The following is a 56,751-nucleotide window of genomic DNA, read 5'->3' on the forward strand; positions in this document are numbered from 1 at the left end:
TTTACACTTCGTGCTCGAACACAACTTCGGTAGCAAAACTAGTGAGCACGAGCAACACACCTGGATTCCATCAACAACTTCACTATTCACGCAATGTCGACCAAGGCTCGAGTATTAGCTTCCGGATAACAACACAAATTGTGTATCCACATGGTTTACACTTCGTGCTCGGACACAACTTCGGCAGCAAAACTAGTGAGCACGAACAACACACCTGGATTCCATCAACAACTTCACCATTCTCGCAAAGTCGACCAAGGGTCGAGTATTAGCTTCAGGATAACAACACAAATTGTGTATCTACATGGTTTACACTTCGTGCTCGAACACAACTTCGGTAGGAAACTAGTAAGCACGAATTTCATTCTATCAACAACTTCACAATTCTCGCATAGTCGACCCAGGCTCGAGTATTAGCTTCGGGATAACAACACAAATTGTGTATCCACATGGTTTACACTTCGTGCTCGGACACAACATCGGTAGCAAAACTAGTGAGCACGAACAACACACCTGGATTCCATCAACAATTTACCATTCTTACAAAGTCGACCAAGGTTCGAGTATTATCTTCGGGATAACAACACAAATTTTGTATCCACATGGTTTACACTTCGTCCTCGGACACATCTTCGGTAGCAAAACTAGTGAGCACGAACAACACACTTGGATTCCATCAACAACTTCACCATTCTCGCAAAATCGACCTAGGCTCGAGTATTATCTTCAGGATAACAACACAAGATGTGTATCCACACGGGTTACACTTCGTGCTCGAACACAACCTCGGTACCAAAACTAGTGAGCACGAGCAACACACCTGGATTCCATCAACAACTTCACTATTCTTGCAAAGTCAACCAAGGCTCGAGTATTAGCTTCCGGATAACAACACAAATTGTGTATCCACATGGTTTACACTTCGTGCTCGGACACAACTTTGGTAGCAAAACTAGTGAGCATGAACAACACACTTGGATTTCATCATCAACTTCACCATTCTCGCAAAGTCGACCAAGGGTCGAGTATTAGCTTCGGGATAACAACACAAGATGTGTATCCACATGGTTTACACTTCGTGCACGAACACAACTTCGGTAGCAAAACTAGTGACAACAAACAACACACTTGGATTCAATCAACAACTTCACCATTCTCGCAAAATCGACCAAGGCTCGAGTATTATCTTCAGGATAACAACACAAATTGTGTATCCACACGGGTTACACTTCGTGCTCGAACACAACTTCGGTAGCAAAACTAGTGAGCACGAGCAACACACCTGGATTCCATCAACAACTTCACTATTCTCGCAATGTCGACCAAGGTTCGAGTATTATCTTCGGGATAACAACACAAATTTTGTATCCACATGGTTTACACTTCGTGCTCGGACACATCTTCGGTAGCAAAACTAGTGAGCACGAACAACACACTTGGATTCCATCAACTACTTCACCATTCTTACAAAGTCGACCAAGGTTCGAGTATTAGCTTCCGGATAACAACACAAATTCTGTATCCACATGGTTTACACTTCGTGCTCGGACACAACTTCGGTAGCAAAACTAATGAGGACGAACAACACACCTGGATTCCATCAACAACTTCACCATTCTCGCAAAGTCGACCAAGGCTCGAGTATTATCTTCGGTATAACAACACAAATTGTGTATCCACACGGGTTACACTTCGTGCTCGAACACAAATTCGGTAGCAAAACTAGTGAGCACGAGCAACACACCTGGATTCCGTCAACAACTTCACTATTCTCGCAAAGTCGACCAAGGCTCGAGTATTAGCTTCCGGATAACAACACAAATTGTGTATCCACATGGTTTACACTTCGTGCTCGGACACAACTTCGGTAGCAAAACTAGTGAGCACGAACAACACACCTGGATTCCATCAACAACTTCACCATTCTTACAAAGTCGACCAAGGTTCGAGTATTATCTTCGGGATAACAACACAAATTTTGTATCCACATGGTTTACACTTCGTGCTCGGACACATCTTCGGTAGCAAAACTAGTGAGCACGAACAATACACTTGGATTCCATCAACAACATCACCATTCTCGCAAAGTCGACCAAGGGTCGAGTATTAGCTTCAGGATAACAACACAAATTGTGTATCTACATGGTTTACACTTCGTGCTCGAACACAAATTCGGTAGAAAACTAGTAAGCACGAACAACACACTTGGATTCCATCATCAACTTCACCATTCTCGCAAAGTTGACCAAGGGTCGAGTATTATCTTCAGGATAACAACACAAATTGTGTATCCACACGGGTTACACTTCGTGCTCGAACACAAATTCGGTAGCAAAACTAGTGACCACGAGCAACACACCTGGATTCCATCAACAACTTCACAATTCACGCATAGTCGACCCAGGCTCGAGTATTAGCTTCGGGATAACAACACAAATTGTGTATCCACATAGTTTACACTTCGTGCTCGGACACAACTTCGGTAGCAAAACTAGTGAGCACGAACAACACACTTGGATTCCATCATCAACTTCACCATTCTCGCAAAGTTGACCAAGGGTCGAGTGTTAGCTTCGGGATAACAACACAAATTGTGTATCCACATGGTTTACACTTCGTGCACGAACACACAACTTCGGTAGCAAAACTAGTGAGCACGAACAACACACTTGGATTCCATCAACAACTTCACCATTCTCGCAAAATCGACCAAGGCTCGAGTATTATCTTCAGGATAACAACACAAGATGTGTATCCACACGGGTTACACTTTGTGCTCGAACACAACCTCGGTACCAAAACTAGTGAGCACGAGCAACACACCTGGATTCCAGCAACAACTTCACTATTCTCGCAAAGTCGACCATGGCTCGAGTATTAGCTTCCGGATAACAACACAAATTGTGTATCCACATGGTTTACACTTCGTGCTCGGACACAACTTCGGTAGCAAAACTAGTGAGCACGAACAACACACTTGGATTCCATCATCAACTTCACCATTCTCGCAAGGTTGACCAAGGGTCGAGTGTTAGCTTCGGGATAACAAAACAAATTGTGTATCCACATGGTTTACACTTCGTGCACGAACACACAACTTCGGTAGCAAAACTAGTGAGCACGAACAACACACTTGGATTCCATCAACAACTTCACCATTCTCGCAAAATCGACCAAGGCTCGAGTCTTATCTTCAGGATAACAACACAAATTGTGTATCCACACGGGTTACACTTCGCGCTCGAACACAAATTCGGTAGAGCAACACACCTGGATTCCATCAACAACTTCACTATTCTCGCAATGTCGACCAAGGCTCGAGTTTTAGCTTCCGGATAACAACACAAATTGTGCATCCACATGGTTTACACTTCGTGCTCGGACACAACTTCGGTAGCAAAACTAGTGAGCACGAACAACACACTTGGATTCCATCATCAACTTCACCATTCTCGCAAAGTTGACCAAGGGTCGAGTGTTAGCTTCGGGATAACAACACAAATTGTGTATCCTCATGGTTTACACTTCGTGCAAGAACACACAACTTCGGTAGCAAAACTAGTGAGCACGAACAACACACTTGGATTCCATCAACAACTTCACCACTCGCAAAATCGACCAAGGCTCGAGTATTATCTTCAGGATAACAACACAAATTGTGTATCCACACGGGTTACACTTCGTGCTCGAACACAAATTCGGTAGCAAAACTAGTGAGCACGAGCAACACACCTGGATTCCATCAACAACTTCACTATTCTCGCAACGTCGACCAAGGCTCGAGTATTAGCTTCCGGATAACAACACAAATTGTGTATCCACATGGTTTACACTTCGTGCTCGGACACAACTTCGGTAGCAAAACTAGTGAGCACGAACAACACACCTGGATTCCATCAACAAATTCACCATTCTTACAAAGTCGACCAAGGTTCGAGTATTATCTTCGGGATAACAACACAAATTTTGTATCCACATGGTTTACACTTCGTGCTCGGACACATCTTCGGTAGCAAAACTAGTGAGCACGAACAATACACTTGGATTCCATCAACAACTTCACCATTCTCGCAAAGTCGACCAAGGGTCGAGTATTAGCTTCAGGATAACAACACAAATTGTGTATCTACATGGTTTACACTTCGTGCTCGAACACAACTTCGGTAGAAAACTAGTAAGCACGAATTTGATTCAATCAACAACTTCACAATTCACGCATAGTCGACCTAGACTCGAGTATTAGCTTCGGGATAACAACACAAATTATGTATCCACATGGTTTACACTTCGTGCTCGGACACAACTTCGGTACTAGAACTAGTGAGCACGAACAACACACTTGGATTCCATCAACAACTTCACCATTCTCGCAAAGTCGACCAAGGTTCGAGTATTATCTTCGGGATAACAACAAAAATTTTGTATCCACATGGTTTACACTTCGTGCTCGGACACAACTTCAGCAGCAAAACTAGTGAGCACGAACAACACACCTGGATTCCATCAACAACTTCACCATTCTTACAAAGTCGACCAAGGTTCGAGTATTATCTTCGGGATAACAACACAAATTTTGTATCCACATGGTTTACACTTCGTGCTCGGACACATCTTCGGTAGCAAAACTAGAGAGCACGAACAACACACTTGGATTCCATCAACTACCTCACCATTCTTACAAAGTCGACCAAGGTTCGAGTATTAGCTTCCGGATAACAACACAAATTGTGTATCCACATGGTTTACACTTCGTGCTCGGACACAACTTCGGTAGCAAAACTAGTGAGCACGAACAACACACCTGGATTCCATCAACAAATTCACCATTCTTACAAAGTCGACCAAGGTTCGAGTATTAGCTTCCGGATAACAACACAAATTCTGTATCCACATGGTTTACACTTCGTGCTCGGACACAACTTCGGTAGCAAAACTAATGAGGACGAACAACACACCTGGATTCCATCAACAACTTCACCATTCTCGCAAAGTCGACCAAGGCTCGAGTATTATCTTCAGTATAACAACACAAATTGTGTATCCACACGGGTTACACTTCGTGCTCGAACACAAATTCGGTAGCAAAACTAGTGAGCACGAGCAACACACCTGGATTCCATCAACAACTTCACTATTCTGGCAAAGTCGACCAAGGCTCGAGTATTAGCTTCCGGATAACAACACAAATTGTGTATCCACATGGTTTACACTTCGTGCTCGGACACAACTTCGGTAGCAAAACTAGTGAGCACGAACAACACACCTGGATTCCATCAACAACTTCACCATTCTTACAAAGTCGACCAAGGTTCGAGTATTATCTTCGGGATAACAACACAAATTTTGTATCCACATGGTTTACACTTCGTGCTCGGACACATCTTCGGTAGCAAAACTAGTGAGCACGAACAATACACTAGGATTCCATCAACAACTTCACCATTCTCGCAAAGTCGACCAAGGGTCGAGTATTAGCTTCAGGATAACAACACAAATTGTGTATCTACATGGTTTATACTTCGTGCTCGAACACAAATTCGGTAGAAAACTAGTAAGCACGAACAACACACTTGGATTCCATCATCAACTTCACCTTTCTCGCAAAGTTGACCAAGGGTCGAGTATTATCTTCAGGATAACAACACAAATTGTGTATCCACACGGGTTACACTTCGTGCTCGAACACAAATTCGGTAGCAAAACTAGTGACCACGAGCAACACACCTGGATTCCATCAACAACTTCACAATTCACGCATAGTCGACCCAGGCTCGAGTATTAGCTTCGGGATAACAACACAAATTGTGTATCCACATAGTTTACACTTCGTGCTCGGACACAACTTCGGTAGCAAAACTAGTGAGCACGAACAACACACTTGGATTCCATCATCAACTGCACCATTCTCGCAAAGTTGACCAAGGGTCGAGTGTTAGCTTCGGGATAACAACACAAATTGTGTATCCACATGGTTTACACTTCGTGCACGAACACACAACTTCGGTAGCAAAACTAGTGAGCACGAACAACACACTTGGATTCCATCAACAACATCACCATTCTCGCAAAATCGACCAAGGCTCGAGTATTATCTTCAGGATAACAACACAAGATGTGTATCCACACGGGTTACACTTTGTGCTCGAACACAACCTCGGTACCAAAACTAGTGAGCACGAGCAACACACCTGGATTCCAACAACAACTTCACTATTCTCGCAAAGTCGACCAAGGCTCGAGTATTAGCTTCCGGATAACAACACAAATTGTGTATCCACATGGTTTACACTTCGTGCTCGGACACAACTTCGGTAGCAAAACTAGTGAGCACGAACAACACACTTGGATTCCATCATCAACTTCACCATTCTCGCAAGGTTGACCAAGGGTCGAGTGTTAGCTTCGGGATAACAACACAAATTGTGTATCCACATGGTTTACACTTCGTGCACGAACACACAACTTCGGTAGCAAAACTACTGAGCACGAACAACACACTTGGATTCCATCAACAACTTCACCATTCTCGCAAAATCGACCAAGGCTCGAGTCTTATCTTCAGGATAACAACACAAATTGTGTATCCACACGGGTTACACTTCGCGCTCGAACACAAATTCGGTAGAGCAACACACCTGGATTCCATCAACAACTTCACTATTCTCGCAATGTCGACCAAGGCTCGAGTTTTAGCTTCCGGATAACAACACAAATTGTGCATCCACATGGTTTACACTTCGTGCTCGGACACAACTTCGGTAGCAAAACTAGTGAGCACGAACAACACACTTGGATTCCATCATCAACTTCACCATTCTCGCAAAGTTGACCAAGGGTCGAGTGTTAGCTTCGGGATAACAACACAAATTGTGTATCCTCATGGTTTACACTTCGTGCAAGAACACACAACTTCGGTAGCAAAACTAGTGAGCACGAACAACACACTTGGATTCCATCAACAACTTCACCACTCGCAAAATCGACCAAGGCTCGAGTATTATCTTCAGGATAACAACACAAATTGTGTATCCACACGGGTTACACTTCGTGCTCGAACACAAATTCGGTAGCAAAACTAGTGAGCACGAGCAACACACCTGGATTCCATCAACAACTTCACTATTCTCGCAACGTCGACCAAGGCTCGAGTATTAGCTTCCGGATAACAACACAAATTGTGTATCCACATGGTTTACACTTCGTGCTCGGACACAACTTCGGTAGCAAAACTAGTGAGCACGAACAACACACCTGGATTCCATCAACAAATTCACCATTCTTACAAAGTCGACCAAGGTTCGAGTATTATCTTCGGGATAACAACACAAATTTTGTATCCACATGGTTTACACTTCGTGCTCGGACACATCTTCGGTAGCAAAACTAGTGAGCACGAACAATACACTTGGATTCCATCAACAACTTCACCATTCTCGCAAAGTCGACCAAGGGTCGAGTATTAGCTTCAGGATAACAACACAAATTGTGTATCTACATGGTTTACACTTCGTGCTCGAACACAACTTCGGTAGAAAACTAGTAAGCACGAATTTGATTCAATCAACAACTTCACAATTCACGCATAGTCGACCTAGACTCGAGTATTAGCTTCGGGATAACAACACAAATTATGTATCCACATGGTTTACACTTCGTGCTCGGACACAACTTCGGTACTAGAACTAGTGAGCACGAACAACACACTTGGATTCCATCAACAACTTCACCATTCTCGCAAAGTCGACCAAGGTTCGAGTATTATCTTCGGGATAACAACAAAAATTTTGTATCCACATGGTTTACACTTCGTGCTCGGACACAACTTCAGCAGCAAAACTAGTGAGCACGAACAACACACCTGGATTCCATCAACAACTTCACCATTCTTACAAAGTCGACCAAGGTTCGAGTATTATCTTCGGGATAACAACACAAATTTTGTATCCACATGGTTTACACTTCGTGCTCGGACACATCTTCGGTAGCAAAACTAGTGAGCACGAACAACACACTTGGATTCCATCAACTACCTCACCATTCTTACAAAGTCGACCAAGGTTCGAGTATTAGCTTCCGGATAACAACACAAATTCTGTATCCACATGGTTTACACTTCGTGCTCGGACACAACTTCGGTAGCAAAACTAATGAGGACGAACAACACACCTGGATTCCATCAACAACTTCACCATTCTCGCAAAATCGACCAAGGCTCGAGTATTATCTTCAGGATAACAACACAAATTGTGTATCCACACGGGTTACACTTCGTGCTCGAACACAAATTCGGTAGCAAAACTAGTGAGCACGAACAACACACTTGGATTCCATCAACTACTTCACCATTCTTACAAAGTCGACCAAGGTTCGAGTATTAGCTTCCGGATAACAACACAAATTCTGTATCCACATGGTTTACACTTCGTGCTCGGACACAACTTCGGTAGCAAAACTAATGAGGACGAACAACACACCTGGATTCCATCAACAACTTCACCATTCTCGCAAAGTCGACCAAGGCTCGAGTATTATCTTCAGGATAACAACACAAATTGTGTATCCACACGGGTTACACTTCGTGCTCGAACACAAATTCGGTAGCAAAACTAGTGAGCACGAGCAACACACCTGGATTCCATCAACAACTTCACTATTCTCGCAAAGTCGACCAAGGCTCGAGTATTAGCTTCCGGATAACAACACAAATTGTGTATCCACATGGTTTACACTTCGTGCTCGGACACAACTTCGGTAGCAAAACTAGTGAGCACGAACAACACACCTGGATTCCATCAACAACTTCACCATTCTTACAAAGTCGACCAAGGTTCGAGTATTATCTTCGGGATAACAACACAAATTTTGTATCCACATGGTTTACACTTCGTGCTCGGACACATCTTCGGTAGCAAAACTAGTGAGCACGAACAATACACTTGGATTCCATCAACAACTTCACCATTCTCGCAAAGTCGACCAAGGGTCGAGTATTAGCTTCAGGATAACAACACAAATTGTGTATCTACATGGTTTACACTTCGTGCTCGAACACAACTTCGGTAGAAAACTAGTAAGCACGAATTTGATTCAATCAACAACTTCACAATTCACGCATAGTCGACCTAGACTCGAGTATTAGCTTCGGGATAACAACACAAATTATGTATCCACATGGTTTACACTTCGTGCTCGGACACAACTTCGGTACTAGAACTAGTGAGCACGAACAACACACTTGGATTCCATCAACAACTTCACCATTCTCGCAAAGTCGACCAAGGTTCGAGTATTATCTTCGGGATAACAACAAAAATTTTGTATCCACATGGTTTACACTTCGTGCTCGGACACAACTTCAGCAGCAAAACTAGTGAGCACGAACAACACACCTGGATTCCATCAACAACTTCACCATTCTTACAAAGTCGACCAAGGTTCGAGTATTATCTTCGGGATAACAACACAAATTTTGTATCCACATGGTTTACACTTCGTGCTCGGACACATCTTCGGTAGCAAAACTAGTGAGCACGAACAACACACTTGGATTCCATCAACTACCTCACCATTCTTACAAAGTCGACCAAGGTTCGAGTATTAGCTTCCGGATAACAACACAAATTCTGTATCCACATGGTTTACACTTCGTGCTCGGACACAACTTCGGTAGCAAAACTAATGAGGACGAACAACACACCTGGATTCCATCAACAACTTCACCATTCTCGCAAAATCGACCAAGGCTCGAGTATTATCTTCAGGATAACAACACAAATTGTGTATCCACACGGGTTACACTTCGTGCTCGAACACAAATTCGGTAGCAAAACTAGTGAGCACGAACAACACACTTGGATTCCATCAACTACTTCACCATTCTTACAAAGTCGACCAAGGTTCGAGTATTAGCTTCCGGATAACAACACAAATTCTGTATCCACATGGTTTACACTTCGTGCTCGGACACAACTTCGGTAGCAAAACTAATGAGGACGAACAACACACCTGGATTCCATCAACAACTTCACCATTCTCGCAAAGTCGACCAAGGCTCGAGTATTATCTTCAGGATAACAACACAAATTGTGTATCCACACGGGTTACACTTCGTGCTCGAACACAAATTCGGTAGCAAAACTAGTGAGCACGAGCAACACACCTGGATTCCATCAACAACTTCACTATTCTCGCAAAGTCGACCAAGGCTCGAGTATTAGCTTCCGGATAACAACACAAATTGTGTATCCACATGGTTTACACTTCGTGCTCGGACACAACTTCGGTAGCAAAACTAGTGAGCACGAACAACACACCTGGATTCCATCAACAACTTCACCATTCTTACAAAGTCGACCAAGGTTCGAGTATTATCTTCGGGATAACAACACAAATTTTGTATCCACATGGTTTACACTTCGTGCTCGGACACATCTTCGGTAGCAAAACTAGTGAGCACGAACAATACACTTGGATTCCATCAACAACTTCACCATTCTCGCAAAGTCGACCAAGGGTCGAGTATTAGCTTCAGGATAACAACACAAATTGTGTATCTACATGGTTTACACTTCGTGCTCGAACACAACTTCGGTAGAAAACTAGTAAGCACGAATTTGATTCAATCAACAACTTCACAATTCACGCATAGTCGACCTAGACTCGAGTATTAGCTTCGGGATAACAACACAAATTATGTATCCACATGGTTTACACTTCGTGCTCGGACACAACTTCGGTACTAGAACTAGTGAGCACGAACAACACACTTGGATTCCATCAACAACTTCACCATTCTCGCAAAGTCGACCAAGGTTCGAGTATTATCTTCGGGATAACAACAAAAATTTTGTATCCACATGGTTTACACTTCGTGCTCGGACACAACTTCAGCAGCAAAACTAGTGAGCACGAACAACACACCTGGATTCCATCAACAACTTCACCATTCTTACAAAGTCGACCAAGGTTCGAGTATTATCTTCGGGATAACAACACAAATTTTGTATCCACATGGTTTACACTTCGTGCTCGGACACATCTTCGGTAGCAAAACTAGTGAGCACGAACAACACACTTGGATTCCATCAACTACCTCACCATTCTTACAAAGTCGACCAAGGTTCGAGTATTAGCTTCCGGATAACAACACAAATTCTGTATCCACATGGTTTACACTTCGTGCTCGGACACAACTTCGGTAGCAAAACTAATGAGGACGAACAACACACCTGGATTCCATCAACAACTTCACCATTCTCGCAAAATCGACCAAGGCTCGAGTATTATCTTCAGGATAACAACACAAATTGTGTATCCACACGGGTTACACTTCGTGCTCGAACACAAATTCGGTAGCAAAACTAGTGAGCACGAACAACACACTTGGATTCCATCAACTACTTCACCATTCTTACAAAGTCGACCAAGGTTCGAGTATTAGCTTCCGGATAACAACACAAATTCTGTATCCACATGGTTTACACTTCGTGCTCGGACACAACTTCGGTAGCAAAACTAATGAGGACGAACAACACACCTGGATTCCATCAACAACTTCACCATTCTCGCAAAGTCGACCAAGGCTCGAGTATTATCTTCAGGATAACAACACAAATTGTGTATCCACACGGGTTACACTTCGTGCTCGAACACAAATTCGGTAGCAAAACTAGTGAGCACGAGCAACACACCTGGATTCCATCAACAACTTCACTATTCTCGCAAAGTCGACCAAGGCTCGAGTATTAGCTTCCGGATAACAACACAAATTGTGTATCCACATGGTTTACACTTCGTGCTCGGACACAACTTCGGTAGCAAAACTAGTGAGCACGAACAACACACCTGGATTCCATCAACAACTTCACCATTCTTACAAAGTCGACCAAGGTTCGAGTATTATCTTCGGGATAACAACACAAATTTTGTATCCACATGGTTTACACTTCGTGCTCGGACACATCTTCGGTAGCAAAACTAGTGAGCACGAACAATACACTTGGATTCCATCAACAACTTCACCATTCTCGCAAAGTCGACCAAGGGTCGAGTATTAGCTTCAGGATAACAACACAAATTGTGTATCTACATGGTTTACACTTCGTGCTCGAACACAACTTCGGTAGAAAACTAGTAAGCACGAATTTGATTCAATCAACAACTTCACAATTCACGCATAGTCGACCTAGACTCGAGTATTAGCTTCGGGATAACAACACAAATTATGTATCCACATGGTTTACACTTCGTGCTCGGACACAACTTCGGTACTAGAACTAGTGAGCACGAACAACACACTTGGATTCCATCAACAACTTCACCATTCTCGCAAAGTCGACCAAGGTTCGAGTATTATCTTCGGGATAACAACAAAAATTTTGTATCCACATGGTTTACACTTCGTGCTCGGACACAACTTCAGCAGCAAAACTAGTGAGCACGAACAACACACCTGGATTCCATCAACAACTTCACCATTCTTACAAAGTCGACCAAGGTTCGAGTATTATCTTCGGGATAACAACACAAATTTTGTATCCACATGGTTTACACTTCGTGCTCGGACACATCTTCGGTAGCAAAACTAGTGAGCACGAACAACACACTTGGATTCCATCAACTACCTCACCATTCTTACAAAGTCGACCAAGGTTCGAGTATTAGCTTCCGGATAACAACACAAATTCTGTATCCACATGGTTTACACTTCGTGCTCGGACACAACTTCGGTAGCAAAACTAATGAGGACGAACAACACACCTGGATTCCATCAACAACTTCACCATTCTCGCAAAATCGACCAAGGCTCGAGTATTATCTTCAGGATAACAACACAAATTGTGTATCCACACGGGTTACACTTCGTGCTCGAACACAAATTCGGTAGCAAAACTAGTGAGCACGAACAACACACTTGGATTCCATCAACTACTTCACCATTCTTACAAAGTCGACCAAGGTTCGAGTATTAGCTTCCGGATAACAACACAAATTCTGTATCCACATGGTTTACACTTCGTGCTCGGACACAACTTCGGTAGCAAAACTAATGAGGACGAACAACACACCTGGATTCCATCAACAACTTCACCATTCTCGCAAAGTCGACCAAGGCTCGAGTATTATCTTCAGGATAACAACACAAATTGTGTATCCACACGGGTTACACTTCGTGCTCGAACACAAATTCGGTAGCAAAACTAGTGAGCACGAGCAACACACCTGGATTCCATCAACAACTTCACTATTCTCGCAAAGTCGACCAAGGCTCGAGTATTAGCTTCCGGATAACAACACAAATTGTGTATCCACATGGTTTACACTTCGTGCTCGGACACAACTTCGGTAGCAAAACTAGTGAGCACGAACAACACACCTGGATTCCATCAACAACTTCACCATTCTTACAAAGTCGACCAAGGTTCGAGTATTATCTTCGGGATAACAACACAAATTTTGTATCCACATGGTTTACACTTCGTGCTCGGACACATCTTCGGTAGCAAAACTAGTGAGCACGAACAATACACTTGGATTCCATCAACAACTTCACCATTCTCGCAAAGTCGACCAAGGGTCGAGTATTAGCTTCAGGATAACAACACAAATTGTGTATCTACATGGTTTACACTTCGTGCTCGAACACAAATTCGGTAGAAAACTAGTAAGCACGAACAACACACTTGGATTCCATCATCAACTTCACCATTCTCGCAAAGTTGACCAAGGGTCGAGTATTATCTTCAGGATAACAACACAAATTGTGTATCCACACGGGTTACACTTCGTGCTCGAACACAAATTCGGTAGCAAAACTAGTGACCACGAGCAACACACCTGGATTCCATCAACAACTTCACAATTCACGCATAGTCGACCCAGGCTCGAGTATTAGCTTCGGGATGACAACACAAATTGTGTATCCACATAGTTTACACTTCGTGCTCGGACACAACTTCGGTAGCAAAACTAGTGAGCACGAACAATACACTTGGATTCCATCATCAACTTCACCATTCTCGCAAAGTTGACCAAGGGTCGAGTGTTAGCTTCGGGATAACAACACAAATTGTGTATCCACATGGTTTACACTTCGTGCACGAACACACAACTTCGGTAACAAAACTAGTGAGCACGAACAACACACTTGGATTCCATCAACAACTTCACCATTCTCGCAAAATCGACCAAGGCTCGAGTCTTATCTTCAGGATAACAACACAAATTGTGTATCCACACGGGTTACACTTCGCGCTCGAACACCAATTCGGTAGCAAAACTAGTGAGCACGAGCAACACACCTGGATTCCATCAACAACTTCACTATTCTCGCAATGTCGACCAAGGCTCGAGTTTTAGCTTCCGGATAACAACACAAATTGTGTATTCACATGGTTTACACTTCGTGCTCGGACACAACTTCGGTAGCAAAACTAGTGAGCACGAACAACACACTTGGATTCCATCATCAACTTCACCATTCTCGCAAGGTTGACCAAGGGTCGAGTGTTAGCTTCGAGATAACAACACAAATTGTGTATCCACATGGTTTACACTTCGTGCACGAACACACAACTTCGGGAGCAAAACTAGTGAGCACAAACAACACACTTGGATTCCATCAACAACTTCACCATTCTCGCAAAATCGACCAAGGCTCGAGTCTTATCTTCAGGATAACAACACAAATTGTGTATCCACACGGGTTACACTTCGCGCTCGAACACAAATTCGGTAGCAAAACTAGTGAGCACGAGCAACACACCTGGATTCCATCAACAACTTCACTATTCTCGCAATGTCGACCAAGGCTCGAGTTTTAGCTTCCGGATAGCAACACAAAGTGTGTATCCACATGGTTTACACTTCGTGCTCGGACACAACTTCGGTAGCAAAACTAGTGAGCACGAACAACACACTTGGATTCCATCATCAACTTCACCATTCTCGCAAAGTTGACCAAGGGTCGAGTGTTAGCTTCGGGATAACAACACAAATTGTGTATCCTCATGGTTTACACTTCGTGCAAGAACACACAACTTCGGTAGCAAAACTAGTGAGCACGAACAACACACTTGGATTCCATCAACAACTTCACCATTCTCGCAAAATCGACCAAGGCTCGAGTATTATCTTCAGGATAACAACACAAATTGTGTATCCACACGGGTTACACTTCGTGCTCGAACACAAATTCGGTAGCAAAACTAGTGAGCACGAGCAACACACCTGGATTCCATCAACAACTTCACTATTCTCGCAACGTCGACCAAGGCTCGAGTATTAGCTTCCGGATAACAACACAAATTGTGTATCCACATGGTTTACACTTCGTGCTCGGACACAACTTCGGTAGCAAAACTAGTGAGCACGAACAACACACCTGGATTCCATCAACAAATTCACCATTCTTACAAAGTCGACCAAGGTTCGAGTATTATCTTCGGGATAACAACACAAATTTTGTACCCACATGGTTTACACTTCGTGCTCGGACACATCTTCGGTAGCAAAACTAGTGAGCACGAACAATACACTTGGATTCCATCAACAACTTCACCATTCTCGCAAAGTCGACCAAGGGTCGAGTATTAGCTTCAGGATAACAACACAAATTGTGTATCTACATGGTTTACACTTCGTGCTCGAACACAACTTCGGTAGAAAACTAGTAAGCACGAATTTGATTCTATCAACAACTTCACAATTCACGCATAGTCGACCTAGGCTCGAGTATTAGCTTCGGGATAACAACACAAATTGTGTATCCACATGGTTTACACTTCGTGCTCGGACACAACTTCGGTACTAGAACTAGTGAGCACGAACAACACACTTGGATTCCATCAACAACTTCACCATTCTCGCAAAGTCGACCAAGGTTCGAGTATTATCTTCGGGATAACAACAAAAATTTTGTATCCACATGGTTTACACTTCGTGCTCGGACACAACTTCAGCAGCAAAACTAGTGAGCACGAACAACACACCTGGATTCCATCAACAACTTCACCATTCTTACAAAGTCGACCAAGGTTCGAGTATTATCTTCGGGATAACAACACAAATTTTGTATCCACATGGTTTACACTTCGTGCTCGGACACATCTTCGGTAGCAAAACTAGTGAGCACGAACAACACACTTGGATTCCATCAACTACTTCACCATTCTTACAAAGTCGACCAAGGTTCGAGTATTAGCTTCTGGATAACAACACAAATTCTGTATCCACATGGTTTACACTTCGTGCTCGGACACAACTTCGGTAGCAAAACTAATGAGGACGAACAACACACCTGGATTCCATCAACAACTTCACCATTCTCGCAAAATCGACCAAGGCTCGAGTATTATCTTCAGGATAACAACACAAATTGTGTATCCACACGGGTTACACTTCGTGCTCGAACACAAATTCGGTAGCAAAACTAGTGAGCACGAACAACACACTTGCATTCCATCAACAACTTCACCATTCTCTCAAAGTCGACCAAGGTTCGAGTATTATCTTCGGGATAACAACAAAAATTTTGTATCCACATGGTTTACACTTCGTGCTCGGACACAACTTCGGTAGCAAAACTAGTGAGCACGAACAACACACTTGGATTCCATCATCAACTTCACCATTCTCGCAAAGTTGACCAAGGGTCGAGTGTTAGCTTCGGGATAACAACACAAATTGTGTATCCTCATGGTTTACACTTCGTGCAAGAACACACAACTTCGGTAGCAAAACTAGTGAGCACGAACAACACACTTGGATTCCATCAACAACTTCACCATTCTCGCAAAATCGACCAAGGCTCGAGTATTATCTTCAGGATAACAACACAAATTGTGTATCCACACGGGTTACACTTCGTGCTCGAACACAAATTCGGTAGCAAAACTAGTGAGCACGAGCAACACACCTGGATTCCATCAACAACTTCACTATTCTCGCAACGTCGACCAAGGCTCGAGTATTAGCTTCCGGATAACAACACAAATTGTGTATCCACATGGTTTACACTTCGTGCTCGGACACAACTTCGGTAGCAAAACTAGTGAGCACGAACAACACAACTGGATTCCATCAACAACTTCACCATTCTTACAAAGTCGACCAAGGTTCGAGTATTATCTTCGGGATGACAACACAAATTTTGTATCCACATGGTTTACACTTCGTGCTCGGACACATCTTCGGTAGCAAAACTAGTGAGCACGAACAATACACTTGGATTCCATCAACAACTTCACCATTCTCGCAAAGTCGACCAAGGGTCGAGTATTAGCTTCAGGATAACAACACAAATTGTGTATCTACATGGTTTACACTTCGTGCTCGAACACAACTTCGGTAGAAAACTAGTAAGCACGAATTTGATTCTATCAACAACTTCACAATTCACGCATCGTCGACCTAGGCTCGAGTATTAGCTTCGGGATAACAACACAAATTGTGTATCCACATGGTTTACACTTCGTGCTCGGACACAACTTCGGTACTAGAATTAGTGAGCACGAACAACACACTTGGATTCCATCAACAACTTCACCATTCTCGCAAAGTCGACCAAGGTTCGAGTATTATCTTCGGGATAACAACAAAAATTTTGTATCCACATGGTTTACACTTCGTGCTCGGACACAACTTCAGCAGCAAAACTAGTGAGCACGAACAACACACTTGGATTCCATCAACTACTTCACCATTCTTACAAAGTCGACCAAGGTTCGAGTATTAGCTTCCGGATAACAACACAAATTCTGTATCCACATGGTTTACACTTCGTGCTCGGACACAACTTCGGTAGCAAAACTAATGAGGACGAACAACACACCTGGATTCCATCAACAACTTCACCATTCTCGCAAAATCGACCAAGGCTCGAGTATTATCTTCAGGATAACAACACAAATTGTGTATCCGCACGGGTTACACTTCGTGCTCGAACACAAATTCGGTAGCAAAACTAGTGAGCACGAGCAACACACCTGGATTCCATCAACAACTTCACCATTCTCTCAAAGTCGACCAAGGTTCGAGTATTATCTTCGGGATAACAACAAAAATTTTGTATCCACATGGTTTACACTTCGTGCTCGGACACAACTTCGGTAGCAAAACTAGTGAGCACGAACAACACACTTGGATTCCATCATCAACTTCACCATTCTCGCAAAGTTGACCAAGGGTCGAGTGTTAGCTTCGGGATAACAACACAAATTGTGTATCCTCATGGTTTACACTTCGTGCAAGAACACACAACTTCGGTAGCAAAACTAGTGAGCACGAACAACACACTTGGATTCCATCAACAACTTCACCATTCTCGCAAAATCGACCAAGGCTCGAGTATTATCTTCAGGATAACAACACAAATTGTGTATCCACACGGGTTACACTTCGCGCTCGAACACAAATTCGGTAGCAAAACTAGTGAGCACGAGCAACACACCTGGATTCCATCAACAACTTCACTATTCTCGCAATGTCGACCAAGGCTCGAGTATTAGCTTCCGGATAACAACACAAATTGTGTATCCACATGGTTTACACTTCGTGCTCGGACACAAATTCGGTAGCAAAACTAGTGAGCACGAACAACACACCTGGATTCCATCAACAACTTCACCATTCTTACAAAGTCGACCAAGGTTCGAGTATTATCTTCGGGATAACAACACAAATTTTGTATCCACATGGTTTACACTTCGTGCTCGGACACATCTTCGGTAGCAAAACTAGTGAGCACGAACAATACACTTGGATTCCATCAACAACTTCACCATTCTCGCAAAGTCGACCAGGGGTCGAGTATTAGCTTCAGGATAACAACACAAATTGTGTATCTACATGGTTTACACTTCGTGCTCGAACACAACTTCGGTAGAAAACTAGTAAGCACGAATTTGATTCTATCAACAACTTCACAATTCACGCATAGTCGACCTAGGCTCGAGTATTAGCTTCGGGATAACAACACAAATTGTGTATCCACATGGTTTACACTTCGTGCTCGGACACAACTTCGGTACTAGAACTAGTGAGCACGAACAACACACTTGGATTCCATCAACAACTTCACCATTCTCGCAAAGTCTACCAAGGTTCGAGTATTATCTTCGGGATAACAACAAAAATTTTGTATCCACATGGTTTACACTTCGTGCTCGGACACAACTTCAGCAGCAAAACTAGTGAGCACGAACAACACACCTGGATTCCATCAACAACTTCACCATTCTTACAAAGTCGACCAAGGTTCGAGTATTATCTTCGGGATAACAACACAAATTTTGTATCCACATGGTTTACACTTCGTGCTCGGACACATCTTCGGTAGCAAAACTAGTGAGCACGAACAACACACTTGGATTCCATCAACTACTTCACCATTCTTACAAAGTCGACCAAGGTTCGAGTATTAGCTTCCGGATAACAACACAAATTCTGTATCCACATGGTTTACACTTCGTGCTCGGACACAACTTCGGTAGCAAAACTAATGAGGACGAACAACACACCTGGATTCCATCAACAACTTCACCATTCTCGCAAAATCGACCAAGGCTCGAGTATTATCTTCAGGATAACAACACAAATTGTGTATCCACACGGGTTACACTTCGTGCTCGAACACAAATTCGGTAGCAAAACTATTTAGCACGAACAACACACTTGGATTCCATCAACAACTTCACCATTCTCTCAAAGTCGACCAAGGTTCGAGTATTATCTTCGGGATAACAACAAAAATTTTGTATCCACAAGGTTTACACTTCGTGCTCGGACACAACTTCGGTAGCAAAACTAGTGAGCACGAACAACACACTTGGATTCCATCATCAACTTCACCATTCTCGCAAAGTTGACCAAGGGTCGAGTGTTAGCTTCGGGATAACAACACAAATTGTGTATCCTCATGGTTTACACTTCGTGCAAGAACACACAACTTCGGTAGCAAAACTAGTGAGCACGAACAACACACTTGGATTCCATCAACAACTTCACCATTCTCGCAAAATCGACCAAGGCTCGAGTATTATCTTCAGGATAACAACACAAATTGTGTATCCACAGGGGTTACACTTCGTGCTCGAACACAAATTCGGTAGCAAAACTAGTGAGCACGAGCAACACACCTGGATTCCATCAACAACTTCACTATTCTCGCAACGTCGACCAAGGCTCGAGTATTAGCTTCCGGATAACAACACAAATTGTGTATCCACATGGTTTACACTTCGTGCTCGGACACAACTTCGGTAGCAAAACTCGTGAGCACGAACAACACACCTGGATTCCATCAACAACTTCACCATTCTTACAAAGTCGACCAAGGTTCGTGTATTATCTTCGGGAAAACAATACAAATTTTGTATCCACATGGTTTACACTTCGTGCTCGGACACATCTTCGGTAGCAAAACTAGTGAGCACGAACAATACGCTTGGAATCCATCAACAACTTCACCATTCTCGCAAAGTCGACCAAGGGTCGAGTATTAGCTTCAGGATAACAACACAAATTGTGTATCTACATGGTTTACACTTCGTGCTCGAACACAACTTCGGTAGAAAACTAGTAAGCACGAATTTGATTCTATCAACAACTTCACAATTCACGCATAGTCGACCTAGGCTCGAGTATTAGCTTCGGGATAACAACACAAATTGTGTATCCACATGGTTTACACTTCGTGCTCGGACACAACTTCGGTACTAGAACTAGTGAGCACGAACAACACACTTGGATACCATCAACAACTTCACCATTCTCGCAAAGTCGACCAAGGTTCGAGTATTATCTTCGGGATAACAACAAAAATTTTGTATCCACATGGTTTACACTTCGTGCTCGGACACAACTTCAGCAGCAAAACTAGTGAGCACGAACAACACACCTGGATTCCATCAACAACTTCACCATTCTTACAAAGTCGACCAAGGTTCGAGTATTATCTTCGGGATAACAACACAAATTTTGTATCCACATGGTTTACACTTCGTGCTCGGACACATCTTCGGTAGCAAAACTAGTGAGCACGAACAACACACTTGGATTCCATCAACTACTTCACCATTCTTACAAAGTCGACCAAGGTTCGAGTATTAGCTTCCGGATAACAACACAAATTCTGTATCCACATGGTTTACACTTCGTGCTCGGACACAACTTCGGTAGCAAAACTAATGAGGACGAACAACACACCTGGATTCCATCAACAACTTCACCATTCTCGGAAAATCGACCAAGGCTCGAGTATTATCTTCAGGATAACAACACAAATTGTGTATCCACACGGGTTACACTTCGTGCTCGAACACAAATTCGGTATCAAAACTAGTGAGCACGAACAACACACTTGGATTCCATCAACAACTTCACCATTCTCTCAAAGTCGACCAAGGTTCGAGTATTATCTTCGGGATAACAACAAAAATTTTGTATCCACATGGTTTACACTTCGTGCTCGGACACAACTTCGGTAGCAAAACTAGTGAGCACGAACAACACACTTGGATTCCATCATCAACTTCACCATTCTCGCAAAGTCGAGCAAGGATCGAGTATTAGCTTCGGGATAACAACACAAATTGTGTATCCACATGGTTTACACTTCGTGCACGAACACAACTTCGGTAGCAAAACTAGTGAGCACGAACAATACACTTGGATTCCATCAACAACTTCACCATTCTCGCAAAGTCGACCAAGGGTCGAGTATTAGCTTCAGGATAACAACACAAATTGTGTATCTACATGGTTTACACTTCGTGCTCGAACACAACTTCGGTAGAAAACTAGTAAGCACGAATTTGATTCTATCAACAACTTCACAATTCACGCATAGTCGACCTAGGCTCGAGTATTAGCTTCGGGATAACAACACAAATTGTGTATCCACATGGTTTACACTTCGTGCTCGGACACAACTTCCGTACTAGAACTAGTGAGCACGAACAACACACTTGGATTCCATCAACAACTTCACCATTCTCGCAAAGTCGACCAAGGTTCGAGTATTATCTTCGGGATAACAACAAAAATTTTGTATCCACATGGTTTACACTTCGTGCTCGGACACAACTTCAGCAGCAAAACTAGTGAGCACGAACAACACACCTGGATTCCATCAACAACTTCACCATTCTTACAAAGTCGACCAAGGTTCGAGTATTATCTTCGGGATAACAACACAAATTTTGTATCCACATGGTTTACACTTCGTGCTCGGACACATCTTCGGTAGCAAAACTAGTGAGCACGAACAACACACTTGGATTCCATCAACTACTTCACCATTCTTACAAAGTCGACCAAGGTTCGAGTATTAGCTTCCGGATAACAACACAAATTCTGTATCCACATGGTTTACACTTCGTGCTCGGACACAACTTCGGTAGGAAAACTAATGAGAACGAACAACACACCTGGATTCCATCAACAACTTCACCATTCTCGCAAAATCGACCAAGGCTCGAGTATTATCTTCAGGATAACAACGCAAATTGTGTATCCACACGGGTTACACTTCGTGCTCGAACACAAATTCGGTGGCAAAACTAGTGAGCACGAACAACACACTTGGATTCCATCAACAACTTCACCATTCTCTCAAAGTCGACCAAGGTTCGAGTATTATCTTCGGGATAACAACAAAAATTTTGTATCCACATGGTTTACACTTCGTGCTCGGACACAACTTCGGTAGCAAAACTAGTGAGCACGAACAACACACTTGGATTCCATCATCAACTTCACCATTCTCGCAAAGTCGAGCAAGGATCGAGTATTAGCTTCGGGATAACAACACAAATTGTGTATCCACATGGTTTACACTTCGTGCACGAACACAACTTCGGTAGAAAACTAGTGAGCACGAACAATAGACTTGGATTCCATCAACAACTTCACCATTCTCGCAAAGTCGACCAAGGGTCGAGTATTAGCTTCAGGATAACAACACAAATTGTGTATCTACATGGTTTACACTTCGTGCTCGAACACAACTTCGGTAGAAAACTAGTAAGCACGAATTTGATTCTATCAACAACTTCACAATTCACGCATAGTCGACCTAGGCTCGAGTATTAGCTTCGGGATAACAACACAAATTGTGTATCCACATGGTTTACACTTCGTGCTCGGACACAACTTCGGTACTAGAACTAGTGAGCACGAACAACACACTTGGATTCCATCAACAACTTCACCATTCTCGCAAAGTCGACCAAGGTTCGAGTATTATCTTCGGGATAACAACAAAAATTTTGTATCCACATGGTTTACACTTCGTGCTCGGACACAACTTCAGCAGCAAAACTAGTGAGCACGAACAACACACCTGGATTCCATCAACAACTTCACCATTCTTACAAAGTCGACCAAGGTTCGAGTATTATCTTCGGGATAACAACACAAATTTTGTATCCACATGGTTTACACTTCGTGCTCGGACACATCTTCGGTAGCAAAACTAGTGAGCACGAACAACACACTTGGATTCCAACAACTACTTCACCATTCTTACAAAGTCGACCAAGGTTCGAGTATTAGCTTCCGGATAACAACACAAATTCTGTATCCACATGGTTTACACTTCGTGCTCGGACACAACTTCGGTAGGAAAACTAATGAGGACGAACAACACACCTGGATTCCATCAACAACTTCACCATTCTCGCAAAATCGACCAAGGCTCGAGTATTATCTTCAGGATAACAACACAAATTGTGTATCCACACGGGTTACACTTCGTGCTCGAACACAAATTCGGTAGCAAAACTAGTGAGCACGAACAACACACTTGGATTCCATCAACAACTTCACCATTCTCTCAAAGTCGACCAAGGTTCGAGTATTATCTTCGGGATAACAACAAAAATTTTGTATCCACATGGTTTACACTTCGTGCTCGGACACAACTTCGGTAGCAAAACTAGTGAGCACGAACAACACACTTGGATTCCATCATCAACTTCACCATTCTCACAAAGTCGAGCAAGGATCGAGTATTAGCTTCGGGATAACAACACAAATTGTGTATCCACATGGTTTACACTTCGTGCACGAACACAACTTCGGTAGCAAAACTAGTGAGCACGAACAATACACTTGGATTCCATCAACAACTTCACCATTCTCGCAAAGTCGACCAAGGGTCGAGTATTAGCTTCAGGATAACAACACAAATTGTGTATCTACATGGTTTACACTTCGTGCTCGAACACAACTTCGGTAGAAAACTAGTAAGCACGAATTTGATTCTATCAACAACTTCACAATTCACGCATAGTCGACCCAGGCTCGAGTATTAGCTTCGGGATAACAACACAAATTGTGTATCCACATGGTTTACACTTCGTGCTCGGACACAACTTCGGTAGGAAAACTAATGAGGACGAACAACACACCTGGATTCCATCAACAACTTCACCATTCTCGCAAAATCGACCAAGGCTCGAGTATTATCTTCAGGATAACAACACAAATTGTGTATCCACACGGGTTACACTTCGTGCTCGAACACAAATTCGGTATCAAAACTAGTGAGCACGAACAACACACTTGGATTCCATCAACAACTTCACCATTCTCTCAAAGTCGACCAAGGTTCGAGTATTATCTTCGGGATAACAACAAAAATTTTGTATCCACATGGTTTACACTTCGTGCTCGGACACAACTTCGGTAGCAAAACTAGTGAGCACGAACAACACACTTGGATTCCATCATCAACTTCACCATTCTCGCAAAGTCGAGCAAGGATCGAGTATTAGCTTCGGGATAACAACACAAATTGTGTATCCACATGGTTTACACTTCGTGCACGAACACAACTTCGGTAGCAAAACTAGTGAGCACGAACAATACACTTGGATTCCATCAACAACTTCACCATTCTCGCAAAGTCGACCAAGGGTCGAGTATTAGCTTCAGGATAACAACACAAATTGTGTATCTACATGGTTTACACTTCGTGCTCGAACACAACTTCGGTAGAAAACTAGTAAGCACGAATTTGATTCTATCAACAACTTCACAATTCACGCATAGTCGACCTAGGCTCGAGTATTAGCTTCGGGATAACAACACAAATTGTGTATCCACATGGTTTACACTTCGTGCTCGGACACAACTTCGGTACTAGAACTAGTGAGCACGAACAACACACTTGGATTCCATCAACAACTTCACCATTCTCGCAAAGTCGACCAAGGTTCGAGTATTATCTTCGGGATAACAACAAAAATTTTGTATCCACATGGTTTACACTTCGTGCTCGGACACAACTTCAGCAGCAAAACTAGTGAGCACGAACAACACACCTGGATTCCATCAACAACTTCACCATTCTTACAAAGTCGACCAAGGTTCGAGTATTATCTTCGGGATAACAACACAAATTTTGTATCCACATGGTTTACACTTCGTGCTCGGACACATCTTCGGTAGCAAAACTAGTGAGCACGAACAACACACTTGGATTCCATCAACTACTTCACCATTCTTACAAAGTCGACCAAGGTTCGAGTATTAGCTTCCGGATAACAACACAAATTCTGTATCCACATGGTTTACACTTCGTGCTCGGACACAACTTCGGTAGGAAAACTAATGAGAACGAACAACACACCTGGATTCCATCAACAACTTCACCATTCTCGCAAAATCGACCAAGGCTCGAGTATTATCTTCAGGATAACAACACAAATTGTGTATCCACACGGGTTACACTTCGTGCTCGAACACAAATTCGGTGGCAAAACTAGTGAGCACGAACAACACACTTGGATTCCATCAACAACTTCACCATTCTCTCAAAGTCGACCAAGGTTCGAGTATTATCTTCGGGATAACAACAAAAATTTTGTATCCACATGGTTTACACTTCGTGCTCGGACACAACTTCGGTAGCAAAACTAGTGAGCACGAACAACACACTTGGATTCCATCATCAACTTCACCATTCTCGCAAAGTCGAGCAAGGATCGAGTATTAGCTTCGGGATAACAACACAAATTGTGTATCCACATGGTTTACACTTCGTGCACGAACACAACTTCGGTAGAAAACTAGTGAGCACGAACAATACACTTGGATTCCATCAACAACTTCACCATTCTCGCAAAGTCGACCAAGGGTCGAGTATTAGCTTCAGGATAACAACACAAATTGTGTATCTACATGGTTTACACTTCGTGCTCGAACACAACTTCGGTAGAAAACTAGTAAGCACGAATTTGATTCTATCAACAACTTCACAATTCACGCATAGTCGACCTAGGCTCGAGTATTAGCTTCGGGATAACAACACAAATTGTGTATCCACATGGTTTACACTTCGTGCTCGGACACAACTTCGGTACTAGAACTAGTGAGCACGAACAACACACTTGGATTCCATCAACAACTTCACCATTCTCGCAAAGTCGACCAAGGTTCGAGTATTATCTTCGGGATAACAACAAAAATTTTGTATCCACATGGTTTACACTTCGTGCTCGGACACAACTTCAGCAGCAAAACTAGTGAGCACGAACAACACACCTGGATTCCATCAACAACTTCACCATTCTTACAAAGTCGACCAAGGTTCGAGTATTATCTTCGGGATAACAACACAAATTTTGTATCCACATGGTTTACACTTCGTGCTCGGACACATCTTCGGTAGCAAAACTAGTGAGCACGAACAACACACTTGGATTCCAACAACTACTTCACCATTCTTACAAAGTCGACCAAGGTTCGAGTATTAGCTTCCGGATAACAACACAAATTCTGTATCCACATGGTTTACACTTCGTGCTCGGACACAACTTCGGTAGGAAAACTAATGAGGACGAACAACACACCTGGATTCCATCAACAACTTCACCATTCTCGCAAAATCGACCAAGGCTCGAGTATTATCTTCAGGATAACAACACAAATTGTGTATCCACACGGGTTACACTTCGTGCTCGAACACAAATTCGGTAGCAAAACTAGTGAGCACGAACAACACACTTGGATTCCATCAACAACTTCACCATTCTCTCAAAGTCGACCAAGGTTCGAGTATTATCTTCGGGATAACAACAAAAATTTTGTATCCACATGGTTTACACTTCGTGCTCGGACACAACTTCGGTAGCAAAACTAGTGAGCACGAACAACACACTTGGATTCCATCATCAACTTCACCATTCTCACAAAGTCGAGCAAGGATCGAGTATTAGCTTCGGGATAACAACACAAATTGTGTATCCACATGGTTTACACTTCGTGCACGAACACAACTTCGGTAGCAAAACTAGTGAGCACGAACAATACACTTGGATTCCATCAACAACTTCACCATTCTCGCAAAGTCGACCAAGGGTCGAGTATTAGCTTCAGGATAACAACACAAATTGTGTATCTACATGGTTTACACTTCGTGCTCGAACACAACTTCGGTAGAAAACTAGTAAGCACGAATTTGATTCTATCAACAACTTCACAATTCACGCATAGTCGACCCAGGCTCGAGTATTAGCTTCGGGATAACAACACAAATTGTGTATCCACATGGTTTACACTTCGTGCTCGGACACAACTTCCGTACTAGAACTAGTGAGCACGAACAACACACTTGGATTCCATCAACAACTTCACCATTCTCGCAAAGTCGACCAAGGTTCGAGTATTATCTTCGGGATAACAACAAAAATTTTGTATCCACATGGTTTACACTTCGTGCTCGGACACAACTTCGGTAGCAAAACTAGTGAGCACGAACAACACACTTGAATTCCATCATCAACTTCACCATTCTCGCAAAGTCGACCAACGATCGAGTATTAGCTTCGGGATAACAACACAAATTGTATCCACATGGTTTACACTTCGTGCACGAACCCACCTTCGGTAGCAAAACTAGTGAGCACGAACAACACACTTGGATTCCATCAACAACTTCACCATTCTCACAAAATCGACCAAGGCTCGAGTATTATCTTCAGGATAACAACACAAATTGTGTATCCACATGGGTTACACTTCGTGGTCGAACACAACTTCGGTAGCAAAACTAGTGAGCACGAGCAACACAGCTGGATTCCATCAACAACTTCACTATTCTCGCAATGTCGACCAAGGCTCGAGTATTAGCTTCCGGATAACAACACAAATTGTGTATCCACATGGTTTACACTTCGTGCTCGGACACAACTTCGGCAGCAAAACTAGTGAGCACGAACAACACACCTGGATTCCATCAACAACTTCTTCATTCTCGCAAAGTCGACCAAGGGTCGAGTATTATCTTCAGGATAACTGTGGACACCCCAAGTATTATAACATCCATTGTCCAACGTGACCATCACATACTATTGGAGGAGTGAGATCCAAACACGCATAAATAGCCACTCGTCCTCAATGTGTCCATGATCACGGTTGACAACCTTCTGTTATAATAATCGGAATGCCGAGTAGTGAGCGCAAGACATAACCGTAAGATAGTTTGCCAGTCTACTCCGTCATATGCCCATCAACCACTCGAAGGTAGCGACTAAAAGCATACCCCAGTGACTCGATCCAAACCGCTATCTCCGATTATTTCAAGCGATCAAAACCCGTTACTCATGCTGAGCTAGTCCCCAGGAATGCGACTAGCCTCACATTTTCATCGTAAGCAATTAATAGTCATAACAGTACCATATCATGAATAATAAGTGGCAAGGTACATGATACAACATAGGGTCCAAGGTCCCAACATACACAGAATGAGTAGCAGCGGAAGACTCAAATAAAGCTCATAAGCATAAAACGAAAGCCGGTGGTGCCACAACCCCACAAGGGCAAACCAACCGGGCAAGAGCCAAGCTGCAAGAGAAGGGATCACTCACTGCCCTCGCCACCCCCGGCAGAGCAGTGACCACACAAGAAGCACAACTCATACCCGGAATCCTCACCTGAAATTGCAGACACCGGATTAAGTACAAGATTGTACTCGCAAGTCTTACCCAAAACTATATATAAAAAGGAGAGAGGAGTATGCAAGGTCTACCTTAACCTAAGCCATCTAGGTTGCATAAAGCCAATTTTATTGAGCAAATAACAGTAAAAGTGGTTAAGTAATAGTAAATATAACATCATTTTAACTTATGGACAGCAAGTATACAATTCTGAAATGCATAAGCAAAAGAGTCCAAACGGCGCTCTCACCAACAACAAGGGACTACCCAAGTCCACACCATCATGGCACAGCATGCCAACACCACCATCAAACACAAACTCATCCATATTAATCCACACTTGATGCTAACATAACTGACTAACACATCAAGCAATGTCCATAACCGAGGACGCGGCTATTCGAATAGATTATACTCTGATCAGAGGTGTACAACTGTACCCACATGAAATGAACAAGGATCAAAAGCTACACACCCCGTCGAGTGCGGTACGCGAGTGATACAAGCTCATTACATGTCTTTCCTAATCCCACCCCAACCACCTATACCACGCCGGGGTTCCCGACGACTTAGTCACGTGCCTGTGTGGTGTGACCAAGGCGGGCGCACCACGCGGGAGGCACCCCCGGCCAACATAGGCACCCGAGGCCCTCCAAAGGGCTACCTGCCCTCACGTCTCTCCAACGTGGTATAAATAATCACAGTAGAGCTAGTAAAGAACAAGCCGGTCCCAAATAAGGCATGTGGTAAGTACGAAGGGTGCTTGAATAGATGTCAAAATGTTCGGTCCTTAACGACCCAGACGGGGCTACTTGCATCAGGGGAAACCAACCTTCCTTCATCGCCCTACCACCCGTCCAAGTCCAACATATTTCATCAACCATAATTTAGTGTAAGTGCTCAAGTTTTATACCCATTAGTACAAGTTGTCTATACACCACAAATGATAGTACTGTCAATCCTTATACTTCTATTAGCATTAAGCATGGCTAAGCATGAATGAAGTAAACAAGCCTAACACTCCTATACGGTGGTGACAAGGGATAAGGTCAGCAATATAACAGGGAATAAATGCATAATTAGGATCTACCAATTCACCCAAAACAGACGTTTTAACATCTAGGAAACACACGCATATATAGGTATAGTTTTGCAACCAAAGATATTTATAGAGAAAGCATAGGTTCTATATGCTTAGGTGCTTGCCTTCCTGCTGAGGGTAGTCACTATCCTCCTCTGGATATGGCTCGGTACTCTCCGGATTCTCCAAATCTACCGAAAAGAAGCAATATGCGAATAAGAGCCAAATAAACATGCACATGCGAAATGATCAATAAATCATGAAATAAATACAGTGAGTAGAGCACATGTTAACTTGAATTTAGGTGAAAGAATCACTAGATTATCACTTATTGTTTAGGAGATATGAAAATGACAAGCTTTCAGGTCAGATAATGACAGCTCCAAAAATAATTAAGTCTACTTTAGAGCATTACAAGTAATTTGCAACTCAAACCAAGTTTTTACATGTATAATTATTTTTAGTGGGCAGTACATCATTCACAGGTGCTAAGAAAAATTATTCCACAGCTTTATGTATTGTCATTATTTATTTATGGATCTTAGAAGTTAAAATCATGGGAATGCTAAATACACTCCTAAACATGATTTAAGGGGAGTATTGTCAAGCTTATTTTCACAACAGCAAAGAGTAACAAAATATAAGCTCAACAAAATTGGTTTCACAATTTTAGCTTTTACCAATAATTTCTTACGAATCTATGAAGAGCTAGACCACACAAGGGAGACATATAGCTATTTATATTCCTACAGAGAAAAACAGTAAAAAGTTGGTCATTTTTATTTTACAACAATGAAGAGATCTGTTTTATGAAGCAATAAGAATTTGTTTCACTGAAATCGGAGTTCATATGAATTAGTTATGGATTTTCAAAGTTCACTCATTTTTCAGCCAAAACAGCACGTGTGGATGGCTCGATCTAGTGCATGAATGCCAAGAGCATCACATGCAAGAAAACATACATTAAGGACTTGATTCTACTGCTAAGAAGACACTTTTCAGCTTGAGTTGAAGAAGCTGAAAACTCACCAAAACAGGGAAGCAAAGACACCGAGCTGTTGTCACCGAAGAAGAGAAAACAGTTTGCAGCCTGCTACTAGCCTTCAAATCTTGAACCGGTGACCTATGGAGGAGACTAGGAATGCTCAGCATGATGGGGAACCTAAGAGAGTAGCTATGGATGGGGAAGAAAGCTCACCAAGAGGAGGAAAACAACTGCTGCTGCTGCTGCTCTGCACCAAGCAGCAAGCTCCTCTTTTCTTCTCGATCTCCCTCAGCAACCGATGCATGTGCAGGCTATTTGGATGGATGGAAAGCTTACAACCTTGGGGATCTTGTGGTGTGACATGCAGGGCTGGATCCTTGCATTTTTGTGAAGATTTGGGGAGGAGGAAAATGAGGAGGGAGCTTAGCTCATGGAAGAACAGAATAGCAACAAGAACAGAATGGGAGGGAGATGAAGGGGTTTTCTCTGCCCCTCCCCCTTAAATCCTGAGGTGGGAGCACGCCCAAGAGGGTGTTGTGGGGGCTAAAGAGACACCCAAGGTCAATGAAAAGTGGGCCCAAGTCATGGCTGTTTAGGAGGGTGAGAGAGGTGGGTGAAAAATTGAGTACAGATTCACTCTTGCAGTTTTCAGGATTTATTTTATTTCTCTCTCTTGGTAAATTCAATTTGATTAAGCTACAAGAGTGTGAAAAATGTATGTTTTGGTATTGAGATAGATTGAGTCACCTAGTTTCCATTTTTGAAAGTTTCACACATAAATCCCAAGTATTTTAAATCTGGTGAAAAGATGAATTGGGTTAGGCTGAAACTTGGTTTGAATTTTTAGGAGACCTAAATAGAGAGTTAAAATTCAACAAAATTTATATTTAGTGATGATAAATAAACTAATATTTGAATAAAATATTAAATATGTATACTTCTGTTCAGGTTATTGCTCAAATAGAAGTGGTTTCAATTTTACCGATTAGAGTTAATTTTGTTATTGCATATGATCAAATTGCAATATAGTAAATATGCAATCTAAAGGATAACAAATGAATTTATAAATACCTGGTTATGAACCTAGGGCTCTTACAGCTCTCCCCCCCTTAAAACAATCTCGTCCTCGAGATTGCGATGTGTCAGTGAAGAAGGAAGGATAGCTATTACGGAGGTGACCCTCATGTTCCCATGTGGCTTCATCTTCGGTGTGATTACTCCACTGAACTTTGAGGAGTGGAATAGAGCGATTGCGAGTGACACGCTCCATTTGGTCGAGGATGCGAATTGGATACTCGCTATAAGAAAGGTCGGGTTGCAGGTCAAGATTTTCGACCTTAGTTTCTTCGGTCGGAATCCGGAGGCATTGCTTCAGTTGTGAGACATGGAAAACATCATGAAAAGCTGAGAGTGATGGTGGAAGGTCCAGCTTGTAAGCAACAGCCCCTCGCTTAGCAAGAATGCGAAAAGGACCGATATAACGAGGTGCCAATTTTCCTTTCACTCCAAATCGGTGTGTGGACTTGAATGGAGTGACTTTGAGGTACACATGGTCACCAATATTGAAGGCAAGCTCACGTCGACGATGGTCGGCATAGCTCTTTTGCCTAGATTGGGCGGTTTGCAAGCGCTCCCGAATTAACCGCACTTGCTCTTCGGCTTCCTTGACCAAGTCCGGACCAAAGAACGGTCTCTCTCCAGACTCGGACCAGTTGAGAGGTGTTCTACATCTCTTTCCATACAGGGCTTCAAAAGGAGACATTTGGAGGCTAGCTTGATAGCTATTGTTGTAGGAAAATTCGGCGTACGGGAGAAATTTTTCCCACTTTGCTCCAGAATCAAGGACACAAGCCCTTAACATATCCTCCAAGATTTGATTTACTCTTTCAGTTTGGCCTCCGGTTTGTGGGTGATACGCGGTGCTAAAGGAGAGTTTGGTTCCCATAGCCTTGTGCAGACACTTCCAAAAATGAGAGGTGAATTGAGGTCCACGGTCTGAAATAATTTTTGTGGGCACACCATGAAGACAAACAATGCGAGAAAGGTAGAGCTCAGCCAACTTGCTTACTTTTGATGTGGAATGGACGGGAAGAAAATGAGCTGATTTGGTGAGTCGATCAACAATTACCCATATGCAATCATGGCCATTTTGTGAGGTGGGTAGACCTGTGATAAAGTCCATCCCAATTTCTTCCCACTTCCATATGGGAATGGGGAGAGGTTGGAGAGTGCCCGCTGATCTTAGGTGTTCAGCTTTCACCCTTCGACAAGTGTCACACTCGGCAACATACCGTGCAACTTCCCGCTTCATACGGGTCCACCATAATTTTTGCTTAAGGTCTTGGTACATCTTGGTACTACCTGGGTGGATTGAAAAGGGAGTGTCATGAGCTTCACTAAGGATTAGTTGGCGCAATTGGTGGTTCTTTGGCACAACCAATCGCTTTCCAAAGCATAGAACACCATCCAAATCTTGAGTGAAACATTTGGCTTTGCCCTCAGTCATTTTAGCTCGAATTCGAGCCATGCCTTTGTCATTCTTTTGGGCTTCTTTGATCTGCTCATAGAGAGTTGATTTGACTTCTAGGGCAGCAAGAAAACCAGGTGGTACTATTTCTAAACCAAGTTTCTGAATTTCCCAACATAAGGTCTCCAATCGGGGTTTTACCGACAAGCAATTGCATTGCGGTTTTCGGCTCAATGCATCGGCAACAACATTGGCCTTCCCCGGGTGATAATGTAGACCCATTTCATAATCTTTGATGAGTTCTAACCACCTTCTTTGTCTTAGGTTCAGATCTGATTGGGAGAAGATATATTTCAAGCTTTTGTGGTCGGTGTAGATTTCACAACGGTTGCCAATAAGATAGTGTCGCCATATTTTTAGAGCATGGACAACAGCAGCTAATTCAAGGTCATGGGTTGGATAATTCAACTCATGAGGTCTCAGTTGACGAGATGCATAAGCCACAACTCGGCCCTCTTGCATAAGAACACAACCGAGTCCTTGACGGGATGCATCGCAATAGATATCGAAGCTTTTGTGGATATCGGGTAAAACAAGAACGGGTGCTGTGGTTAACTTTTCTTTCAAAGATTGAAAACTTGCTTCACACTCAGCTGACCACGCAAACTTCTCATTCTTCTTTAGCAATTGGGTCATGGGTTTAGCAATTTTGGAGAAATTCTCGATAAACCGACGGTAGTAGCCGGCTAGACCAAGAAAACTCCTGATGTCGGACGGATTTTTGGGTTGTCCCCAATCTAACACCTTCTGAACATTAGTTGGATCTACAGAAACTCCACCTTCAGATAATACATGACCAAGAAATCCAACTTCTTTCAACCAAAACTCACATTTGCTAAACTTGGCATATAGACGGTGCTCACGTAATTTTTCCAATACAAGGCGGAGGTGCTTCTCATGTTCTTCTTTGAATTTTGAGTAGATTAGTATGTCATCAATAAAAATGACCACAAACTGATCAAGATACTCCATGAAAATCAAATTCATCAAGCTCATGAAGTATGCCGGTGCATTGGTTAAACCGAAGGACATGACGGTGTACTCATATAGACCGTAACGGGTGGAGAAGGCTGTTTTTGGGATATCCTCCGATCTGATTTTTATTTGATGATATCCCAACCTTAAATCAATTTTGGAGAACACATGAGCTCCGGTTAATTGGTCAAAGAGATCATCAATTCGGGGCAGTGGATACTTGTTCTTGACGGTGACTTCATTCAATGGGCGATAATCAACACACATCCGCAAGCTGCGGTCCTTCTTCTTTACAAAGAGAGCCGGACATCCCCATGGTGAGGAGCTTGGCCTAATGAACCCCTTTGCTTGCAGCTCAGTGAGTTGCTTTTTCAACTCTTCTAATTCATTTGGAGGCATCCGATACGGTCTTTTCGATATCGGGGCCGTTCCGGGCAGCAAGTCGATGACGAACTCAACTTCCCGGTCCGGTGGCATGCCCGGTAGTTCCTCTGGGAAAACATCGGGGTACTCACACACCACTGGTACAGCAGCTATATCATTGGTTTTGGCACCCGAAAGAGCGTGGAGTTGTGGAGGATGATCATCAAGTGCAAGAAAGATCGGTTCGCCGGTGTTATTTTTGAGTGTAATTAGACGAAGGCCACAGTCGATAACCCCATGATTTTTTTGTAGCCAATCCATGCCTAGGATGACATCTAAACCCTTTGTGTGAAGGATGATAAGGTCGGCGGTGAATTCTACCCCTTGTGCAATGATTTTTGTGTCCCGGCTAATAAATTCAGCTCTCATTTCCGAACCTGGTGATGTAATAATTAAAGGTGGGTGCAACCTACTAATGGGGAGTTTATGGTCTGATGCAAAACCTTTGGTGACAAATGAATGTGTAGCTCCAGAATCAAACAACACACTAGCTGGATATGAATGGACAAGTAGCGTACCGACAAGAACATCCGGTGCATTGTTCGCCTCCTCGGCGGTGACGTGATTCACACGGCCCCTCTTCTGATTTTGCTGACCCTGAGGTGCTGCCCTCGGAGACGGATTGGGACGTGGTGCTGCTGCTCTTGGCCCCTGCTCTTGTGCACGACGAGGGTACGGGCATTGGTTGATGTAGTGGCCCGCTTGCCCACAATTGAAGCAGTTGTTGGAGCGAACAGGCGGGCGAACGGCTTGCTGATTTCCGCCAACAGGAAGTGTGACACGCTGCTGAGGTGGGCGTGGCACAAATCCCTGCCGACGAGGAGGTGGTGGAGCTTGATAGCGTGGAGGGGGTTGCTGCCAACCACGTGGTTTTTGCGAACCACCCGCGGCTGAAATCTGCGCAGCCCGCTTGCGCTTGCGCTCATTCTCAAGGTTGTTCATCTTGCTTTCCACGACCACAGACCTGTTGACAAGGTCCTGGAAGTCCAGAAAAGAGTGGGCAGCAAGCTCAAGTTGCATCTCTGCTGATAACCCATTCATAAACCGATTTTGCTTGCGGGCATCGGTATTGACATCGTCCGGAGCGTAGCGAGCCAAGTGGTTGAACTCGCGGAGGTACTCCATGACAGATTTGTTGCCTTGGGTGAGAGATAGGAACTCACGTTGCTTGAGGTCCATAATACCTTTCGGCACATGGGCAGCCCGAAAAGCATTGCGAAATTCCGGCCAAGTGATGGCATGGCCAGCAGGTTGCATGGCGAGAAAGTTCTCCCACCAATCACCAGCTGCGCCTTGGAGTTGCTCGGCTGCTAGGTTGGTCTTCTCAGCGTCGGGGCAGCGAATGAGAGTGAGCTTCCGCTCGATGGTGCGAAGCCAATCATCAGCATCAAGTGGATCATCGGAGCGAGTGAACACCGGAGGTTGAGTACGCTGAAATTCAGCGAGTCCCCCGGCGACTTGGTGTCCACCACCGCCCGCACTTCGGGCAATTTGGGCGGCAACAGCAGCTGCACTTGCAGCGATTTGCTGAAGGACAGTATTCTGAGCCTCACGGTTGCGCTCCACAGCCATGAGAACTTCAGCCATGGTGGGAGGAGGAGGAGACCCCTCTTGGTTGCGACGAGAACCCTCCGGACTATCCTGATCATGGGAGCGAGTGCGGCGGCGAGACATCCTATGGATCAAGGATAACAATGATGGTTAGTGATGGAAAAACTAAGGGATAACAATGGTCTAAAAGTTACCACAGATCGCACAAGGCAATCTAAGTCTAAAATTACAAACTTAATATGAATGCCCAATACAAATACACAATCCAATTATACACCAGTATGACATGTTATGTTAGCATGACATGACGCACCAAAGAAGAACCATTAACTACCAAACGAACATATCCTATACTAAAGCCCGAGAAAGGAGCAATAAACCATCATAGTTTTCCAAATGCAATAAAAATAGCGGGCCAAAAGCATAATAATCGCAAGGAACTGAAAATTCAATTAAACCAACAATCAAACATGGCCACTATAGCTATTTGCCTAAACTTTAGCGAGCGTATCTTGGCTGGGAGTACCTTTTACAATTTATTTGGTCAGATTTTGAGTTGGTATATTTTACTTCTTCCAAAACAAGGTTCTGAAATTTCTCAAGTTATCGAACAGCAGCGACTTACAAATTTTTAGAGAGAGCCACATAAGTAATAAAATTCTGAGAATTTTTGTGTGAGTGCCTGAGCAGTTGCCCAACTCCAGAAAAATTATCAGAGTAAAACAGTGAGTAATTTTTCTTCTAGATTTTTTTTTTAACCACAGAGTGTTCCAAAATTTCCAGATTTTAACCGATCGAAAGTTTGGTTGTCTAAAACAAGTTTATAATTTTTCAAAATTTGTGGGGAGGCTAAGAATAACATAAGTAACAGTAATGCACTATCTTAGACTAAACATTGTACAATTTTTGTTCCATTTACAAACTGAAAGTTAATTCAACTTACTGGTTACAATATCGGTCTAATATTTGAAAAAGAGGAGTCATAGATTTCTTTTGCAACCAAATTAGATAAGATGAGTGAAAATCTGAGAATGAGGTGAGAAAGAATTCTAGAATGAGACGAGTAGTAAAAAGGATTCACACATCCTAAGATTTTTGCAATCGACTCAAGTTGAATATTTTGCAAATCATTTTCAAATTGCCAACTTAGCTCTAGCCTACAGTCGGCATTGCTCTGATACCAATCGCTGTGGACACCCCAAGTATTATAACATCCATTGTCCAACGTGACCATCACATACTATTGGAGGAGTGAGATCCAAACACGCATAAATAGCCACTCGTCCTCAATGTGTCCATGATCACGGTTGACAACCTTCTGTTATAATAATCGGAATGCCGAGTAGTGAGCGCAAGACATAACCGTAAGATAGTTTGCCAGTCTACTCCGTCATATGCCCATCAACCACTCGAAGGTAGCGACTAAAAGCATACCCCAGTGACTCGATCCAAACCGCTATCTCCGATTATTTCAAGCGATCAAAACCCGTTACTCATGCTGAGCTAGTCCCCAGGAATGCGACTAGCCTCACATTTTCATCGTAAGCAATTAATAGTCATAACAGTACCATATCATGAATAATAAGTGGCAAGGTACATGATACAACATAGGGTCCAAGGTCCCAACATACACAGAATGAGTAGCAGCGGAAGACTCAAATAAAGCTCATAAGCATAAAACGAAAGCCGGTGGTGCCACAACCCCACAAGGGCAAACCAACCGGGCAAGAGCCAAGCTGCAAGAGAAGGGATCACTCACTGCCCTCGCCACCCCCGGCAGAGCAGTGACCACACAAGAAGCACAACTCATACCCGGAATCCTCACCTGAAATTGCAGACACCGGATTAAGTACAAGATTGTACTCGCAAGTCTTACCCAAAACTATATATAAAAAGGAGAGAGGAGTATGCAAGGTCTACCTTAACCTAAGCCATCTAGGTTGCATAAAGCCAATTTTATTGAGCAAATAACAGTAAAAGTGGTTAAGTAATAGTAAATATAACATCATTTTAACTTATGGACAGCAAGTATACAATTCTGAAATGCATAAGCAAAAGAGTCCAAACGGCGCTCTCACCAACAACAAGGGACTACCCAAGTCCACACCATCATGGCACAGCATGCCAACACCACCATCAAACACAAACTCATCCATATTAATCCACACTTGATGCTAACATAACTGACTAACACATCAAGCAATGTCCATAACCGAGGACGCGGCTATTCGAATAGATTATACTCTGATCAGAGGTGTACAACTGTACCCACATGAAATGAACAAGGATCAAAAGCTACACACCCCGTCGAGTGCGGTACGCGAGTGATACAAGCTCATTACATGTCTTTCCTAATCCCACCCCAACCACCTATACCACGCCGGGGTTCCCGACGACTTAGTCACGTGCCTGTGTGGTGTGACCAAGGCGGGCGCACCACGCGGGAGGCACCCCCGGCCAACATAGGCACCCGAGGCCCTCCAAAGGGCTACCTGCCCTCACGTCTCTCCAACGTGGTATAAATAATCACAGTAGAGCTAGTAAAGAACAAGCCGGTCCCAAATAAGGCATGTGGTAAGTACGAAGGGTGCTTGAATAGATGTCAAAATGTTCGGTCCTTAACGACCCAGACGGGGCTACTTGCATCAGGGGAAACCAACCTTCCTTCATCGCCCTACCACCCGTCCAAGTCCAACATATTTCATCAACCATAATTTAGTGTAAGTGCTCAAGTTTTATACCCATTAGTACAAGTTGTCTATACACCACAAATGATAGTACTGTCAATCCTTATACTTCTATTAGCATTAAGCATGGCTAAGCATGAATGAAGTAAACAAGCCTAACACTCCTATACGGTGGTGACAAGGGATAAGGTCAGCAATATAACAGGGAATAAATGCATAATTAGGATCTACCAATTCACCCAAAACAGACGTTTTAACATCTAGGAAACACACGCATATATAGGTATAGTTTTGCAACCAAAGATATTTATAGAGAAAGCATAGGTTCTATATGCTTAGGTGCTTGCCTTCCTGCTGAGGGTAGTCACTATCCTCCTCTGGATATGGCTCGGTACTCTCCGGATTCTCCAAATCTACCGAAAAGAAGCAATATGCGAATAAGAGCCAAATAAACATGCACATGCGAAATGATCAATAAATCATGAAATAAATACAGTGAGTAGAGCACATGTTAACTTGAATTTAGGTGAAAGAATCACTAGATTATCACTTATTGTTTAGGAGATATGAAAATGACAAGCTTTCAGGTCAGATAATGACAGCTCCAAAAATAATTAAGTCTACTTTAGAGCATTACAAGTAATTTGCAACTCAAACCAAGTTTTTACATGTATAATTATTTTTAGTGGGCAGTACATCATTCACAGGTGCTAAGAAAAATTATTCCACAGCTTTATGTATTGTCATTATTTATTTATGGATCTTAGAAGTTAAAATCATGGGAATGCTAAATACACTCCTAAACATGATTTAAGGGGAGTATTGTCAAGCTTATTTTCACAACAGCAAAGAGTAACAAAATATAAGCTCAACAAAATTGGTTTCACAATTTTAGCTTTTACCAATAATTTCTTACGAATCTATGAAGAGCTAGACCACACAAGGGAGACATATAGCTATTTATATTCCTACAGAGAAAAACAGTAAAAAGTTGGTCATTTTTATTTTACAACAATGAAGAGATCTGTTTTATGAAGCAATAAGAATTTGTTTCACTGAAATCGGAGTTCATATGAATTAGTTATGGATTTTCAAAGTTCACTCATTTTTCAGCCAAAACAGCACGTGTGGATGGCTCGATCTAGTGCATGAATGCCAAGAGCATCACATGCAAGAAAACATACATTAAGGACTTGATTCTACTGCTAAGAAGACACTTTTCAGCTTGAGTTGAAGAAGCTGAAAACTCACCAAAACAGGGAAGCAAAGACACCGAGCTGTTGTCACCGAAGAAGAGAAAACAGTTTGCAGCCTGCTACTAGCCTTCAAATCTTGAACCGGTGACCTATGGAGGAGACTAGGAATGCTCAGCATGATGGGGAACCTAAGAGAGTAGCTATGGATGGGGAAGAAAGCTCACCAAGAGGAGGAAAACAACTGCTGCTGCTGCTGCTCTGCACCAAGCAGCAAGCTCCTCTTTTCTTCTCGATCTCCCTCAGCAACCGATGCATGTGCAGGCTATTTGGATGGATGGAAAGCTTACAACCTTGGGGATCTTGTGGTGTGACATGCAGGGCTGGATCCTTGCATTTTTGTGAAGATTTGGGGAGGAGGAAAATGAGGAGGGAGCTTAGCTCATGGAAGAACAGAATAGCAACAAGAACAGAATGGGAGGGAGATGAAGGGGTTTTCTCTGCCCCTCCCCCTTAAATCCTGAGGTGGGAGCACGCCCAAGAGGGTGTTGTGGGGGCTAAAGAGACACCCAAGGTCAATGACAAGTGGGCCCAAGTCATGGCTGTTTAGGAGGGTGAGAGAGGTGGGTGAAAAATTGAGTACAGATTCACTCTTGCAGTTTTCAGGATTTATTTTATTTCTCTCTCTTGGTAAATTCAATTTGATTAAGCTACAAGAGTGTGAAAAATGTATGTTTTGGTATTGAGATAGATTGAGTCACCTAGTTTCCATTTTTGAAAGTTTCACACATAAATCCCAAGTATTTTAAATCTGGTGAAAAGATGAATTGGGTTAGGCTGAAACTTGGTTTGAATTTTTAGGAGACCTAAATAGAGAGTTAAAATTCAACAAAATTTATATTTAGTGATGATAAATAAACTAATATTTGAATAAAATATTAAATATGTATACTTCTGTTCAGGTTATTGCTCAAATAGAAGTGGTTTCAATTTTACCGATTAGAGTTAATTTTGTTATTGCATATGATCAAATTGCAATATAGTAAATATGCAATCTAAAGGATAACAAATGAATTTATAAATACCTGGTTATGAACCTAGGGCTCTTACAATAACAACACAAATTGTGTATCTACATGGTTTACACTTCATGCTCGAACACAACTTCGGTAGAAAACTAGTAAGCACGAATTTCATTCTATCAACAACTTCACAATTCTCGCATAGTCGACCCAGGCTCGAGTATTAGCTTCGGGATAACAACACAAATTGTGTATCCACATGGTTTACACTTCGTGCTCGGACACAACTTCGGCACCAAAACTAGTGAGCACGAACAACACACTTGGAGGATTCCATCAACTACTTCACCATTCTTACAAAGTCGACCAAGGTTCGAGTATTAGCTTCCGGATAACAACACAAATTCTGTATCCACATGGTTTACACTTCGTGCTCGGACACAACTTCGGTAGCAAAACTAATGAGGACGAACAACACACCTGGATTCCATCAACAACTTCACCATTCTCGCAAAATCGACCAAGGCTCGAGTATTATCTTCAGGATAACAACACAAATTGTGTATCCACACGGGTTACACTTCGTGCTCGAACACAAATTCGGTAGCAAAACTAGTGAGCACGAGCAACACACCTGGATTCCATCAACAACTTCACTATTCTCGCAAAGTCGACCAAGGCTCGAGTATTAGCTTCCGGATAACAACACAAATTGTGTATCCACATGGATTACACTTCGTGCTCGGACACAACTTCGGTAGCAAAACTAGTGAGCACGAACAACACACTTGGATTCCATCAACAACTTCACCATTCTCACAAAATCGACGAAGGCTCGAGTATTATCTTCAGGATAACAACACAAATTGTGTATCCACACGGGTTACACTTCGTGGTCGAACACAACTTCGGTAGCAAAACTAGTGAGCACGAGCAACACACCTGGATTCCATCAACAACTTCACTATTCTCGCAATGTCGACCAAGGCTCGAGTATTAGCTTCCGGATAACAACACAAATTGTGTATCCACATGGTTTACACTTCGTGCTCGGACACAACTTCGGCAGCAAAACTAGTGAGCACGAACAACACACCTGGATTCCATCAACAACTTCTTCATTCTCGCAAAGTCGACCAAGGGTCGAGTATTAGCTTCAGGATAACAACACAAATTGTGTATCTACATGGTTTACACTTCGTGCTCGAACACAACTTCGGTAGAAAACTAGTAAGCACGAATTTCATTCTATCAACAACTTCACAATTCTCGCATAGTCGACCCAGGCTCGAGTATTAGCTTCGGGATAACAACACAAATTGTGTATCCACATGGTTTACACTTCGTGCTCGGACACAACTTCGGTACCAAAACTAGTGAGCACGAACAACACACTTGGATTGCATCAACTACTTCACCATTCTTACAAAGTCGACCAAGGTTCGAGTATTAGCTTCCGGATAACAACACAAAGTCTGTATCCACATGGTTTACACTTCGTGCTCGGACACAACTTCGGTAGCAAAACTAATGAGGACGAACAACACACCTGGATTCCATCAACAACTTCACCATTCTCGCAAAATCGACCAAGGCTCGAGTATTATCTTCAGGATAACAACACAAATTATGTATCCACACGGGTTAATTCCATCAACAACTTCACAATTCTCGCAAAGTCGACCAAGGCTCGAGAATTAGCTTCCGGATAACAACACAAATTGTGTATCCACACGGGTTACACTTCGTGGTCGAACACAACTTCGGTAGCAAAACTAGTGAGCACGAACAACACACCTGGATTCCATCAACAACTTCACCATTCTTGCAAAGTCGACCAAGGTTCGAGTATTATCTTCGGGATAACAACACAAATTTTGTATCCACATGGTTTACACTTCGTGCTCGGACACATCTTTGGTAGCAAAACTAGTGAGCACGAACAATACACTTGGATTCCATCAACAACTTCACCATTCTCGCAAAGTCGACCAAGGGTCGAGTATTAGCTTCAGGATAACAACACAAATTGTGTATCTACATGGTTTACACTTCGTGCTCGAACACAACTTTGGTTGAAAACTAGTAAGCACGAATTTGATTCTATCAACAACTTCACAATTCTCGCATAGTCGACCCAGGCTCGAGTATTAGCTTCGGGATAACAACACAAATTGTGTATCCACATGGTTTACACTTCGTGCTCGAACACGACTTCGGTAGCAAAACTAGTAAGCACGAACACCACACTTTGATTCCATCAACAACTTCACAATTCTCGCATAGTCGACCAAGGCTCGAGTATTAGCTTCGGGATAACAAAACAAATTGTGTATCCACATGGTTTACACTTCGTGCACGAACACAACTTCGGTAGCAAAACTAGTGAGCACGAACAACACAGTTGGATTCCATCAACAACTTCACCATTCTCGCAAAATCGACCAAGGCTCGAGTATTATCTTCAGGATAACAACACAAGATGTGTATCCACACGGGTTACACTTCGTGCTCGAACACAACCTCGGTACAAAAACTAGTGAGCACGAGCAACACACCTGGATTCCATCAACAACTTCACTATTCTCGCAAAGTCGACCAAGGCTCGAGTATTAGCTTCCGGATAACAACACAAATTGTGTATCCACATAGTTTACACTTCGTGCTCGGACACAACTTCGGTAGCAAAACTAATTAGCACGAACAACACACTTGGATTCCATCAACAACTTCACCATTCTTACAAAGTCGACCAAGGTTCGAGTATTATCTTCGGGATAACAACACAAATTTTGTATCCACATGGTTTACACTTCGTGCTCGGACACATCTTCGGTAGCAAAACTAGTGAGCACGAACAATACACTTGGATTCCATCAACAACTTCACCATTCTCGCAAAGTCGACCAAGGTTCGAGTATTATCTTCAGGATAACAACACAAATTGTGTATCTACATGGTTTACACTTCGTGCTCGAACACAACTTCGGTAGAAAAACTCGTAAGCACGAATTTGATTCCATCAACAACTTCACAATTCTCGCATAGTCGACCAAGGCTCGAGTGTTAGCTTCTGGATAACAACACAAACTGTGTATCCACGTGGTTTACACTTCGTGCACGAACACAACTTCGGTAGCAAAACAAGTGAGCACGAACAACACACTTGGATTCCATCAACAACTTCGCCATTCTCGCAAAGTCGACCAAGGCTCGAGTATTAGCTTCAGGATAACAACACAAATTGTGTATCTACATGGTTTACACTTCGTGCTCGAACACAACTTCGGTAGCAAAACTAGTAACAACGAACACCACACTTTGATTCCATCAACAACTTCACCATTCTCGCAAAGTCGACCAAGGTTCGAGTATTATCTTCAGGATAACAACACCAATTGTGTATCCACACGGTTTACACTACGTGCACGAAACACATCTTCGGTAGCAAAACTAGTGAGCACGGACAACACACTTGGATTCCATCAACAACTTCGCCATTCTCGCAAAGTCGACCAAGGCTCGAGTATTAGCTTCAGGATAACAACACAAATTGTGTATCTACATGGTTTACACTTCGTGCTCGAACACAACTTCGGTAGCAAAACAAGTAAGCATGAACACCACACTTTGATTCCATCAACAACTTCACAATTCTCGCATAGTCGACCAAGGCTCGAGTATTAGCTTCGGGATAACAACACAAATTATGTATCCACATGGCTTACACTTCGTGCTCGGACACAACTTCGGGACAAAAACTAGTGAGCACGAACAACACACTTGGATTCCATCAAAAACTTCACCATTCTCGCAAAGTAGACCAAGGCTTGAGTTTTAGCATCTGGATAACTACACAAATTGTGTATCCACGTGGTTTGCACTTCGTGCGCGAACACAACTTCGGTAGCAAAAGTAGTGAGCACGAACAACACACTTGGATTCCATCAACAACTTCACCATTCTCGCAAAGTCGACCAAGGTTCGAGTATTATCTTCAGGATAACAACACAAATTGTGTATCTACATGGTTTACACTTCGTGCTCGAACACAACTTCGGTAGAAAAACTCGTAAGCACGAATTTTATTCCATCAACAACTTCACAATTCTCGCATAGTCGACCAAGGCTCGAGTGTTAGCTTCTGGATAACAACACAAACTGTGTATCCACGTGGTTTACACTTCGTGCACGAACACAACTTCGGTAGCAAAACTAGTGAGCACGAACAACACACTTGGATTCCATCAACAACTTCACCATTCTCGCAAAGTCGACCAAGGCTTGAGTTTTAGCTTCTGGATAACAACACAAACTGTGTATCCACGTGGTTTACACTTCGTGCACGAACAAAACTTCGGTAGCAAAACTAGTGAGCACGAACAACACACTTGGATTCCATCAACAACTTCGCCATTCTCGCAAAGTCGACCAAGGCTCGAGTATTAGCTTCAGGATAACAACACAAATTGTGTATCCACATGGTTTACACATTGTGCGCGGACACAACTTCGGTACCAAAACTAGTGAGCACGAACAACACACTTGGATTCCATCAACAACTTCACCATTCTCGCAAAGTCGACCAAGGTTCGAGTATTATCTTCAGGATAACAACACAAATTGTGTATCTACATGGTTTACACTTCGTGCTCTAACACAACTTCGGTAGAAAAACTCGTAAGCACGAATTTTATTCCATCAACAACTTCACAATTCTCGCATAGTCGACCAAGGCTCGAGTGTTAGCTTCTGGATAACAACACAAATTGTGTATCCACATGGTTTAAACTTCGTGCTCGGACACAACTTCGGCACCAAAACTAGTGAGCACGAACAACACACTTGGATTCCATCGACAACTTCACCATTCTCGCAAAGTCGACCAAGGTTCGAGTATTATCTTCGGGATGACAACCCAAATGTTGTATCCACAAGGTTTACACTTCGTGCTCGGACACAACTTCAGTAGCAAAACTAGTGAGCACGAACAACACACTTGGATTCCAGCAACAACTTCACCATTCTCGCAAAGTCGACCAAGGCTTGAGTTTTAGCTTCTGGATAACAACACAAACTGTCAATCCACGTGGTTTGCACTTCGTGCACGAACCCATCTTCGGTAGCAAAACTAGTGAGCACGAACAACACACTTGGATTCCATCGACAACTTCACCATTCTCGCAAAGTCGACCAAGGCTTGAGTTTTAGCATCTGGATAACTACACAAATTGTGTATCCACGTGGTTTGCACTTCGTGCGCGAACACAACTTCGGTAGCAAAAGTAGTGAGCACGAACAACAAACTTGGATTCCATCAACAACTTCACCATTCTCGCAAAGTCGACCAAGGTTCGAGTATTATCTTCGGGATGACAACCCAAATTTTGTATCCACAAGGTTTACACTTCGTGCTCGGACATAACTTCAGTAGCAAAACTAGTGAGCACGAACAACACACTTGGATTCCAGCAACAACTTCACCATTCTCGCAAAGTCGACCAAGGCTTGAGTTTTAGCTTCTGGATAACAAAACAAACTGTGTATCCACGTGGTTTGCACTACGTGCACGAACCCATCTTCGGTAGCAAAACTAGTGAGCACGAACAACACACTTGGATTCCATCGACAACTTCACCATTCTCGCAAAGTCGACCAAGGCTTGAGTTTTAGCATCTGGATAACTACACAAATTGTGTATCCACGTGGTTTGCACTTCGTGCGCGAACACAACTTCGGTAGCAAAAGTAGTGAGCACGAACAACACACTTGGATTCCATCAACAACTTCACCATTCTCGCAAAGTCGACCAAGGTTCGAGTATTATCTTAAGGATAACAACACAAATTGTGTATCTACATGGTTTACACTTCGTGCTCGAACACAACTTCGGTAGAAAAACTCGTATGCACGAATTTTATTCCATCAACAACTTCACAATTCTCGCATAGTCGACCAAGGCTCGAGTGTTAGCTTCTGGATAACAACACAAATTGTGTATCCACATGGTTTACACTTCGTGCTCGGACACAACTTCGGCACCAAAACTAGTGAGCACGAACAACACACTTCGATTCCATCGACAACTTCACCATTCTCGCAAAGTCGACCAAGGTTCGAGTATTATCTTCGGGATGACAACCCAAATTTTGTATCCACAAGGTTTACACTTCGTGCTCGGACACAACTTCAGTAGCAAAACTAGTGAGCACGAACAACACACTTGGATTCCAGCAACAACTTCACCATTCGCAAAGTCGACCAAGGCTTGAGTTTTACCTTCTGGATAACAACACAAACTGTGTATCCACGTGGTTTGCACTTCGTGCACGAACACATCTTCGGTAGCAAAACTAGTGAGCACGAACAACACACTTGGATTCCATCAACAACTTCATCATTCTCGCAAAGTCGACCAAGGCTCGAGTATTAGCTTCGGGATAACAACACAAATTATGTATCCACATGGTTTACACTTCGTGCTCGGACACAACTTCGGTACCAAAACTAGTGAGCACGAACAACACACCTGGATTCCATCAACAACTTCACAATTCTCGCATAGTCGACCAAGGCTCGAGTATTAGCTTCGGGATAACAACACAAATTATGTATCCACATGGTTTACACTTCGTGCTCGGACACAACTTCGGTACCAAAACTAGTGAGCACGAACAACACACTTGGATTCCATCAACAACTTCACCATTCTCGCAAAGTCGACCAAGGTTCGAGTATTATCTTCAAGATAACAACACCAATTGTGTATCCACACGGTTAACACTACGTGCACGAAACACATCTTCGGTAGCAAAACTAGTGAGCACGAACAACACACTTGGATTCCACCAACAATTTCGCCATTCTCGCAAAGTCGACCAAGGCTCGAGTATTAGCTTCAGGATAACAACACAAATTGTGTATCTACATGGTTTACACTTCGTGCTCGAACACAACTTCGGTAGCAAAACAAGTAAGCACGAACACCACCCTTTGATTCCATCAACAACTTCACAATTCTCGCATAGTCGACCAAGGCTCGAGTATTAGCTTCGGGATAACAACACAAATTATGTATCCACATGGTTTACACTTCGTGCTCGGACCCAACTTCGGTAGCAAAACTAGTGAGCACGAACAACACACTTGGATTCCATCAAAAACTTCACCATTCTCGCAAAGTCGACCAAGGCTTGAGTTTTAGCATCTGGATAACTACACAAATTGTGTATCCACGTGGTTTGCACTTCGTGCGCGAACACAACTTCGGTAGCAAAAGTAGTGAGCACAAACAACACACTTGGATTCCATCAACAACTTCACCATTCTGGCAAAGTCAACCAAGGTTCGAGTATTATCTTAAGGATAACAACACAAATTGTGTATCTACATGGTTTACACTTCGTGCTCGAACACAACTTCGGTAGAAAAACTCGTATGCACGAATTTTATTCCATCAACAACTTCACAATTCTCGCATAGTCGACCAAGGCTCGAGTGTTAGCTTCTGGATAACAACACAAATTGTGTATCCACATGGTTTACACTTCGTGCTCGGACACAACTTCGGCACCAAAACTAGTGAGCACGAACAACACACTTCGATTCCATCGACAACTTCACCATTCTCGCAAAGTCGACCAAGGTTCGAGTATTATCTTCGGGATGACAACCCAAATTTTGTATCCACAAGGTTTACACTTCGTGCTCGGACACAACTTCAGTAGCAAAACTAGTGAGCACGAACAACACACTTGGATTCCAGCAACAACTTCACCATTCGCAAAGTCGACCAAGGCTTGAGTTTTACCTTCTGGATAACAACACAAACTGTGTATCCACGTGGTTTGCACTTCGTGCACGAACACATCTTCGGTAGCAAAACTAGTGAGCACGAACAACACACTTGGATTCCATCAACAACTTCATCATTCTCGCAAAGTCGACCAAGGCTCGAGTATTAGCTTCGGGATAACAACACAAATTATGTATCCACATGGTTTACACTTCGTGCTCGGACACAACTTCGGTACCAAAACTAGTGAGCACGAACAACACACCTGGATTCCATCAACAACTTCACAATTCTCGCATAGTCGACCAAGGCTCGAGTATTAGCTTCGGGATAACAACACAAATTATGTATCCACATGGTTTACACTTCGTGCTCGGACACAACTTCGGTACCAAAACTAGTGAGCACGAACAACACACTTGGATTCCATCAACAACTTCACCATTCTCGCAAAGTCGACCAAGGTTCGAGTATTATCTTCAAGATAACAACACCAATTGTGTATCCACACGGTTAACACTACGTGCACGAAACACATCTTCGGTAGCAAAACTAGTGAGCACGAACAACACACTTGGATTCCACCAACAATTTCGCCATTCTCGCAAAGTCGACCAAGGCTCGAGTATTAGCTTCAGGATAACAACACAAATTGTGTATCTACATGGTTTACACTTCGTGCTCGAACACAACTTCGGTAGCAAAACAAGTAAGCACGAACACCACCCTTTGATTCCATCAACAACTTCACAATTCTCGCATAGTCGACCAAGGCTCGAGTATTAGCTTCGGGATAACAACACAAATTATGTATCCACATGGTTTACACTTCGTGCTCGGACCCAACTTCGGTAGCAAAACTAGTGAGCACGAACAACACACTTGGATTCCATCAAAAACTTCACCATTCTCGCAAAGTCGACCAAGGCTTGAGTTTTAGCATCTGGATAACTACACAAATTGTGTATCCACGTGGTTTGCACTTCGTGCGCGAACACAACTTCGGTAGCAAAAGTAGTGAGCACAAACAACACACTTGGATTCCATCAACAACTTCACCATTCTGGCAAAGTCAACCAAGGTTCGAGTATTATCTTAAGGATAACAACACAAATTGTGTATCTACATGGTTTACACTTCGTGCTCGAACACAACTTCGGTAGAAAAACTCGTATGCACGAATTTTATTCCATCAACAACTTCACAATTCTCGCATAGTCGACCAAGGCTCGAGTGTTAGCTTCTGGATAACAACACAAATTGTGTATCCACATGGTTTACACTTCGTGCTCGGACACAACTTCGGCACCAAAACTAGTGAGCACGAACAACTCACTTTGATTCCATCGACAACTTCACCATTCTCGCAAAGTCGACCAAGGTTCGAGTATTATCTTCGGGATGACAACCCAAATTTTGTATCCACAAGGTTTACACTTCGTGCTCGGACACAACTTCAGTAGCAAAACTAGTGAGCACGAACAACACACTTGGATTCCAGCAACAACTTCACCATTCTCGCAAAGTCGACCAAGGCTTGAGTTTTAGCTTCTGGATAACAACACAAACTGTGTATCCACGTGGTTTGCACTTCGTGCACGAACCCATCTTCGGTAGCAAAACTAGTGAGCACGAACAACACACTTGGATTCCATCGACAACTTCACCATTCTCGCAAAGACGACCAAGGTTCGAGTATTATCTTCGGGATGACAACCCAAATTTTGTATCCACAAGGTTTACACTTCGTGCTCGGACACAACTTCAGTAGCAAAACTAGTGAGCACGAACAACACACTTGGATTCCAGCAACAACTTCACCATTCGCAAAGTCGACCAAGGCTTGAGTTTTACCTTCTGGATAACAACACAAACTGTGTATCCACGTGGTTTGCACTTCGTGCACGAACACATCTTCGGTAGCAAAACTAGTGAGCACGAACAACACACTTGGATTCCATCAACAACTTCATCATTCTCGCAAAGTCGACCAAGGCTCGAGTATTAGCTTCGGGATAACAACACAAATTATGTATCCACATGGTTTACACTTCGTGCTCGGACACAACTTCGGTACCAAAACTAGTGAGCACGAACAACACACCTGGATTCCATCAACAACTTCACAATTCTCGCATAGTCGACCAAGGCTCGAGTATTAGCTTCGGGATAACAACACAAATTATGTATCCACATGGTTTACACTTCGTGCTCGGACACAACTTCGGTACCAAAACTAGTGAGCACGAACAACACACTTGGATTCCATCAACAACTTCACCATTCTCGCAAAGTCGACCAAGGTTCGAGTATTATCTTCAAGATAACAACACCAATTGTGTATCCACACGGTTAACACTACGTGCACGAAACACATCTTCGGTAGCAAAACTAGTGAGCACGAACAACACACTTGGATTCCACCAACAATTTCGCCATTCTCGCAAAGTCGACCAAGGCTCGAGTATTAGCTTCAGGATAACAACACAAATTGTGTATCTACATGGTTTACACTTCGTGCTCGAACACAACTTCGGTAGCAAAACAAGTAAGCACGAACACCATACTTTGATTCCATCAACAACTTCACAATTTTCGCATAGTCGACCAAGGCTCGAGTATTAGCTTCGGGATAACAACACAAATTATGTATCCACATGGTTTACACTTCGTGCTCGGACCCAACTTCGGTAGCAAAACTAGTGAGCACGAACAACACACTTGGATTCCATCAAAAACTTCACCATTCTCGCAAAGTCGACCAAGGCTTGAGTTTTAGCATCTGGATAACTACACAAATTGTGTATCCACGTGGTTTGCACTTCGTGCGCGAACACAACTTCGGTAGCAAAAGTAGTGAGCACAAACAACACACTTGGATTCCATCAACAACTTCACCATTCTGGCAAAGTCAACCAAGGTTCGAGTATTATCTTAAGGATAACAACACAAATTGTGTATCTACATGGTTTACACTTCGTGCTCGAACACAACTTCGGTAGAAAAACTCGTATGCACGAATTTTATTCCATCAACAACTTCACAATTCTCGCATAGTCGACCAAGGCTCGAGTGTTAGCTTCTGGATAACAACACAAATTGTGTATCCACATGGTTTACACTTCGTGCTCGGACACAACTTCGGCACCAAAACTAGTGAGCACGAACAACTCACTTTGATTCCATCGACAACTTCACCATTCTCGCAAAGTCGACCAAGGTTCGAGTATTATCTTCGGGATGACAACCCAAATTTTGTATCCACAAGGTTTACACTTCGTGCTCGGACACAACTTCAGTAGCAAAACTAGTGAGCACGAACAACACACTTGGATTCCAGCAACAACTTCACCATTCTCGCAAAGTCGACCAAGGCTTGAGTTTTAGCTTCTGGATAACAACACAAACTGTGTATCCACGTGGTTTGCACTTCGTGCACGAACCCATCTTCGGTAGCAAAACTAGTGAGCACGAACAACACACTTGGATTCCATCGACAACTTCACCATTCTCGCAAAGACGACCAAGGCTTGAGTTTTAGCATCTGGATAACTACACAAATTGTGTATCCACGTGGTTTGCACTTCGTGCGCGAACACAACTTCGGTAGCAAAAGTAGTGAGCACGAACAACACACTTGGATTCCATCAACAACTTCACCATTCTCGCAAAGTCGACCAAGGTTCGAGTATTATCTTCGGGATGACAACCCAAATTTTGTATCCACAAGGTTTACACTTCGTGCTCGGACATAACTTCAGTGGCAAAACTAGTGAGCACGAACAACACACTTGGATTCCAGCAACAACTTCACCATTCTCGCAAAGTCGACCAAGGCTTGAGTTTTAGCTTCTGGATAACAACAAAAACTGTGTATCCACGTGGTTTGCACTTCGTGCACGAACCCATCTTCGATAGCAAAACTAGTGAGCACGAACAACACACTTGGATTCCATCGACAACTTCACCATTCTCGCAAAGTCGACCAAGGCTTGAGTTTTAGCATCTGGATAACTACACAAATTGTATATCCACGTGGTTTGCACTTCGTGCGCGAACACAACTTCGGTAGCAAAAGTAATGAGCACGAACAACACACTTGGATTCCATCAACAACTTCACCATTCTCGCAAAGTCGACCAAGGTTCGAGTATTATCTTCGGGATGACAACCCAAATTTTGTATCCACAAGGTTTACACTTCGTGCTCGGACACAACTTCAGTAGCAAAACTAGTGAGCACGAACAACACACTTGGATTCCAGCAACAACTTCACCATTCTCGCAAAGTCGACCAAGGCTTGAGTTTTAGCTTCTGGATAACAACACAAACTGTGTATCCACGTGGTTTGCACTTCGTGCACGAACCCATCTTCGGTAGCAAAACTAGTGAGCACGAACAACACACTTGGATTCCATCAATAACTTCATCATTCTCGCAAAGTCGACCAAGGTTCGAGTGTTATCTTCAGCATAACAACACCAATTGTGTATCCACACGGTTTACACTACGTGCTCGAACACATCTTCGGTAGCAAAACTAGTGAGCACGAACAACACACTTGGATTCCACCAACAACTTCGCCATTCTCGCAAAGTCGACCAAGGCTCGAGTATTAGCTTCGGGATAACAACACAAATTATGTATCCACATGGTTTACACTTCGTGCTCGGACACAACTTCGGTACCAAAACTAGTGAGCACGAACAACACACCTGGATTCCATCAACAACTTCACAATTCTCGCATAGTCGACCAAGGCTCGAGTATTAGCATCGGGATAACAACACAAATTATGTATCCACATGGTTTACACTTCGTGCTCGGACCCAACTTCGGTAGCAAAACTAGTGAGCACGAACAACACACTTGGATTCCATCAAAAACTTCACCATTCTCGCAAAGTCGACCAAGGCTTGAGTTTTAGCATCTGGATAACTACACAAATTGTGTATCCACGTGGTTTGCACTTCGTGCGCGAACACAACTTCGGTAGCAAAAGTAGTGAGCACAAACAACACACTTGGATTCCATCAACAACTTCACCATTCTGGCAAAGTCAACCAAGGTTCGAGTATTATCTTAAGGATAACAACACAAATTGTGTATCTACATGGTTTACACTTCGTGCTCGAACACAACTTCGGTAGAAAAACTCGTATGCACGAATTTTATTCCATCAACAACTTCACAATTCTCGCATAGTCGACCAAGGCTCGAGTGTTAGCTTCTGGATAACAACACAAATTGTGTATCCACATGGTTTACACTTCGTGCTCGGACACAACTTCGGCACCAAAACTAGTGAGCACGAACAACTCACTTTGATTCCATCGACAACTTCACCATTCTCGCAAAGTCGACCAAGGTTCGAGTATTATCTTCGGGATGACAACCCAAATTTTGTATCCACAAGGTTTACACTTCGTGCTCGGACACAACTTCAGTAGCAAAACTAGTGAGCACGAACAACACACTTGGATTCCAGCAACAACTTCACCATTCTCGCAAAGTCGACCAAGGCTTGAGTTTTAGCTTCTGGATAACAACACAAACTGTGTATCCACGTGGTTTGCACTTCGTGCACGAACCCATCTTCGGTAGCAAAACTAGTGAGCACGAACAACACACTTGGATTCCATCGACAACTTCACCATTCTCGCAAAGACGACCAAGGCTTGAGTTTTAGCATCTGGATAACTACACAAATTGTGTATCCACGTGGTTTGCACTTCGTGCGCGAACACAACTTCGGTAGCAAAAGTAGTGAGCACGAACAACACACTTGGATTCCATCAACAACTTCACCATTCTCGCAAAGTCGACCAAGGTTCGAGTATTATCTTCGGGATGACAACCCAAATTTTGTATCCACAAGGTTTACACTTCGTGCTCGGACATAACTTCAGTGGCAAAACTAGTGAGCACGAACAACACACTTGGATTCCAGCAACAACTTCACCATTCTCGCAAAGTCGACCAAGGCTTGAGTTTTAGCTTCTGGATAACAACACAAACTGTGTATCCACGTGGTTTGCACTTCGTGCACGAACCCATCTTCGATAGCAAAACTAGTGAGCACGAACAACACACTTGGATTCCATCGACAACTTCACCATTCTCGCAAAGTCGACCAAGGCTTGAGTTTTAGCATCTGGATAACTACACAAATTGTATATCCACGTGGTTTGCACTTCGTGCGCGAACACAACTTCGGTAGCAAAAGTAATGAGCACGAACAACACACTTGGATTCCATCAACAACTTCACCATTCTCGCAAAGTCGACCAAGGTTCGAGTATTATCTTCGGGATGACAACCCAAATTTTGTATCCACAAGGTTTACACTTCGTGCTCGGACACAACTTCAGTAGCAAAACTAGTGAGCACGAACAACACACTTGGATTCCAGCAACAACTTCACCATTCTCGCAAAGTCGACCAAGGCTTGAGTTTTAGCTTCTGGATAACAACACAAACTGTGTATCCACGTGGTTTGCACTTCGTGCACGAACCCATCTTCGGTAGCAAAACTAGTGAGCACGAACAACACACTTGGATTCCATCAATAACTTCATCATTCTCGCAAAGTCGACCAAGGTTCGAGTGTTATCTTCAGCATAACAACACCAATTGTGTATCCACACGGTTTACACTACGTGCTCGAACACATCTTCGGTAGCAAAACTAGTGAGCACGAACAACACACTTGGATTCCACCAACAACTTCGCCATTCTCGCAAAGTCGACCAAGGCTCGAGTATTAGCTTCGGGATAACAACACAAATTATGTATCCACATGGTTTACACTTCGTGCTCGGACACAACTTCGGTACCAAAACTAGTGAGCACGAACAACACACCTGGATTCCATCAACAACTTCACAATTCTCGCATAGTCGACCAAGGCTCGAGTATTAGCTTCGGGATAACAACACAAATTATGTATCCACATGGTTTACACTTCGTGCTCGGACACAACTTCGGTACCAAAACTAGTGAGCACGAACAACACACTTGGAATCCATCAAAAACTTCACCATTCTCGCAAAGTCGACCAAGGCTTGAGTTTTAGCATCTGGATAACTACACAAATTGTGTATCCACGTGGTTTGCACTTCGTGCGCGAACACAACTTCGGTAGCAAAAGTAGTGAGCACGAACAACACACTTGGATTCCATCAACAACTTCACCATTCTCGCAAGTCGACCAAGGTTCGAGTATTATCTTCAGGATAACACACAAATTGTGTATCTACATGGTTTACACTTCGTGCTCGAACACAACTTCGGTAGAAAAACTCGTAAGCACGAATTTTATTCTATCAACAACTTCACAATTCTCGCAGAGTCGACCAAGGCTCGAGTGTTAGCTTCTGGATAACAACACAAGTTGTGTATCCACATGGTTTACACTTCGTGCTCGGATACAACTTCGGCACCAAAACTAGTGAGCACCGACAACACACTTGGATTCCATCGCAACGTTCAAACCACACCAGTCTCCTCTTCTACCTCACCACTTCACCCATTCTCGCAAAGTCTACCAAGGTTCGAGTATGAACTCTGGGA

General features: G+C 43.1%; 1 protein-coding gene across 1 annotated transcript; it reads right to left on the reverse strand.

Moving 5' to 3' along the window:
- Positions 1 to 28,705: 28,705 nt before the first annotated feature.
- LOC121056120 lies at positions 28,706 to 40,807 on the reverse strand. The gene is made up of 6 exons (XM_040529924.1): positions 40,590 to 40,807; positions 40,421 to 40,514; positions 39,517 to 39,582; positions 35,450 to 36,606; positions 30,147 to 30,212; positions 28,706 to 28,937 (listed from the first exon to the last, which is right to left on the reverse strand). The coding sequence occupies exons 4-6, from the start codon at positions 36,603 to 36,605 to the stop codon at positions 28,864 to 28,866; spliced, it is 1,296 nt and encodes a 431-aa protein (XP_040385858.1). The 5' UTR covers position 36,606; positions 39,517 to 39,582; positions 40,421 to 40,514; positions 40,590 to 40,807; the 3' UTR covers positions 28,706 to 28,863.
- Positions 40,808 to 56,751: the final 15,944 nt, after the last annotated feature.

The sequence above is a fragment of the Oryza brachyantha genome, unplaced genomic scaffold (assembly GCF_000231095.2).
Source record: "Oryza brachyantha unplaced genomic scaffold, ObraRS2 ChrUN-Ctg44, whole genome shotgun sequence".
NCBI classification, from domain to species: domain Eukaryota; kingdom Viridiplantae; phylum Streptophyta; class Magnoliopsida; order Poales; family Poaceae; genus Oryza; species Oryza brachyantha.

Coding starts and splice junctions, on each gene's coding strand:
- LOC121056120 (XM_040529924.1), bottom strand. CDS start 36,605: ATGTCTCGCCGCCGCACTCGCTCCCATGATCAGGATAGTCCGGAGGGT. Junction 30,213..35,449: donor TGCACCGGATGTTCTTGTCG/GTACGCTACTTG, acceptor TCTTTTCGGTAG/ATTTGGAGAATCCGGAGAGT. Junction 28,938..30,146: donor TGACTACCCTCAGCAGGAAG/GCAAGCACCTAA, acceptor CTGCAATTTCAG/GTGAGGATTCCGGGTATGAG.